The sequence below is a fragment of the Arachis ipaensis genome, chromosome B10 (assembly GCF_059453495.1).
Source record: "Arachis ipaensis isolate K30076 ecotype BB chromosome B10, ASM5945349v1, whole genome shotgun sequence".
In the NCBI taxonomy this organism is placed as follows: domain Eukaryota; kingdom Viridiplantae; phylum Streptophyta; class Magnoliopsida; order Fabales; family Fabaceae; genus Arachis; species Arachis ipaensis.
In genome coordinates this window covers 41,438,796-41,510,884 of record NC_142435.1, presented here as the reverse complement: position 1 = coordinate 41,510,884, position 72,089 = coordinate 41,438,796, and the positions used below count along the sequence as shown (strand labels likewise).

The following is a 72,089-nucleotide window of genomic DNA, read 5'->3' as shown; positions in this document are numbered from 1 at the left end:
GCAGAGCTATCCAATGACGTCTTGGATAGTTCAGACAGACCATCATAGAAGATTCCTATGATGCTCCATTCTGAAAGCATGTCAGAAGGGCACCTTCTGATCAATTGCTTGTATCTCTCTCAAGCCTCATAGAGGGACTCACCATTCTTCTGTCTAAAGGTTTGGACTTCCACTCTAAACTTACTCAATTTTTGAGGTGGAAAGAACTTTGCCAAGAAGGCATTGACTAGCTTTTCCCAAGAGTTCAGGCTTTCCTTAGGTTGTGAATCCAACCATGTTCTAGCTCTGTCTCTTACAGCAAAAGGAAAGAGCATAAGTCTGTAGACTTCAGGGTCAACCCCATTGGTCTTGACAGTGTCACAGATTTGCAAGAATTCAGCTAAGAACTGATGAGGATCTTCCAATGGAAGTCCATGAAACTTGCAATTCTGTTGCATTAGAGAAACTAATTGAGGTTTAAGCTCAAAGTTGTTTGCTCCAATGGCAGGGATTGAGATGCTTCTCCCATAGAAATCAGGAGTAGGTGCAGTAAAGTCACCAAGCACCTTCCTTGCATTGTTGGCATTGTTGTTGTTTTCGGCTGCATGGTTTCTTCTTCTTTGAAGAGTTCTGTTAGGCCCTCTAAAGAGAATTGTTCTTTAGCTTCTCTTAGCTTTCTCTTCAAGGTCCTTTCAGGTTCAGGATCAGCTTGAACAAGTATGCCTTTATCTTTGTTCCTGCTCATATGAAAGAGAAGAGAACAAGAAAGTAGGGAATCCTCTATGTCACAGTATAGAGATTCCTTGAGGTGTCAGAGGAAAAGAAGAATAGAAGGAGGAGGTGGAGAAGAGGGAATTCGAACTTATCAAGAGGGACAGAGTTCAAATTGCACCTTGATGAGGAGTCTTAGTCCTTTAAATAGAAGGATGTGAAAAGAGGGGAAGAATCTTCGAAAATAATTAAAAAAGATTTTGAAATAATTAAAAAGAAATTTGAAAATTTGATTGAGATTTTCGAAAACTAAGATTGGGAAAGAAATAAAGTGATTTTTGAAAAAGATTTTGAAATTAGAAAAAGATATGATTGAAAAAATTAATTTTGAAAAAGATGTGATTGAAAAGATATGTTTGAAAAGATATGATTGAAAATCAATTTAGAAAAAGAAAATTTTTAAAATTAAAGTTGATTACTTGACTATCAAGAAATTAAAAGATATGATTTTAAAATTTAAAGTTTGATCCTTTCTTAATAGGCAAGTAACAACTTGAAAATTTTGAAGTAAATCTTTAATTATAGCAAGGATTTTTGAAAATAATAAATATAAAATGGAAAGAAATTGATTTTGAAATAAATATGATTGAAAAGATATGATTTGAAAAAGATTTGATTTTGAAAAATTATGAAAACTTGAAAAAAAATGTGAATTAAAAACAAAATCTTCCCTCTAGTGTCATCCTGGCGTTAAATGCCCAGAATGGTGCCCATTCTGGCGTTTAACGCCCAAAACTCTACCTTTTTGGGCGTTAAATGCCCAGCCAGGTGCCCTGGCTGGCGTTTAAACGCCAGTTTTCCTTCTTCACTAGGCGTTTTGAACACCCAGCTTTTTCTGTTTGATTCCTCTGCTGAATGTTCTGAATCTTCAATTCTCTGTATTATTGACTTGAAAAGACATAGTTTTAAAAAATATTTTGAATTTTTGATGATGGAAATCAATAAAAAAATGCAACTAAGATCAAATAAACAATGCATGCAAGACACCAAACTTAAAAGTTTGTATACTAAGGACTATAACAATGTAAAAATGCATGTAAGAAACAACAAAACACACAAAACAAGAGAATTTAAAGATCAGAGCACTGAAATCATCAAGAACAACTTGAAGATCAATGAAGAACAATATGTATAAATTTTCAAAAATTAGAAGGATAAAGACATGCAATTGACACCAAACTTAAAATTAGACAATAGACTCAAACAAGAAACATAAAATATTTTTGGTTTTATGATTTTAAAATTTTTTGTAGTTTTTTCGAAAATTATATAGAAAAGAAAATAAAGAGAATCAAAACTTTTAATAAGAATTCCAGGAATCATGCAATGTTAGTCTAAAGCTTCAGTCTAAAAAGATTAGACATGTTTGGCCAAACTTCAGCAGGACATTACATTCAATAGCTAAATTGATGAGAATCAATCAGCTTTTGTGATGGGAACATCACCTTGAAACTTTAGAATTCATTCTTAAAAATTCTGAAGAAAAGATACCTAATCTAAGCAACAAGATGAACCGTCAGTTGTCCAAACTCGAACAATCCCCGGCAACGGCGCCAAAAACTTGGTATGCGAAATTGTGATCATCAATGGCACCATCATCATGGTACGCACAATTGTAATCTCAACTCTTTATCACAACTCCGCACAACTAACCAGCAAGTGCACTGGGTCGTCCAAGTAATAAACCTTACATGAGTAAGGGTCGATCCCACGGAGATTGTCGGCTTGAAGCAAGCTATGGTCACCTTGTAAATCTCAGTCAGGCGGATTCAAATGGTTATAGAGAATTGATAATTAAAAGATAAATAAAACATAAAATAAAGATAGAGATACTTATGTAATTCTTTGGTTGGAATTTCAGATAAGTGTATGAAGATGCTTTGTTCCTCCTGAACCTCTGCTTTCCTATTGCCATCTTCCAATCATTCATACTCCTTTCCATGGCAAGCTTTATGTTGGGCATCACCGTTGTCAATGGCTACATCCCGTCCTCTCAGTGAAAATGGTACTGATGCTCTGTCACAACATCGGCTAATCAGCTGTCGGTTCTCGATCATGTCGGAATAGGATCCATTGATCCTTTTGCATCTGTCACACGCCCCACAATCGCGAGTTTGAAGCTCGTCACAGTCATCCCTTTCCAGATCCTACTTGGAATACCACAGACAAGGTTTAGACTTTCTGGATCTCAGGAATGGCCGCCAATAATTCTAGCCTATACCACAAAGGTTCCAATCTTAGATTAGAAACCCAAGAGATATGCATTCAAGCTTGTTTGCATGTAGAATGGAAGTGGTTGTCAGTCACGCGTTCATAGGTGAGAATGATGATGAGTGTCACGGATCATCACATTCATCAAGTTGAAGAACGAATGAATATCTTGGAGAAGAAGTAGACTTGAGTTGAATAGAAAAACAATAGTACTTGTATTAATTCATGAAGAACAGCAGAGCTCCACACCTTAATCTATGGTGTGTAGAAACTCCACCGTTGAAAATACATAAGAACAAATAGTGTAAGCATGGCCGAATGGCCAGCCTCAAAGGTCTAAGGACTAAACGTCCCAAGATGAAAATACAATAGCAAAAGGTCATATTTATAGAGAACTAGTAGCCTAGGGTTTACAGAAATCAGTAATTAATGCAGAAATCTTCTTCCGGGCCCACTTGGTGTGTGCTTGGGCTGAGCATTGACACTTCCATGTGTAGAGACTTTTCTTGGAGTTAAACGCCAGCTTTTGTGCCAGTTTGGGCGTTTAACTCCAGCTTTTGTGCCAGTTTTGGAGTTAAACGCCAGAATTCTTGAGCTGACTTAGAACGCCTATTTGGGCCATCAAATCTTGGGCAAAGTATGAACTATTATATATTGCTGGAAAGCCCAGGATGTCTACTTTCCAATGAAATTGAGAGCGCGCCAATTGGGCTTCTGTAGCTCCAGAAAATCCACTTTGAGTGCAGGGAGGTTAGAATCCAACAGCATCTGCAGTCCTTTTTCAGCCTCTAAATCAGATTTTTGCTCAGGTCCCTCAATTTCAGCCAGAAAATACCTGAAATTACAGAAAAACACACAAACTCATAGTAAAGTCCAGAAATATGATTTTTAAATAAAAACTAATAAAAATATAATAAAAATTAATTAAAATATACTAAAAACATACTAAAAATAATGCCAAAAAGCGTATAAATTATCCGCTCATCAGAGTCTTAGGGTATCATATATAGATAATGGCATTATACTACCACAGGCTCCTAAGTCACACATGCAATCAGAAAATATTACACCTCTAATGGTATAGTTAACCATGCATGGGCTTGGATCACTACATTTTTCAGGTATACCTCCCATTAAAGCAGATATAAAACTACCTAAAAGGATAGTTTCTAATTCATTAATTTTTTCTTTATGAATGCATAAATCTTTCAGAAATTTGGCATATTTAGGTACTTGCTGAATAACATCAAAAAGGGAAACAGTTACCTCAACCTTTTTGAAAATTTCTACCATTTTGGGATCAAGTTCTATCTGCTTTCTGGACTTCCTTGCAAGGTGTGGAAATGGGATAGGAATGGCGCCACTTGCAGCTTTTGCATCCTTCGGTGGTTCATTCCTTTGCTGAGATACTTCTTCTTCAACCTTGTCTTGTACTTCCTCTTCCTCTTCAGCATCTTCCGCTTCTACCATATATTCAGCTGGGGGCGTGTACTTGTAGGCTTGGATCCTCTTGGTTCCTCTCTTGCAATGTGATTCCAGACCTCAAAGTAATAGCATTGATGCCACCCTTGGGGTTAGGTAAGGGTTGAGAAGGAATTTCACTGGAGTTTAAAGGTTGGTTAGTGGAAGTGGGTAGTGAATCTATCTGGGCGGCGAGAGCTTGTAAAGTGGCATTCAGACCATTTAGAGTAGAGTTCAGTGTAGTCTGCATGTCTTGTTGTCCTTGTGCAAGAGAATGAAGCATCTCATCATTTGATGAGGAAGTGGGATAAGTGATCTGAGGGACCTATTGTTGGTTGTGCTAGGGTCCTTGTGATTGCCTTAGGTGAGGAGCTCTGTAAGGTTGGTTCTGATTCTGCTGTCTGTTGTTGTTATTCTACCTCTGGTTTCCATTGTTGTCTCTGCCTCTTCTGTTATAGTTGTCCCTCCAGCCATGGTTGGAATTATCCCTCCAACCTTGGTTGGAGTTGTCCTGCCATCCTTGATTATAGTTTCCACCTTGGTTGTAGTTGCCGCCTTGTTGATTGTATCCTTGATTCGGGTGGTCATAGAAGTTATGAGTAGCTGTCACAGTATTGTCTTCTTGTTGGAGCTACGGACATTCATCAGTATAATGGCTATAATTAGCACATATGCAGCATACTCTTTGGGGAACTAACTGTTGGCTTTGTTGTGGTGGGGAAGGCTGAGCTTGTTGTTGTTGATTCAACTGTAATTGCTTCAGTAGGTTGGTCATTTCACATATACTCTGTGTAAGGGCAGAAGTCTCAGTGCTAGAAAAAATTTCTGCAACAGCTTTTGAGTGGCTGCTCCTGTGCCTGTGATTCCTGGTGGACTCAACTAAGTCACTGATTAGTTGTCATGCTTCATCTACGGTTTTGTACTTCTTCAAAGAACCATTACTAGCACCATCTAGTGTAGTCTTATTCCGAGGCTTCATGTCTTGAGTAAAATAGCTGATCAACACTAGCCTGTCAATCATGTGATGGCGGCATGCGTCCAGAAGGTTCTTAAAATGCTCCCAGTACTCAAAGAGAGTTTCTGATTCACCTTGAACAATGCAGGAGATCTCTTTCCTCAGTCTGTCTGTAACTTTAGCTGGAAAGTATTTCTCCAAAAATTCTCTCCTGAGCGTGTCCCAGTTGGTAACAGTCGCTTCAGGTTGGGAGTAGTACCACTCCCTTGCCTTTTCCTCAAGAGAAAACGGGAAGGCAATTAACAGAATAGAAGTTTCATTTGCACCATGACGCCTAACAATAGAACAGGCTGTCTGAAAGTCCCTGAGGTGCTTGATGGGCTCCTGAGCAGGTAAGCCATGAAACTTGGGCATCAAATTGATTAGTGCAGTCTTCAGTTCGAAATCTGCAGCCATAGTTGGGTGATGCACTTGATACGGCTGCATTGAAAAATCTGGGGCTCCTGCTTCCTGGAGAGTAATCCTCCTAGGTGCTGCCATTCTATCTGCACGTGAATCAATTGAATCAGTAGTAAAGGAGCTTGTTTCGCTTTCAGAGGGCGGTTCAGATTTGCCCTCAGATGAGAGTGGTGAATCAATAACAATCACTTCACCACCCTCAGAGGCTAACCGACGTCGAGCTCGCCTAATACGTGAAATAGTTCTTTCAATTTCAGGATCAAATGTGGCAAAGCTCAGATCAGGTAGTGAACGCGTCATTCAATGAAAGAAACATATAGCTCATGGTAATAAAACAAAATAAAATATGAAAATAAAAATAAAATATGTACACTAATAAATAATCTAGCACACAATTACAACTCCCCGGCAACGGTGCTAAAAACTGGTGTGTGGCAGAAGTTAGGCCAATTAAGAGATTATAATGTAAGAACAGTATTGCGAGTATAGCTCTTAACCAGCTAAAATCCGCCTCACCAATTTAGAAAGGTGTCACAAAAATTAGAATAAAAATACTGGGAGTATGAGTCCCAAGTCGTCTCCCAACGAGTTGCAAGAAAGGATGCTATTTTATTAATTAGGAATTTCCAAGAGAGTTTGAGTTTGGTTGATAAGCAATTAAATAATTGTAAATTAAAGCAATATAAACTAAGAATGATTATTAATATTCTAGATAAAAAGCCTTGACTGGAGGAATGATTAATTAGAAGTTCTATCCTTGTTGGGATCTCTTAAGTGTAGTATTAAAAAAGTTGTTATTTTCACTTAGTTAACCCTTACTAAATAAAGGAAAGTCAAGTGATTGAACTAACTCTTATTCTCAAATCCTAGTCCTCTCCCTTGGGAAGGTCTAGCGTTAGTAAATACAGAACTAGCCAACAACTTCCAGTTTAATCAGCACTTAAGCCTTCCAACTCAAGTGTCTCCTTTTAATAAACCCTCATGTCAAGTATGGAGTCTACTCCATTGACATGAATATAACGCTCATAAAAATATAAGAAGAAGACATGATGAATTAAATAAAATAGGGGTTCAAAATTAATTAAAAGTAAAAGTAATCCTTTGCATTAACAATCCATGAAAATAATCCAATTACCACTTCAAACAAGAATTAAGAATATGGAATAAATAAAAGAGTAAGTAAGAAAACAAACTAGAATAGTATCTTCAATGGAGGTGATGACTCTTCAATATCCAAAGCAAAGGCATAAAACTAATAAACTATCAATGCAAAGAGAACCTAGAAGGAGAGTAAATTCTCTCTAGATTCAGATCTAAAACCTAAAAACTATCCTAATGAGAATGTGTCAATGTGTATCAATCTGTGTTGAGTCTCTGCATGTTCCCTGGCTTTATTCTGTATTTCTGGGCCAAAAACTGGGTCTAAACGCGGCCCAAAATTGCCCCCAGCGTTTTCTGTTCTTTCTGCAGGTCACGCAGGTCACGCGTACGCATCGGTCACGCGTGTGCGTCATTCAGCGATTTTCCTTGTCACGCGTACGCATCGTCCACACGTGCGCGTCTTTCGTGCAGATTCCAATCCGCGCGTACGTGTCAGGCACGCGCACGCGTCGCTGCAATTTTCTCTATGTCGCGCACACGCGTGAGCCATGCGTGCGCGTCGATGCTCGCTGGTCATATCCTTAGTTTCTTGTGTTCCTTCCATTTTTGGAAGCTTCCTCTCCATTTTTTAAGCCATTCCTGCCCTATAAAGCCTGAAACACTTAACACACGGATCACAGCATCGAATGGTATAAAGGAGAATTAAAATACACAAATTAAAGATCTTTAGGAAGCAAGTTTTCAACCATAGAATAAAACTATGAAGGAATTATAAAATCATGCAATTAGTATGATTAAGTGGGTGAAGACTTGATGAAACCACTCAATTAAACACAAGATAAACCATAAAATAGTGGTTTATCACCTCAGCCCCATTACAACCTTGAAAAGACCTCATGATGTTTGCATTTGGTACATTAAATATTTGTTGATTGGTTAGGTGAAGAACAAAGTTTAGAAAGCATGACTAGAGAAGAGTAGAGTGATTACCCTATACACTTGAGTGACAAGAGTGCATATACACCATCAGTAAGGGTTCAATACTTGATTCTATGTTTCCTGCTTTCATGAGCTGTCTTCTTACAAGTTTACTTGTTCTTACTGTATGATTTGAATTAGTGGAATTTGATTTATATTTGTCTCAAAGAGCTTATTTACTTTTAACCAAGTAGACAGAATCATCTTAGCATATAGTTTCATTCATATATAGATTGCATCTCATGAGTCTTACTTTCCCTTATTTAGTCTTTTAGTCTCCTTGAGCTAAGCATGAGGATATGCTGATGTTTAAGTGTGGGGAGTTTGATAAACCACTTTTTTATGGTTTATCTTGTGCACAATTGAGTGGTTTTTATCAAGTCCTTTCACACTTATTCATATGATTTGAATGATTTTACAATTCCTTCCTAGTTTTGTTCTATGGTTGAAAACTTGCTTCATAGAAGTCTTTAATTTGTGTATTTTAATTCTCCTTTATACCATTCGATGCCATGATCTGTGTGTTAAATGTTTCAGGCTTTATAGGGTAGGAATGGCTTAGAGAATGGAGAGGAAGCTTGCAAAAATGGAAGGAACATAAGAAACTAAGGAGATAACCAGCGAGCATCGACGCGCACGCATGGCTCACGCGTGCGCGCGATATAGAGAAATTTGCAGCGACGCATGCACGTACCTGACGCGTACGCATGGATTGGAGTTTGCACAAAGACACGTGCGCGTGGATGACGCGTACGCGCGACACGCCAAGACGACCAGCAACGCGTACGCGTGACTGACACGTACACGGGACATGCACGATCTTCATAAATTTTTGAAAACGCTAATGACAATTTTGGGCCGAGTTTTGACCCATTTTTTGGCCCAGAAACACAGACTAGAGCCAAGGAACAGGCAGAGACTCAACACACATTCTCATTAGCATAGTTTTAGTTTTATATCTAAATCTAGAGAGAAATTACTCTTCCTCTAGGTTTTCTTTACATTCATAGTTTTATAGTTTTATGCTTTTGCTTTGGATATTGAAAAAGTCATCACCTCCATTGAAGTTACTATTCTAGTTTATTTTCTTATTCATTTACTCTTTTGATTACTTATTAATCCTATTCAGATAGGTATGTTGCATTTTGGATTTATTAATACAGAGAACTACTTTTACCTTTAATTAATTTTCAATCCCTATTTTATTTAAATTATCATGTCTTCTTCTTATATTTCTGTGAGCGTTATATATATTCATGTCAATGGAGTAGATTCCCAACTTGACATGGGGGTTGATTAAGAGGAGACACTTGAGTTGGAATGCTCAAGTGATTAGTTAAATTAGAAGTTGTTAGCTAATTCTCTATTTACTAACGCTAGACCTTCCCAAGGGAAAGGACTAGGATTTGCGAATAAGAGTTAGCTTAATCACTTGACTTTCCTTTATTAGTAAGGGTTAACTAAGTGAAAATAACAACTTCTTTATACTACACTTGAGAAAATTCCAACAAGGATAGAACTTCTAATTAATCATTCCCCCGGTCAAGGCTTTTTATTTTGAGTAATATAAACCACTTTTAATTTTCATTGCGCTAAATTACAATTATTTATTTTCTGTCATTCAACTCTCAAAATTTCTCGAAAAACTCCTGATTAATAAAATAGCACCCTTTTGTCAACTCGTTGGGAGACAACCTGGGACTCATAATCCCAGTATTTTTATTCTAATTTTGTGACAACCTTTCTAAATTGATGAGTGGATTTTTGCTGGTTAAGAACTATACTCGCAACGTATTTCTATATTGATTTCTTAATCGGTCAATTTCCGCCCTACATCAGTGATTGTTGGTATTTAATGATGATGAAGTTTGATGATAAATGTGTGATTTAATTGTAAATGATGAGGGATTGATGATTATTTAAATTGGTGAGGAATTGTAGTGATTGTTGATATTATTGACGATTGATATTGATTATGAATGTTATGATGGTTTTAGGTGTTGGTAATGATTTTGATTATTGGTTATTATGGTTCATGATGGAAGTAAGTGAGTGAAGTGGTTGAAAATTAAATGGATTCGATGATAATAATGAAATAAAGGAATTGGTGCTTGTATTGATTAATGTTGAAAATTTGAATGGTAGTATTAAGAAAAAGGGATGTGATGTTAGGTTGAATTTTAGATTTGGATGAGGTGAGTAATAAATGATTTAGATGATTGAGTGGTTGAAGTAGTGTTTGGTATGAATTTTGGGTTCTTTTTGGTATGGTTGAAATGTGATTGATTGGTATTAGATTGAGGTTTGGTTAAAATTGAGGTTATGTGATTTTTGGATAAAAATGGATTTTTGGTGAAATTTGTCTGATCATAACTTTTGCCTTGGTTTTCAAAATTTGTTGAATTTGGTTTATATTTGAAAATTGTTGAAAACCCTTCGATTTGATATAAAGTTTGTAAAATTTGGGATTTTGTAGAGGAAGTTATGATCATTCAAAGTTGGTGTTGAAATATAAAATTATGCAAAGTTACAGAATTTCAGGATTTCTGATATGTGCACACGCACAACCTTGTACGCATGCACAAACCTGTGAGAATGTTATTCTATGCGGACGCACAGACCTGTGCATACGCACAGGTAGGGGAAAGGGCTCTGGTAGCAGCGCTAGCATAGGTTGTGCGCGCGCACATCAAGGAAGAATTACGACCTGTGCGGATGCACAGCCTTGTGCGCACGCACAAGTCGGGAAGGGACGTCTGTTGGGGCGCTCGCACAGCTTGTGCGAGTTAACAGATTTTATTAATTTTAGTACATGTGTGTACGTACACACACCTCTATGCTTACGCACACTTTCAAAATCTCCCTGGGCGTGCGCACGCACAACCCTGTGCGGACGCACACGCCCTGTTTCATAATTTTAAACTTTGTTTTCAACTATTTCACCTTCCCGACAAGGTTGTAAGCTTGTATAACACCATTTTAAGACTCTTGGAATTATTTTAGAGCATTGAAATATGGGAAAAGTCCTAGGGATTTAAGTTGGGTTTTCCTTTGAAAAATTAGAAAACGGAGGCCTAGGTTTCTGGTGTGCTGAGAACGGGTTGGGTGGAGATTAAAGAAGAATTGGTATATGAGATGAGAACTGAGGAGCTATGAGTTCGGAATGGAAATCATGAATTGAGGATGGTTGAGATGAGTCGAGGACTCGAAAAGAAATGATGATATTGATGAATATTGAGCATTAATAACTGAAAGTGATTTGAGATGAGGAATGGTAATGTCTGGTGATGATTCGATGATGAGGAAATGATTGGATGATATGAGAGTGTGCAGAGCCTATATCTTCGGTGTGGCAGATGTTTCTGTCGCATGATTTGTTGGATGTTAAGAGTGTGCGGGGCCTATATCCCCGGTGTAGCAGATTGTTCTACTGTATGATATGTTGTGGTTGGTTTCTTCTCTGCTGCAGAAAGTGTGAGGGGCCTATATCCCTGGCATAGTAGACTCCCTACTACATGAGTGTGCAGGGCACTATATCCCTGGCGTGGCAGAAAAGGCTACATTCGGGAGGATGTGTCGGGTTGACATTTATGGACCGACAAGTGATATCACGAGCCAATAGGATAGACATTCATCATATGCATCTCTTATGTGCTTGTTTGCTTTGACTACTTGAGTTTGCCTAATTGTATAACATGCCTACTTGCTTCTTGAATTACTTGCTGTATATGAAAACCATATGTGTTTTATTTGTTTGCATTAATTGTGTTTGTCTAGTGCTAAGGAGTCTAGGTAGGTGGTGGCGATGGGACCGTACGGAGGTTCGGTTGGTGAAGGCTGTGGGATACAGCGGTGTGATTAGTATTAGTTAGAATTCCCCTAAGTTTAGATAACCCGGTTTATGGTTTAAGTTCCTGATTTATTTTTTTTGTTCTAAGCTTGAATACCGGTTTGGTGTGAAGTTCTAGGATTGCCTTCGGCATCCGAGGCCTTACATCTTACATATTGGACACTGTTACCATACTGAGAACCTCGAGTTCTCATTCCATACTTTGTTGTTGTTTTTCAGATGCAGGTCGTAGTCCACCTCGGTGAGATTGCAGATATGGTGACAGAGTGAAGTATGGTTCCTCCTTGGTTTATTTCTGTTTTTCTTTGTTATAGTTACTCTCACATCTTTTGTGTATTATCTTTATGGCCTTAGAGGCTTATTTTAGAGAATAGTTGTATAAGCTGTTTTTAACTCCAAAATTTTGTATGTCTGTATATACTAGTCGGCTTAAACTCCGCAAGCCGCGACTAGTCCCCTATGATTATTATACTATTATATCTATATGTATTCCATTCTTTTGCCTCTATATCTTGTATCTTATGCGTTAGCTTCGTGTGAACGTTTTGCGCTTTTGTAATCCTGTTTTTGAGCTTAATCCTTCATCAGGCTTCTTGATTTTATTATTTCCTTCTATATATAAATATGTATAAGCCTTAGGACTGTCGTAACCTCTACTTAACCTTTGCTTTACGGCTAGAGGTAAGGCTTAGGGTAATTGGGGTGTTACAGGAACTACCCGAATTTTGGTTGGAAAAGTCAAGACCAAAGAAACTTCAGTGCTCCATGTTCCATCTATCAAGAACCACCATCTCCATATTCATACCAAAATCCATCATCCCTTTTTATTCATATCAAGAGCCACCATCTCCTTATTCATACGAAGAATCGTCTTCTTTTTACTCATATCAAGAGGCACAATCTCCTTATTCATATCAAGAACCATCAGCTCTTGAGCTTGTCATGAAAGAATGCATACATGATATGAGGACGAGTGTAAAAAATATAGAGAAACATGTGGAGTTGATTATCAAGCACCTGGATGAAAACCAAGTAAATTTCTTCCCAAGAGATACAATGCAAGATCCTATGGAAGAAAGTGAGGAAATCAATCAAAGGAGTTCATACTCCAGTAAATTAGAGAACTCTCCACCCTCGCACATGGAAGAAGAGGAAGATGTAAAAACAAAGGAGGAAGATACACAAATAGAGGAGGAAGCCATGCACACTCCATGCTTGCACATTCCAATAATTCCGGAGGAAGCCATACAAGTCCCTTCAATTCTATGCATGCAAGCTCTTGAGAAAAGAAATCTGAATGCACTGCCCACATTTGAATTGAAGTTTTCTCACCCAACACTTGAATATGTTCTTTGGTCCTAATGAATCAGAGAATTGTATGGGAGTTGCTTTTTGGTGGGTATCATTTTTCTTCTCATGTCCACTAAAGTCATTTCTCTTAACTAACTGGAAGAAGAAGAAGAAAATTTAAGAACTGACCGTCAAGCTAGTGACGTTAAAGAAGCACTTGTTGGGAGGCAACCCAACGTTTGGTATTTTCTTTTCATTCTTTTTTTTGTTTTGCTTAAGATTGTGTATGTGTTCATGGATTAAGTTTGGTGTGCTACACCAAATTTGCATCTCACTGGGTACTTGAACTAGTTTCACATAGATTGTATCACATTAAGTTTGGTGTCCTCACACCAAGTTTGGTGTCGCCATAATCACCATGCAACACATTAGCAATCTAGCTATTTTATACTATTTTAGTTTTTCTTGAGTTTTGTTTTAATTTGATTAATTTCTTTTGAATAAGGCCTCTGCATTGCTTGATTTCCTTTCACTTGCTTGTCCTATTTACTCTTGTTTCTATCATCATTAATTCTCTTTTTTTATTGCTTGAGGACAACCAACCATTCTAAGTTTGGTGTTGGAAGCTATGCTCTACATAGTTTAAAAGGGGATAAAGAAGAAGATGATGAAGAGAAAGGCGGAGAGAACTAAGGTTGTTTCCTTCCTTTTTAATTATATGCATGTGTGTTCTTCCTTTTAGATAAGCATAATATATCTTCCTTTTGATGATCATGATGCTTAATTGCTTTGACTCACATTCAAGATGATAATCATGATTTAAAGGTAATTAAAGAAGAAGCTAACATGAGCATATGAGTATTGGAAGGCTAGCATGACTATTTTTGCTCAAACACATTTGAATTTTGTTTGATTGAAATTTTTATCTAGAACACTTTATAAAATCTTTGAAATTTTGAAAACCTTGAAGAAGCTTGTCAATTAATGATCAAGTAAAGAAAAAAAAGAGAAAGAAAAAAATGAGAAAGCTAAAGGTTCTGAGTACTAATGACAACTCATTAGTCAAGTACTTGTGGTGTTTATGTATCAAGCAAAAAGTTTGAAAACAAAACACTTAGAGTCAAGGCTAGGCTCAAGTGCAAAGCACCCCCTCAAAGCTCAAGGCTTTGAGTATCAATGATTAGAGAGTAAAAAAAAAACCAAAAGCAAAGCTTAAAGAGTTCTCTAGTTATATGCTTGTGGTGCTTATGTATCACGTGGTAATACTTAAAAACAAAGCATTTAGAGTCGAAGTTATAAAAATAGATGGTGCAAAGCATCAAAGAAGCTAAGAAAAGAAACAAATGAAAAGCTTATTTCAAGGAAGGAATATAATAAAAGATTTGATAAAGTGATCAAGATAAAATCATCAATTATTTGAAATTCTTTTGTGAGTGTTGCATGCCTAGTTAACTAGCCAACCATAAACATTAAAATTGCTATTCTTCTCACCTTGGATTGTCAATTTATGTTGTATGATTCTTTGTTTGAGTTAATTGTCAAATTCGTTCATGAAAGATCACCCATTCTTCAAATTAGTCCTCAAAAGATTTTTTTAGTCATATTAGTTCCTAAAAGATAAAATGTAAGTCAAATTGGTCCTTCTGTTAGTTAGATAATAACGGCATGATGACGTGGTAGGTTAATGCCACGTGTCACAAGATGATTGGTTGACGTGTCAGGTCAGTGACACCAAGCATGCCACGTGTCACTTGACGTGTAAAAAAGTTATTTATAATCAAAATAGTCCCTGAAAGTTTAGACGTAAGTCATTTTCATCCTTAAAATTTTAAAAATTAATCAAATTAGTCCTTATATAAATTTTTTTTATTTTTTCTTCATAATATTAAATTTGAAGTATTTTTTATAGTACTAATTTTAATATTATTTTTTAGATCATAATAAATAAAATTTTATTTATATAAAATAATAAAAATAATTAAATTATTATAAAATTATTTTGTCATTTGTATTTTAAATTTTATATTTTCAAATTATAATTTTTATAGTGACATTTTTTTATTTAAATGAGTTTATCAAATTATTGTTGATTATATATTTAAAATTTTAATATTTTAAGTTTATAGCTTTTTTAAAATAACTATTATATTTATTTAGTGAAATATAAAAGATTAAAACATTTAAAAGAACTACTATATTTATTTAGTAAAATTTAAAATATTAAAATTTTAGTTTTTTAATATTTTAAAATAACTACTATATTTATTTAGTGAAATCCAAAATATAATTTTAATATTTTGGATTTCACTAAATAAATATAGTAGTTATTTTAAATGTTTTAATTTTTTATATTTCACTCTATAAATATAGTAGTTATTTTTAAAAAATATATTAAAATATTAAGATTCAACAAGTGATCTCACGAATTAGTTTTTCAATTATTGAGTTTTATTATATATATTAAATAATAATAAAATTATAATTTTAAAAAATTTAAAAAATTTAAATTTAAAATAAATATTATATTATATAGTGAGATTTAAAATATTAAATTTTTAAATATATAATCAACAATAATTTGCTAAATTCATTTAAATAAAAAAATTTTGCTATAAAAAAATTACAATTTCAAAATATAAAATTTAAAATACAAATGACAAAATAACTTTTAATAATTTAATTATTTTTATTATTTTATATAAAGAAAATTTTATTTATTAAGGAATAATATTAAAATTAGTACTATAAAAAATACTTTAAATTTAATATTATGAAAAAAAAATAAAAAAATTATATAAGGACTAATTTGATTATGTTTTAAAATTTTAAGGATGAAAATTACTTATATCTAAACTTTCAAGGACTATTTTGATTATAAATAATTTTATTACACGTCAAGTGACACGTGGCATGCTAGGTGTCACTGACCTGACACATCAACTAATCATATTGTGACACATGGCATTAACCTGCCATGTCATTATGCCATGTGGCACTTAACGTGACACGTCATCAGCTGTTATCATCTAACTAACGGAAGAACCAATTTGACTTACGTTTTATCTTTTAAGGACTAATATGATTAAAAAAAAATTTTTGAGGACTAATTTAAAGAATGGGTAATCTTTTAGGGACGAATTTGACTATTAACTCTTCTTTGTTTGCTTGAGGATAAGCAAAGTTTAAGTTTGGTGTTGTGATGCGTGTGCATCATGTTGTGCTTTTCTATGCTTTTTCATATACGAAATAAACGCATAATACTCAATTATGGAGAGTTTTGGTGTTTAAATTGGATATTGCTTTCATCCTTTTTATTTCACGATTATTGCAAGAAAATTTAGGAAAAGAGAAGCAAAAGCACAAGGAGGAATCAAAAACTGAAGACAAGTGCAAAGAGAATTTATAGATGTTGTCAACCCTGATCGCTTCACACTCCAACGAGCATAATTTGAGATACAGAGGTCCAATTAAACCGATTCCAACGGCATTAGAAAGCTAACTTCTAGAGTTTTCCAACAATATATAATAGTCTATAATTTTCGTCTGGAATCACTGTCTTAGTGGCGCCAAACTTGGAATTTTTCAAGTTTGGCGCCACACGCACCCACCTCCAGGAATTGCATGACGTTCAAGCAAAGCCAAACTTGAGATATTTCAAGTTTAATTTGGCACCAATGCTAAAGAACCATAAAGATGGCATGACGTTGAAGTGAAGTCAAACTTGGAAAATTGCTCCATGATCACCATAATCCCAAGAATGGATGTGGGCACGGTGGCGCCAAGTTTGGCGCCATAACTAATCCTAAAGTGGTCCCAACGTCGTCAGAGGAAGCTACACGAAGATTTTATTTAATTATTAATTAAATTTTATTTTATTAACAAATAGAAAAAGATATTATTTAGTTTTGGACAATATATTATATTAATTAAGATTAGATATAAAAGGGAAAAGATTTAGCCCTTAGGGCTCTTCCCTCTAATGCACCTCATTCCGCAGTTTACAGTCTTTCTGAATCATAATTTTCTCTCTGAGCCATGAGCAACTAAACCTCCACTGTTAAGGTTAGGAGCTCTGTTTATTCTATGGATTAATACTATTACTTTTCTATTTTAAGTCATGTATTGATTTCAATTTCAAAAATTTGTTTTCGTTCTTCATCTTACAGATACCCAATTACCTGTTCGAACATGAACCGAACCAATTAAATTGGTTCTGGAACCAATGGGTAATCGGGTTCAACCTGAACCAAACCGAGTAGTCTTTGTTAGTGATTGGTTTGGGTATCGGTTCTGGAGGTGCGAAACCCGAACCAACCCGCGAACCCGATCATATATTAAATAAATAAATAAATAAATAATATATATGACTTTTCCATTAGACAAAGATTATTCACTATTAATATGATAGGATTTTAATGAGTTTAGTTTTTAATGTATTTGGTGTTTAACTATTTCTATTGATGTTACATGTTTATTGTACTTGTTGAATTTTTAAGATAAAAATTTGATTTTTTTTATGAATTCCAAAGTCATCGAGTACCCAATTACCCAAACCGAGTCAATCCGTTCTTAATCGGTTTGGTTTGGTTTGGGTACATGTATCAAAAAACACAAATATGAACCAAATCGAACCAATTATATTTTGATCGGTTCGGTTCTAATTTTACCATAAACCCGAACCAAACTGACCCATACTCACCCCTAGTAATTAAGAAGAAAGGGATAAGAGAATGAGCATGAGTCGTGGGTATAGCAGTAGGGGAGAGAGAATGAATGGGTAAGAGTATAGCCACTGACACGTCAACACCCATCTAGTTTGCAAGGTCGCGACGAGTATTTTTTATAGAGGATGAGTTTCACTTTGTTAATTTTAATTCGTGGGGGTGTGCTTAGTCCTTCATTCAAATGATTATGGACTGAAATGGATATTTACTCTTTTTTTAAAGATCTTATAGAAAAATAAAAATAATTTTAAATTTGGATATCTCATATAAAAAATTATTTATCAATTATATTTAGATATAATAATATAAAAATATTTATGTTTATTTATTATATGAGAAAATTAAAGAAAAAAAGATTTTTTTTAAAAAAATATGTAAATTTTACTTTTTTAAAAAGATATTTTTAGTATTTTTATTACTAAAAATTTATCAAATACACTATACTAAAAAATAATAAGATCTTTTTCTATTAATTTAATGACACGTAAACAAATATTTCATTTATTTATTCATTTAAATAAATGTTAAAAATTTGAAACCATTTTTTATTAGTTTTTAATTTATTGGGTTTTAAGATATGACAAGAAAAAAAAAGGTTTTTAAAATTTTTCAAACAAAAAAAAGATTCTTAAAATTTTGAGTAAAAAGGTAAATTAATTAAAAATATAGAAGTATTTTGTATTTGGTTTAAATTTAATTGAATTTTTGTGAAAAAATTAATTTAATTTTTTATCTATGTTGATTGTAATAGACTTGTTCGTCACCAGATGATCTTGGGTGCTCGACGGGTCAGATGATGGTGAAGGGATGAGAGGGCGAGACCCTGAAGTGGCTTGGAGCGGGTTCCTGGTCTAGAGCTGGGGGCTGGCGAAGCCGGTGGTAGAAGGGACGAGAGGGGGTGGCCACCTGCAAGGACACTCCGACGCTCAAGTCAGTGTCAATACGAAACGATAGCCAAATTAGGTAAGGTGATGTGTACCTCGGGGGGTGCTGACCTCTCCCCTTATATACTGTGCTGGGCGGGCCCAAAGATGACCTAACCCACTGGCCAAGATGCTTGTGAGTTGTCCTTGTCCACGTGGGAGGAGCAGATCATTTCGGATTTCGGGTCGGGGCTTCGGGTGTTGCCCCAAGGAAGCCGACCCGACCGGTTTGCTAGGCGTCGTGCGCTGGGTCGTGCAGGTGGTAAAGTCGGATGTCGACCGGGTCGGATATTGGGAACCGACCCGGCGGCTAGTTGGACTGGACTTGTAATGGTCCGTAACAGTGCCCCCAACGCGCTAGCCTTGAGGTTTGGAGCTCGTGGCTAGGCGCGTTTGTCCTACTCGTCGAGACGGGATGTGTTCCTCTTCTCGGGAGTCCATTGATGGCGTTTCGTATTTCTCAGGCGTGTTTATCTTGTCTCTGACGCTGCCTCCTTGGCTTCTGCGCGGGGCATTAAATGCCCCATCGTTTCATGATTTGAAATTTGCGTGGAATGACAGATATGCCCCTGTCTTTTGGCGCTCCTCCCCGACGGTTGCATTCTTCGCCCCCTTTTTTACTTTCACAACCTCCTCATTTCTCCACTCTTCTTTTCTCCTCCTTCTATTTCCTCGAATCGCTGCTGCTTCTCCTCTCTTTTCTGCTACTTGTTCGTTCTTCTTCATCTTGCTTTTGTTGCTGCTTTAACTTTTCGGCCTACTTCTTCATCTTTTCTGGTATGTTGACTTTTATAGTTTTTGTTTTGCTCTTTCCTTTTGGTATTTTTGTGCTTTCCTTTATGCATGCCTGGGTTTCTGTTTGTTTTTGCCGCTTCTTCTTTTAGAGGGGGTGCCACTGGGTTTTCCTTAGATTTTGCTTGAGTTTTGGGTTAGTGTAGGGGTATCTAGAGGGTGATTTAGGGAGTTGTAGTTTTGTTTTTACTGTTTTAAGGGTTTCCGACCTCCCGTTCTAACTAAGTGGTACCCCCGCTGTAGGTATGGCCAAGCGCCTCGTTCTTCCGAATCAGGCTCAGCGACCGCTAGCCGACTTCGTTGATCATTATGCTTGGGTTTCTTCCGACGTGAAGGATACCCCTTCCAAGGTCACGAAGGAGGGCCTCCAGGACTTGCGCCAGGCTGGGCTCTTGTGTGGGGGTGGTCCTGAGGAAGCATTTTATCAAGTTTATGTTCCTACTGATCGGGAGCGTGTTTGCCAGAAGAACTTGGCAGCTCCACGAGTTGTTGACTGGTTGTGGGCTTATGAACCCATGTTCACGACCTTGGGGGTTCGCTTACCCTTTTCCCCCTTTGTCATAGGTTTTTTGAACCGTTGTGATGTTGCTCCGTTGCAACTGCACCCGAACAGCTGGGCTGCCATCCGGTGCTTCGAGATGGTTTGTGAATATCTGGAGCTTCCGACCTCTGTGAATTTTTTCCTATACCTTTTCCTTCTTACGAACCCTTCTCGCCATGGGAAGGCGAAGAAGGGGTATATGTCTTCAGGGCCTAACAAGGTCGTAGGATTTTTGGCCTTTTTGAGGATTCCTTCCATGGTTTTCAAGTCTACTTTCTTCAAGGTTAGGCCAATTGAGGGTCATTAACCCTTCTGGCTTACTTCCGAGGGGGAAAGGCGGATCTCGACTTACTGGAGCTTCGGGGCGGGATCCGATTATTTGATAAAAACATCCTATGATTGGTTGAGCTCGGAAGATCGTAACATCGCCGACATCTTGTTGGCCATTTTCAGCGAGAAAAATCTTAATCCCCGTATGGTTATGGGGGACCGGGAGGCCGTTGGCAACCCTAAGAAGAGAAAGTGGGATTCCGGGAAGGCCCTTTTGGTTATGGAGAAGAACTTTGATGCAGGGGGTTTCATCGAATCACAGTTGCTTCCTGGTACCGAAGAGTTTTTCTGGGATGCCGACCTTTCTGGGCAAGCGAGGTGGATCTACCACAGCCTTCTTCGAGCTGCTGCTATTGCCAAGAAGGTGGAGCATGTCTTGGAAAATTATCATGTTTTGGAAGGAAAGCTTCAGAACTCCCAGAAAGACCTGACAGATTCAAGATCTTGGGAAGAGTCTCTGAAGACAAAGTTGGCTGAGCAGGAGAAGAAGGCTGAGGAGGATGCCAAAGAGATCAACAGGCTGGTGGATCGGGACCTCGCATTGATGAAAGATTTGAATGCTTCTCGCGGTGAGACTGCTGCTGCCGAGAAGAAGGCCAAAGAATTAGAGGAAAAGCTGAAGTTGTTGGAAAGCTCGGGAGCGACTGCTTGCCAGGAGATGGCTGCTTTAAAGAAGAAAAATAAAGAGCTTGCAAAGGGGCCCGGGAGGTCGTGAAGCTGACCGAGGAGGGGATTAAGCTCCAGGTAGCCGTACTGGCTCCTGAGCTCGATGTCTCTCAGGTTGGAGCTCTCAAGACAGTTGAGGACGGGAAGATTGTTTATATCCTCAAGCCTTGAGATGGATACTTCCTTCAGCTTTTGCACTTCTTGCCTTACCTTTTGTAGTTTGTTTTTTATCTTTGGGCCTGTTTAAGGCGCCTTTTAGTTGTAATGAACATTTTGGCGCTTTATTTTGATTAAGCCGTTTATGATTGAGTTTGCTTGCTCGGACCGTCGTGGCTTTTGGTTACTTTGTCGTTACCGTCGTGGCCTTTTGATGTTTGGTTTACCGTTTTTGTGGTATTTACCGTTTTTGTCGCTTGTCGCTTTTTGAGTTGTTTTTTTGTTTTGCTTTGGGTCCCTTTGGTTTCCGGGGTGATCAGTCCCAGTTCCCGTTAGGTAGACCATTTTTTTGTCGTTTTGTCGCTTTTAACGTGAATCTTGCAAAAGACAAGGTTATTGTATATGCATATGTAGAACTTAAAATAGAGAAATGATGTAATACATAATTAAGTGAAAGATATGGGAGTAAAAAATGAATGCAAAGGTAATTAAAGTGGAGGGAGCAAGGTCGTCAGATCGTGTGGTTGTTTCTTCTTATGAGTAGAACCTCCTCAGGTTTGCCATGTTCCATGTTCTCGGCACTTCGCTTCCATCCAACCTCTCCAACTTGTAGGCGCCTTTTCCGAGGACTTCTCTTACCTTGTAGGGACCCTCCCAGTTCACGGCCAATTTTCCTTCTCCCGAGGTTGGCGGACTTATGTCGTTGCGTCGTAAGACCAAGTCGCCTTCTTCGAGACTTCTTTTCAGTGTTTTGCCATTGTGCCTTAGGGCTATCCTTTGCTTGATTGCCGTTTCTGTTAGATGTGCCATTTGTCTTGTTTCGTTAATCAGATCCTTTTCGACTGCCTCGCTTCCCCCTCTGAGGAGTAACCTTGGGCTTGGCTCTCCGACTTCGACTGGGATGACTGTGTCGACCCCGTATGTGAGTCGGAAGGGGGTTTCGCCGGTAGATGATTGAGGGGAGGTTCTATAGGACCATAAGACTGAGGCTAGTTCGTCTGCCCATGAGCCCTTCTTCCCTTCAAGTCGCTTCTTTAGCCCCTTTAAGATTACTTTGTTGGTTGCCTCTACCTGGTCGTTGGTTTGGGGGTGTTCGACTGAGGAGAACTTTTGCTTGATTTCCAGTCCTGCTAGGAATTCTTTGAACTTTTTGTCGGTGAACTGTGTCCCGTTATCCAATATGACGTTTTCCGGAATTCCAAACCTGGTGACCACTTGCCTCCACATGAATTTTTGGCAATTTGCTGAAGATATGCTAGCTAGTGGTTCCACTTCTACCCATTTGGTGTAGTAGTCTATGGCTACTATCAAGTATTTTACTTGTCCAGGCCCAGGCGGGAACGGCCCTAAGAGGTCGACTTCCCATTGGGCGAAAGGTCGGGGGGCTATCATCAGGCTGAGTTCTTCTGGTGGGGCTTTGTGGAGATTGGCATTTTCTTGGCATTTTTTGCATTTTTTGACGAACTCTTGGGCGTCCGACATCATTGTAGGCCAGTAATATCCTGCTTTGATGATCTTTCTTGCCAATGATCTTCCTCCGATGTGATGACCACAACATCCCTTGTGGACTTTGCTTAGGACGTAGTCCGTTTGGTCGGGGCGTAGGCATTTTTATCTATGTTGATTGTAATAGACTTGTTCGTCACCAGATGATCTCGGGTGCTCGACGGGTCGAATGATGGTGAAGGGATGAGAGGGTGAGACCCTGAAGTGGCTTGGAGCGAGTTCCTGGTCTAGAGTTGGGGGCTGGCAAAGCCGGTGGTAGAACGGACGAGAGGGGGTGGCCACCTGCAAGGACACTCCGACGCTCAAGTCAGTGTCCGTATGAAACGATAGCCAAATTAGGTAAGGTGATGTGTACCTTGGGGGAGTGCTGACCTCTCCCCTTATATACTGTGTTGGGCGGGCCCAAAGATGACCTAGCCCACTGGTCATGATGCTTGTGAGCTGTCCCTGTCCACGTGGGAGGAGCAGGTCGTTTCGGGCTTCGGGTCGGGGCTTCGGGTGTTGCCCCGAGGAAGCCGACCCGACCGATTTGCTAGACGTGGTGCGTTGGGTCGTGCAGGTGGTAAAGTCAGACGTCGACCGAGTCGGGTGTTGGGAATCGACCCGTTGAATTTCCCTTGTGAGGAATAGTTTGGGCCTGGGTCAGGGATGGTGCCCCGACCCGGCGACTAATTGGACTGGACTTGTAATAATTCGTAACAAGACTGTTTAGCATGACTATAAATTTTTAATGCGTCTATATTTTTAAGAATGAAATTGGTAAAACGAGAATATACAAACCCCTATTCAAAAAATCATCATTCTCATATATATATATATATATATATATATATATATATATATATATATATATATATATATATTTCTGTTAAACAAAGATATTGATCCATTAGTTAGATACTTCGACCTCAAATCAAAACAATCTTATAAATTAGCAACGACAAGATTTTATTACAAACATGAACACGTCAAATATAGGTCATTTAAAATAAACGTTGAGAGAAAAGACCAAAAAAATAGATCAATTATAATAGTATTATATTACAAGTAAATTCTAAATAAAAAAATACGTCATTCATTCTAAATAAACAGTATTTATCTTAAATTTATTTTTATTAAAACATTAAAATATCTTTATAGATATTCATTATCATCAATTCTTTTGGAATCGAAGTATACCTCATTCTTCCCAAACCAAGACGCACTTATATCTAAAAAAAAAAAAACGAATTACATATCCCGTTCTAAACTTACAATACCATAACAAATATTATTATCAATTTAACTAAAATTTAGATCTTCTCCTTAATATTTTTTAAATAGACCGTTTTAATGATTTTTATATAACTTATTCCTTTTGTTGATGGTAATCTTTGTTAATGATCTTTGGTGTAATTTTTCCAAAGTTAAATTCATGTAAAAAAAGTTTTAGTTTTGTTCTAAAAAAATTTTATTTGTATTAAATATATTTTTGACAGTTAAATTTTTTAAAAATTTAAGATCAATCTAATAATAATGTATGACAATTATATTTAATTTATTTGTGTTGAAAGTTATTCTTATATAATTATTGTTGAATTAGTTCTAAATTTTTTAAAAAATTAGTCATCAGGAATATATTTAATACAAATTGAAAATTTATAGAAAAAAATTAAAACAAAATAAAACTTAAGAGTATTTATTGTCTATGAATTAATGACAAATTCTTACAAATTTTAGAAATATTTTTTGGTATATATATCGATTAATTAAGGACAAATTCTTATATATATCGATTAATTAAGGACAAATTTTTTGGTGCCTATAAATTTGGTATCAAATTTGTTGAATTTACCCTTTATAATAAATTTTAAATATTTAAAATTTATTTATTTATATATTTTTTTAAATTAAATATTAATTTTTATTTCTTTTTAATAAATTAAATAATTATATATAGGCAACATAGCAAGCTGTCACGGTTTTGGACACACATCAATGCTATCGTACCAGCACTCAAACTTACTCAACTTCTTGAGTTAAGATCAACTCAGCCTAACCTCAAATACTTAGTAAAAAAGCTAAGAACACAAGAGAAATGAAGCTTTAGTGGAAAGATACTTTATTACTCAAGTGTTTGTTACAAATGATTCACACATCCAAACTCTAACTCTCACCTCTATTTATACCCATCCACATTCTCAATGGATGGTTAGAATTAAATTTGATCAATGATCCAAATTAATCATTTAGAATATTTACTACAAATATCTATCCTATCACATTTTTCTAAATATTTCTAGATTATTCCATACTATTATTCATACTTATATATATCCACACTTTTTTAGATTATTCTATGATCTTCTAGAGTATTCTAGAACTTTTTAAGGTATTTCGAGATCTTTTAGAATATTGTAGAACGTTCTGGAACTATTTAAAATATTCTCAAACACTCCAAAAAATTATGTAAATACAGTTAAATCTAACTTTCTAAAATTTATCGTGATAAAACACCTTGGGTATGTCTAAAATGAGCACAACAATGATGTGTTTATTGGATGTGCCACATTTATATAGACCATTAGATTTAATTAGATGAAAATCAAAGGCTAATATGAAAGAAGAGCATTGATGGATTCTAATAAATACAGAATATCCTAGTACATAAATAAATACTTTAAATGACAATACTTTAATACGTAATACTTTAAATGGTAATAGAATCTTTTATTCTTAAATAATTAAATATAAAATATATAAATACCAAAATATGAGTATTTTTTATTCAATAAGATTAATTATTATACAATAAATTTTTATAATATTAAAAAATTATATTAAAATAAAATTTTAAACTGTAACATAAAAATATAAATAATTAAAATTTTATTTTATATTATTTAACAAATAATTAAATTATTATATTCAAAAATTTATTAATTAACTAATTTTGTTAAAGATATTATTATATAAAATAATTTTTCATCAAAATATTTTGAAAATATAGTTTATTTAAAATATTATATATAATACATGAAAATATTAATTTTTTTCATTTTCTTCAATTTTTTTCTAGAAAAATAGAATAAAAATAATATAATTCTAAATACATGCTTATCACATTATATATTTACTTGTATTAGTAAGACCTAAACTAAACAAATTTACGTAATTAAAAATATAAAACATATAAATACAATAAAATAAATATTTTTTATTTATTAAAATTAACATTTAAAGTTTCATATATATAATATTTAAAATTATATATTTATAATAAGATCATTTTTTATTTTTATTATTTTCAAGTATTTTTTTTATTGTTTTAGTTAAATTTTTTATTCTTCAACTCGACCATATATATATATGAAAAATTAGTGTAAATGTCATAATATTTTTAAAATATTTTTATTTTTTTGTATTTATATGTTTTATATTTTTAATTATGTAAGCTTGATTAGTTTAGGTTTTACTAATATAAGTAAATATGTAATATGATAGACATATTTTTAGAATTATATTATTTATTCTGTTTTAAAAAAAATTGAAAAAAATAGAAAGATTAATATTTTCATGTATTATATATAATATTTTAAATAAATTATATTTTTAAAATATTTTGATAAAAAATTATATTATATACTAATATCTTTAATAAAACTAGTTAGTTAATAAATTTTGAATATAATAATCTAATTATTTGTCAACTAATATAAAATAAAATTTTAATTATTTTATATTTTTATGTTATAGTTTATAATTTTATTTTAATATAATTTTTTAATATCATAAAAATTTTTTGCATAATAATTAATCTTATTGAATAAATAATAGTCATATTTTTGTATTTATATGTTTTATATTTAATTATTTAAGAATAAAAAATTCTGTTATTCTTTAAATATTGTGTATTAAAATATTGTCATTTAAAGTATTTATTTATGTACTAGGATATTCTGTCTATCAATACTTTTCTTTTATATTAGTCTTTAATTTTTATCTAATCAAATCTAATAATCTATATAAATATAACATATTTAATAAATTCTGTTATCCTTTAAATATTGTGTATTAAAATATTGTCATTTAAAGTATTTATTTATGTACTAGGATATTCTGTCTATCAATACTTTTCTTTTATATTAGTCTTTAATTTTTATCTAATCAAATCTAATAATCTATATAAATATAACATATTTAATAAACAAATAATTATTGTGCTCATTTTAGAGATATCCAAACAGGTTAATTAATTATACAGTTAAGCAAGTAAATCCCCGAAAAAGAAAGAAAAAAAAAAAAAACCTCCACTTACGAATTGCGATGACAATTGGGTCAACCGAGACAGGAACAAGAAAGCACAAAGCAGTGGTATTGGATTCGAATATCCTCTTTGAAGATGCCCCACGCGAGGAATGTCACTGTCAGCTCAGGTCATACTTTTTTTTATTTTTTATTATATTAATCGTAAAAAAAATCATTATTTATCTATTATAAAATTAATTATTTTAGTCATGTATTATTGAATGAAAATATAAATTAATATATATTTAAATATATAATAACCGATTTAATAATTAATTTTTAATAAATAAAATTTTATGCACTTAATGATTCTTTTATTTTGCTTTTTATGAACCTAATAAAACAGATTTGAGAGCTGTAAGCAAGGAAGCAACATTTTATTTAGAAACTTAAACCAAAACTTTAAAGTTCTTCATTTATTTATGTTATTGTTAGGATTAAGTACGATTTTGATTCTTAAGGTAGGGGGTTAAATTTTTTTTTTTTTTCTACAAAATGATTCCGAAAGTTTAACTTAATTTTAAAATTGTCATTCGAACGAAAATATCATTCTCCCTTCTTCTCCAAAATCAATCAGAAACTGAGGTACGGAAGCACATAAACACAAGCAAAAGCAAAAATAGAAGCAAATAGAAGCAGAAAGCAGAAGTAGAATCAACAACAATGAAACAACAATAACCAGAAAAAGAACAACAACAATAACAATAGATCATGAAATCAGAACAACAACAAAAATAGAACCAGAAATAGAAGCAGGTAGAAACAGAAAGCAGAAGCAGAAGTAGAAGTAACAACAATGAACCAACAACAACAACCAGAATCAGAAGAACAACAACAACAATGGATTATGAAATCAGAACAACAACAACAACAGGCAAGGAGGACGAGGAGCAGCAGCGACCGACGAGGAGCATCGACGACCGTCCAACCTCGCGGATCTGCTGGCGTCGACGTGACCTCACTCCAACGGCGGCGACGGGACATGGCTCGATGGCGACGACGGCGGTTCGCGATGAGGATGACGGCAGGGCGTGGCGAGATGGACGCGGTCTCCCTTAACGCCTTCGTTCCTCTCTTCTCTTCCTCTCCGCTTCTCTTTCTCTCTCCCTCTACTCTCTCCTCTCTTGCCGTTAGTCTGAGTGTGTGCTGAGGAAGAAAGGAAACGACGAGATTTGGCGGTGAGGAGCAGCGGCGGCAACGAGGAGCAGTGGCGGCGAATTCCCTTCTCCACTTTTCCTTCTCCCTCTTCTTCCCTTGAAACTCCTCCCAAAGCTTGATTCCCTTCCCTAGTTCCTTCTTTTCCTGTTTTTTATTTTTTATTTTTTTTTATATTTTTTAGTTAGGGATAATTTGGTAATAAAAATAAAAAATTTGACAAAAAATAACAATTTAAAATTAAATTAAACCTTTGAAATTATTTTGTAAGAAAAAAATTAGAGACAAAAAAATTTTCAACCCCTACTTTAAAGATCAAAATCGTATTTAACTCTTATCTTTTCGCTAGGAATAAGTAAATATTGTCCACGCACCTCACCGTTACTTGCTAAAAGACTAAAGAAAAATCTACATTTGAATATCTATGGGCCACTCTCATGCTGCCACGTGGACTTCTGAATAAATCTTAATTCGCCGAAGTCCCATACTCGTCAACACTTGCCTTGGTCCTTAGAGGTGGGACGTTTTTTCCTTTGTTTTTTTTTCTTTTTCTTTCCATTCATTTTTTATTTATTCACTCACGTACTTGTAATTAAACAGTTAATGATGATGAATGATAGATCCTAACCTAGAAAAAACATAGAAAAAAGTCATTTTTTAATTATTTTCCAAGATAAATTTTATTGCCTTAGCAAATGTACCAAGTACCATGTAGAATTATTATTCATCAAGCTTGGACCCATGGACGTTAATGGCACGTTGATTATTATTGGAGATTTTATCTACTAACTGAAAAATATTCGTGCGTTGTTGTTTGTAAAGTACCTAAAGTCCTAAATCATCGCTTTCAGCATTGAATCTACACTCAATCATAGTCTATATTCACTTGCTTGTTTTCTTTCCTCTCTTAAATTTTGATCCATCCCCCACTTATTTGAACTTAGAACTTCCATCTTCTCTCTCTCCAATTCCAACATAGATTCTTGAGCTTCCTACTCCAATGGCTCCAATTGCGCTTCTCAACCCAGCAACAAGTGTCACAACTATAACTGGCATGTACTATTATTAGTTTATTACTACTACTTTGTTGTCAAAAACACCCTTTAATTTCTTTCAATCTATCTTCACATGTATATTTTCCAAGGAACAAGGCATGTTTGATTATGTGTCAAACCAATAATAATAATAATAAATTGCTGATTTTGTGGGATTGGATTGGATTTTAATTTTAATTTCAGGAAAGGTGAAGAAGCATGTGATGAGGGGAAAGTACTCTTTTGGTGGTGGAAGAAGCTATAGAGTGGGATTGCCACCATTGTTGATCCTTCCAAGTTGGAGGGTCCAAAAAGTTCAATGTTTTGGTAATTGGAGTAGAAATGATTCAAAAGTAATTGGGGATAACAGAGGTTCCATGGTAGTGAAGGCTGCTTCTGAAGGAGGAGCCATCTCTCTACCTAAGCATTGGCCACTTTCAAAGGTAATTTGCAAATTATTAATTACCCCATAATATTATATGAATTTGACTCAAAAATAGTTTAAAGCAATTTTATATATACATTTAATTATGTAATGTCATATTAATAAAATAATTATTTTAATATTAATTACATAAATAATTATTTAAAAAATAAATATAATTAGATTATTATATAAAATATTTTGTATTATCAATGTATTAAAATTAAAAATTATATTATTGTTATTAAATATTTAAATGTTTTTAATAAATATATTAAAATTTTAAATTTTGTATTTGTTATAAATATTTATCGATGAATAATTTTAAAGGACTTTCGTCAGCAATTTTTTTTTTTTTGGGTTTGTTTTCTTATTTAACATGTGTTTTGCTTTTGCATTGAAAACTTTTGTATGACATTTTTTTTCCTCTTTTGTTATATATACTGTTGGGCCTAATTTAACGGCTGAAACTAACTTTTGGTCTAATAATTTTTTTAATGTCTTTTGTATTTGGACTAATGATAGTATTTCATTAGTTTTGGGCTGATATTGCCGTAAAGGTGTTTTGGGAGTAATGTTATAACAAAAAAGATTAATATGCTCACCACCCCACGACAAAATAAAATCTTGTTTTATGACCCACAAAAAGGAAATGCTCACCAAACAAAAACGAATGTCCATGACAAAAAAAATAATAATAATAATAACAGAACGTCCAAAGGATTTCTTTTTCTTACTTAAGTATCTTATTTATTACCAAGTCCAAAAAAAATATCTTATTTATTAAAGGTAATTAATTCTATTCTAGTATTTTACCGGTTAATAGTCAAATAATCTTAGATCATATGTGTGTCAACTTAGATTTTGAAAGATTAAAGCTTCTCAAATAGATTTCTAAAAAATCTAATAGTGAATTAAATTGGTTTATCTATCAAAGGTATTTTGTTTGTTGATTAAGCGCCGAAAAAGATTTAGGAATTAATATAGTGTTTGGAATTAAATTTTAGAAACTAATATAATAAATTTTAAATTTAAAAAACTAAAATAATAAAAATTATAAATCTGAAAAATTACTTTAAATATTTAATAAAATAAATTAAATATATCACATATATTTGTATATGAATACATAGTAACTAAAATATAGAATACAAGTAAAAATTTTGTATAGATTTATCACTTAAACAAAATTTAGTAAAGTTTAAAGAGAGATGAATGCATTATAATTTTTGAAAAAGGAAAAAAAAATCCATCGTACAATTTTCACATCATCTTTTTTTATTTATTTTTTTTAGTACTAGCATTGGTGTCATTTCTCATAATAACATAAACTTGAGTTGAATGAAACCTTGTCCAGCTCTTAAACCTTTGTAGTATGGCATATAATCGGCCCCCGCCTCACAAACCCCGTATCATAATTATTACAGTCAAATATATAATATATATATATATATATATATATATATATATATATAAGTGCTACTTATAAAAGTCATTTTAGTTTACAAGTCATATAAGTTAGGTTAAATTCAACAAAAAGGACGTTTACTCATACGAGCGTGTTAACACGCGCTACTCAACGGTTTTATAGCGCGTTTCGCGTTACTCCTCCTCCTCCTCCTCTTCCATCTTCTTCTTTTTTGCATTTCTCCTCTTTTTTCTTACGTGTTTGATTTTCATCGTCGTTTTTTTTATTATTGTTGTTGTTGTTGCATTTTTTTTCTTCCTTCTCTTTCTATTGATTTTACAACATTATGTATTTTTTTATTCTTTATTTGATTTTTTTCTCCCAAAAAGAATTATGAGAATATGAAATAAGAAGATGAAGAAGAAGAAGCAGCAGAAGATGAAGAGGAGAAAGAGGAAGAGTTTTGAATTAGACAGAAATTATCAGCATATATACACCGAAAATTCTTAAACAACACACCCAAATATTTTTATTTTACACCCAAATTTACTGCAAATAAAGAAAAATATTTTCTCGTTGTATTTTTTCTTCTTCTTTTTTTCCTTATTTTTTTCTTTCTTTTAGTTGAACGAATATAAGTTCATCATCTTTCAAGTAATTTTGTACCATTATGTGTTTCTTCTTCTTCTTTATTTGATTTTTTTTTGTTTTTATTCTTGTTAAAAGATTTAAACAAGAAGAAACTTGAGAAGATAAAATAAGAAAAAAAAAAGATGAATAAGAAAAAAAGAAGAAGATGATGACGATGATGATGAAAAAGAAGAAGAAGAAGCAACAGAAGATTTATGCAGAAGAAGAGTTTTGAATTATGCAGAACTTATCAGTACACATACATCGAAAATTCTTAAAGAATACACCGAAATGTCTTCGTGTTACACCCAAATACAGAAAAATATTTTTTTTTAATGCAGAACTTTTACATTACATTCAATTCAAACCATCAACAATGAACAATAATTTTTACAAACAAAAACAATATTATTTACCTACAGAATCATAAACTACTAACGAAAACATTAACTAAAATCGAACCACACCTCAACCACTTGATTGGATTCAAAATAATCAATTTCGTTTTGGTTCAATTGACAATCTGAACTTGAATTATTCATTATTTTCAACAACAAGATAACTGATGATGGAGGAGAAGGAGAAAAATGAAGGAGGAGAAGAAATTCCAACGAAAAAAGGAGGAAGAAGAGGAGGAGGAGGAGGTGATGTTGGTGAGAGAGTAAAACAAGAAGAAACTTGAGAAGGTAAAACAAAAAGAAAAAGATGAATAAGAAAAGAAGAAGAAGAAGATGGTGATGATGATGAAAAAAGGAAGAAGAAGCAGCAGAAGATGAGGAGGAGGAAGATGAAAAGTTTTGAGTTATGCATAACTTATCAGCACATATACACTGAAAATTTTTAAACAATACATCCAAATATCTTCGTGTTACACCCAAATTTGCTATAAACACAGAAAAATATTTTCTTTAACGCTGCATTTTTTTCTTCTTCTTTTTTTCTTTATTTCTTTCTTTCTTTTAGTTGAAAGAATGTAAGTTCATCATTTTCCAAGTAATTTTGTACTATTATATGTTTCTTCTTCTTCTCTTGTTTGATTTTTTTTTGTTTTTATTCTTGTTAAAAGAGTAAAACAAGAAGAAATTTGAGAAGATAAAACAAGAAAAAAAGATGAATAAAAAAAAAAAGATAATGATGATGATGATGATGAAAAAGAAGAAGAAAAAGAAGCAACAGAAGATGAGGAAGAGGGAGAAGAAGAGTTTTGAATTATGCAGAATTTATCAGCACACATACACCGAAAATTCTTAAAGAATACACTTAAATATCTTTGTGTTACACCTAAATATCTTCATGTTATACCCAAATTTGCTGCAAATACAGAAAAATATTTTTTTATTTCAGAACTTTTACATTACATTCAATTCAAACCATCAAGAATGAAATATTATTCACCTACAGAATCATAAACTACTAACGAAAAAATTAACTTGTATCGAACCACACGTTAGCTACTTGATTGGATTCAAAACAATAATCAATTTCGTTTTGGTTCAATTGACAATCTAAACTTAAATTATTCATTATCTTTAAGAACGAGATAAGGAGGAGTAGGAGAAAAAGGAAGGCGAAAAAGAAATTTCAATGAAAAAGGGAGGAAGAGGAGGAGGAAGAGGAAGTGGTGTTGGTAACGACGATAAACAAAAGAGAAGAAGAAGAGAAACAAGAAGAAGAACGTGCGCGCGTTAATTGAAATCTGTTAAATTAGGAGGCGCATGAAATGTGCGTGCGTAAGACGTGCACGTGAGGGTGATTTAGAAAAAAATGACTTGTATAGACTTGTATGGTAAAATAGCTTGTATCCGGAGAATAATTGATATATATATTAAAATTTATTAAAAATTTTAAAAATATTTTTAAATTTTATTTTATTTTAATTTTATCTCAAAAAATTTTAATTTATATTAAATATGTCTTTATTACGAATTTAGCAATAATTTCACAAGAATAACTTTTAACACAAACAAATCAAACATAATTATCATATATTATTACTAAATTGATCTTAATTTTTTTTTTGAAAATTTAACCGATAAAAATGTATTTAATACAAAAAAAAATTTCATAAACAAAAATTAAAAAAAATAAATTTTAAGAAAATTTTAAAAATTTCTAACAAACTTAAAAGACAAAAAATATATTTATCTCTTTATTAACTCCATAATCTATCTATCAGAAGAATCAATGAGTGAGTTAAATCTCAATTTGACTCCTAAAATTTGGCTTGATACTCAATTTAACTCTTATAATTTCGTTAGCTCCAATTAGAACTCCCAAACGTCACCAGAAACTGATTTGGCACATTTACTTAACACATAGAACACATCTAAGACGACGTCGTGTTCGTGCTCTAATTCTATGAAAGCGACATTGTTTAAGTGTGGATGGGTGTTAAAACTCTCCTTTCAAACCGTATTACACATCAAAGATTCTTAACCATCTCACTGTGACAACCACCATTGTTTTTCTCTCTATGTACAAGCTTCACTATAATTCCCTTTACTATCAACAACAACAATAAAAATATTCGATTTTTTTTTTGAAAAATAAGAACAGGAGTAGAGAGATAGACAGAGAGAGAAGCAAATGAGGAGGCAAAATTGTTGTACCATAACGCACCGATAATTTGAGCGATGTTAATGTTGTTGCAATTGCGACGAGTCTTTGTGTTGAAGGAGAGAGGGACTGAAATGATGCCATTTCGAGGTGATATTATGAGTGAAAGTTTTCGAACATCGGTGGAGAAACCAAAAAATAAGGATTTCGAATGGCAGTTCTACGAGGTCCACGATCCCGACTAAGTTAGGAAAAAGAGAGGTGCAAGGCACTACGAGATTTGAAGGCCACTTCTATCTCTCTCTTTTGTTGATATTGGTATCACGAGCCACTACAAATTGTATGTGATTAGGGTGTGGTGGGTTTGGAGTTATTGATAGTACATAATTTAAAGAAGAGGGGAGAGTAAAATTTTGACTGCTATTCTTAATTATTTCTAGAAAGACAGCAATAGATGATTAGTTTGAAAATTTTGAGACTTTATTTAGGAGTTCATTTTAATTGTAGAGTCAGATTGAGTCATCTAATATCTTTTTTATCCCATATAATCATTACTAAACACACTCAATACTGAACAGATTATATAATGAATACTGTATCAAGTAAATGTGTCAAATTAGTATTTTGGTAATAGAGATAATTACAAAGACAACCAAAAATTACTATTATAAATTTAAAAATTTTAACGGGAACTAACAAAATTATAAAGATTAAATTGAGTATCGAGCCAAATTAATATTTAACTCATAGTACTAATGTTGCATCGCTTCAACTCTAACATGGGTCTCACAAATTTCAACCATGGTCTTTTTCTCTACCAATGCAAGATTTTTTTTTTGCTTTGGATCACGTTCCAATCAAATTTAAGCATGGTCTTTTTGCATGGACTATGTCAAAATATAATGTAGTAGTCCTAAATTAATAAAGTAACGTGTATTCTTATTTTTGAATTTGTCAAATTTGAATAAACTCTCACTTTTCCATTCTCCTAATCATAATATTTTTATGAAGTAATTTTATTCTATATTCTATGTGAAAATCAAATGTATTTTTATATTTTTAATTTAGTTTCAATACATTTACATATTTATTTAATCAGAATCAAGAATTTAAATGATTATACATTCAAACAATTAATTATTCTTTATAAAATTTAATTTTTATACATGGTCACATAATGAATTGTATGATTGTATCTACTATATTAGTAAAAGTATCTAATTTAAATTTACTATTTAAAAAATAATTTAAATATATAAATTTAATTGAATGCTAGTATATTATAGTTTAAACAGTTTTTAATATGTATTAATACTCTATGCATGAGATTTTGTTTTTCAAAAAGAAAAATTCAAACGTGGAAAAGCAGACAAGGCGGCGTTTGGACCAGCCTTTCCTCGCACCTCCTCTTGGCCTAATCGATGTGAAAACCGTGTCGTGTTAATCAACAACAATAGTAATAACTAATAAATAATAAAATTTAATTTTGATAAAATATAAAATAATTTTATACGTACTTCTAATTATTAGATGGCATATTTACATATCACAACAAAATAAATACATATTATGAAAAATAAATATAATTATATAATTGTATAAAATATTTAACATATTAAAATTAAATTCTAAATAATAAAATAATATAATATCCTCTCTCCTCCAATTTACAATACTACTAAATAGTAAATACTAGTCCAAATTTGCATCTAAATTGGACTAATTTGACTAATTCTAAGATACTAATATTCTTCTATTCCATCTTAACTCCACTCGTCACCTACGATCTCTGATCTTCCAGTTGTCCACATTCAGATTCGTGGCTCGTGGGTGGATGGATCATGAATCCAATGCTCTTTTTTATTTTATTCAAGTTCCCAAATGCCATCCCCTCTTTCATTAGTTTAAAACCAAATTATTAACATGGATATATCTTATTTATTTAATTTGATTCTTCCACTTTTCCATTTCTTAACTCTTTCCTCAACCAGTTGACCATGTGCCCTTTAATTAAACTAATTAAAGATACAATATATATTTGATTATTCCCCCACCTCCCCCCAATCATGCAGATAGATTACACATAAATATGGCAAATATATATTAATATTAATTAATTACTTAATATCAACTAGAGTAGGAGGATATTGCACCATATTACCATGCTTATTATCCCAAGTTTAATTCGTATACCATGTTCGTGAATCATTGGAAAGATTTTTTTAAAAAAAAATCGCAAAGTAATTATATTTGGGATAAGAATCTAAAATAAATTAGAATAAAATTGATAAATTTAAAACTATTATAAGCAAAAGCAGCATTTTGAAACTTATGATTATGAACAAAAATTTGTTTTTTTCCCCGATAATAACTATACTATTTAACGACCGGTATCAAATATTAAATAATAATATATACAATAATTTCATACTTACTTTTAAAATTGTACTACTTAAAATAATATTTTAATATTTTTAAATATAATAAATTATCTTAAAACAAATTTTCAATTACAGCAATTCAAACATAAATCAATAGTAATATAATCGATTATTTTTTTGAAAAAAATATATAAATAAAAATGATTATAATAAATTAAAATTTGAAATACTTTAAAATATACTCTTACTCTTTTTTAAACAAAAATTTAAGTATAATTATCTATGTCTAAAACTGTAAGTGAATTTTCACTTCTTCTTTTTTTTTTTTAATGACTTCCCTTATAAAACACATAAAAACCGTATCGTAAAGTTGCAAAATCACAAAATCACTGTTCTAAACTTCGAATGCATCTTCTTCCTATACGCGTTAAGAATTAGAATAAGTATAAACGCGCACAACCCCTTCATCACTTCAGCTTTTAATTCTCTCTCTCTCTCTCTCTCTCTCCCAGTTAGCAATTCCATTGCTGCAGAGTAAGAGAACTCAATCACAATTCACACACAAAACACAGAGACCCAAAATTTTCTTAATCCGACACAGACCCATAACACCATCCGTAAATTCTCATTGCAAATGACACTGTTGGGTGCATAGATCCATGAAATGCACCCATAAAGCTACCACCTTTTCTGCAATGCCCAGATCCAGCACCCAGCAATAAATAACAACAAGGTTCACAACTTTCTATTGAAATCGCAGGACCCAGAAGAAAAACTCCAAGACCCAGTTCCCAGAATGAAGGGTTCGAGCCGTTTCTTCACGGTAGGTCTTGTAGCTTCATGGTACTCCTCCAACATTGGCGTTCTCCTTCTCAACAAGTACCTTCTCAGCAACTATGGCTTCAAGTACCCGATCTTCCTCACCATGTGCCACATGACAGCATGTTCTTTGTTCAGTTATGTTGCCATAGCGTGGATGAAGGTGGTGCCTTTGCAAACCATACGATCCAGGGTTCAGTTCTTCAAGATCTCTGCTTTGAGCCTTATTTTCTGTGTCTCCGTTGTGTTTGGTAACGTGTCGTTGAGGTACCTTCCTGTGTCGTTTAACCAAGCAATTGGTGCCACAACGCCTTTCTTCACTGCCGTTTTTGCTTACCTAATGACGTTTAAGAGGGAGGCTTGGCTCACATATCTCACACTTGTTCCGGTTGTCACTGGTGTCATCATTGCCAGCGGGGTAAGTAAGTAACTTCAACAAAGTTGTGAGTTTCAAGTTACTGGGGTTTTAGTGCATTTTGATTGATCTCTTGATTTGTTAATTGGAATAGCATTATAGCAAGGTATAGGAAATACTTAGACTTTAGCTTCTTTATGCTTTGTTATTTTTTGTTTTCAGCTTCCCTATGATTTTGTGATTTGTTTAGGGTGTAGGGGTTTATTCAATTTGGTGATCTTGTGATTTGTTGAATTGGAATTGCAAATTATATAGGAATTACTTTTTGGATCTTTAGCTTTCTGATTTGTCATTGTTTAGGTCCCATGCAAGTGGTAGATTCTATTCATGAATGAAGTAGTTTCGAAGTAGAAGAAAAGAGATCAAAGAAATTTGTTTAGTTCATCTTCTGTTTTCCATTTATATTGCTCTCTCAAGGCTCAACTATTATTTTAGTATCCAATTTTAAGTAGTGGTTGATCTTTCTTTGATTGGTAAAAATGTAAAACCGCATTGGTTTCTTATGTGTTTTCATCTTCCTGTTTGGTCAATAGGGTGAACCAAGTTTCCATTTATTTGGATTCATTATATGTGTTGCCGCTACAGCTGCAAGAGCCCTGAAATCAGTGCTACAAGGAATTTTGCTTTCTTCCGAAGGGTAAGGGGTCGCTAATTAATTCATTATAATCATTAATGTGTAGTCTCTACTTGGTTTTCAAGTTTTCTATTCAAATAGCTGCTAACCTCCTTTTTCCCTCTGCATCAGAGAGAAGCTCAATTCTATGAATCTTCTCCTTTACATGGCTCCTATGGCGGTGGTTTTCCTTCTTCCCGCTACACTTATAATGGAAGAAAATGTGGTTGGAATCACTTTGGCGCTTGCCAGAGATGATTCCAAGATCATTTGGTACCTGCTATTCAATTCGGCGCTCGCATATTTTGTCAACCTGACCAATTTCTTGGTCACAAAACATACAAGTGCTCTGACCCTTCAGGTATGTCCCCATAATTCAGATTGCACTCAGACCTCCCTTTTTACTTTTATCTATTCCATTCCATTCTAAAGTTAATTTTTTTTCACTCCTAAAAGTTTGGTAGTTGGGAAATCAGACCTCGGTGGTTGTCATGTATTTATCCAATCATTAGATAGTCTTAGTCACCTTTAATTTTTTATTAGTTTATTGGCAATGTGCATTGGTTGGTGCTGGGTTGTCTCTGCTTGTTGAATATCTGTTCCCTGATTACCCGTTTCTCTTGACCACAATTTTCCTGAGGTTATTAGAATTTTCACATTGCCTAGTCATATAGATGATAATATAGTTTCTCAAATGCCAAAGTTCTATTTTAGTCCTAGAAAGTTATAGTATTAGTTTTTCAAATGTATTGTCACCATATAAGCAAGATCCAAAACGTTTCTAAAATTTGACTTGTTCAGTAATTAATTTAGTGATTTACAGGGATGAATATGGTGACATGTTGAATCTCTGAGGGACTCTAGCTGTCACAACAATCTTCCGTTTAGGGACTAGTTGTGACAATGGTTTTTGGAGTTTGCTGAATTATTTGGGTGACTTCTATAGTTCTATTTATTTAGAGGACTAAAATTAGAGTTTACTAATCAAAGTTAATCAATTATGCAGTTTCTTGGGAAATGTCAGACTATGTGATTATGAAAGATGCCACTAACAATTCAAACTGGTTGCATAATTAGCTCATCAACTTTTTGGACCATCTCTAATGCTGATGCTAGGTTATTGGTAGTATATAAGGATCTAAAATTAATATAGATACTGTTCACGTTAGTTGACATTTTGCCATCAATATCCCCGATTACTTGTTAACCATGATTAGAACTAGAATTAATTATTTGCCCCCATGGTTTCTTAACTATAATTAATATGTTGACCCGATTTCCCAAACACATTTTGAATATTTAGTGTATATGACCTTAGGATGAGTAGGAGATGGTCAAATGTATACACAATTTGCACAAATGATTGGGAATGGATAATCTCAATTGTTAAAAAAAATTGAAGGAGTAAAGTGTGATCTCTAACCCTTCATTGTTCTCTCTCATGTTTTTTTTTGGTTCCACTTATAAAATTAATGGTGAGAGATTATACTTTACTCTCTCAATTGTTAAAAAAAATTGAGAGGATCCATTCCCCAAATTATTGTATATTAGTTATAAAATATCAAAGACCCAAGTACTCACCAATTTCTTGTTGCTGTTAGCTTTTCTTAGTTCTTATAGATATATGCTTTTGGATTAATGAAAGAAGTGTAACTGCGGACCTGTGGCTAGATTTGCATTTTATGTAGTCAAATATTGTATCTATGCTTAAGTTGATTCCTTGTAAACTCATATTTTATACTTTGGCTTATGCAGGTACTAGGGAATGCTAAAGGGGCTGTAGCAGTAGTAGTATCAATTCTAATATTTAGAAACCCAGTTTCGGTTACTGGAATGATGGGGTACACCCTCACAGTCTTTGGAGTTATCCTTTACAGTGACGCGAAAAAGCGAACCAAATGATATATACACCATTCTTGTGAAGTTGACATTCAACTCCTTATATTTTGTCTTGGTGACCGCACTGCACAGACAACCTCAATCAAAGATTATACAGAGGCAAATTTGTTTAGCATGCTAGTGACATAAGATTCAGTTTTTCTGACTCTTGGTATACAATTTTTTCTTTTTTTGGTTTTACTTCTCACACGTAAAACCTCGATTGAATGGGTTAACAGTTGTATAAACATTTATTTAGAAATAGTCCTCACAGTTGAAAAGTTGCAATAATTGACTTGTTATTATCCTGCTTCACACCGATGTTGAGGTAAATCCAGAGGATTAGAGGAATGTCTTCTCTGTCATTTTATTCTTTTGGGATAAGAGTGGTAGAATTGAACCACTACTCATGTTGTTAACACTACCCACATTCGTTTATTAATGATAAGATTCGTATCTTTAGCTCTCAGCCTTGATGCCCAAAATTTTCTCTTCTACTGATTCTCATATAGACTCTCTGTTTTGAATCACATAATTTAGAAATGATCCCAAAATTTTAACTAGATCAAACTTTACAAAAACATTCATGGTCAGGTACCTCAATTAGTGGAGACCATGTCAAGCACTTCCATAACCAGATACATGAATGCTATCTAATCATGTTTGAAGGGGGTGTAGATCCCTGCTGATGGCAATGCTGTGGAGGCGGAGTAATGCTGTCTCTTCCACTTAATGGAAGATCAAGCTTGGCCAAGTTTGGATCAGATCGATGCTTCTCCCAAGCTGCTGCGAAATGCTGGCCTTTGGTTCTAGGTAAGCAAAAAAAAAAACTTGAGACCAATTGAGGGAATTAATAAAGTATATAGTTAAATTATTCCATAAAAAAAAAGTAAAGTCTTACCCTTGAAGTAGGATTAGTATCTGATATATATTTGATCTAACCTCCTCTCTAGCCGTTCTCAAAGCTGCCTCCTTATAAACGAGCGCAAGTTCATCTACCAATCTGAAGTCAAATCATGTTCCAACAGGAATAAGGTATAAAGAAATATCAAGGAATAGTTTAATATCCACATTGCAAAGATCCAGCCGGATAAGTGGGGAACCACACAATTAAATTGCAATCTAGGAAGTCAATGGAAGCCTACAACCAGAATTTAAGGATCGTGCACAAGGAACTAATCAAGGAAAATTAACTACTAAAGCATCACTTAAAATTCAAGCCCTTTTCTTATTTATTCTTTTCCTCATTTTCAACCTCTATTGTTTTGTTAACATCTTAAAATGAAGGGCCACTGACTTCAGACAGTTACTTCAGAGTAGCATTATGATCTTGCCAAAGAGAAAATAAAAAAATAACATAACAGCAGAGTTAATAAGAAATCACTACATCTGTGGCATTGACACTATGAAAGTAGATACTAAACTGCTACCCAACAATTAATTAATTGATACCCTGTTTATCGAGCATTTCAATGCAGCATTTATCTGAAATAAAAATGTCATGTAGTTGAAATTTAAATTCACCTTTCAACATATGGTGAGTTCCTAACCCAAGTCAATCTCAGAACTACATAAGTACATTTCAGAACCTGCAGAATAACATAACAGCAGAGTTAATAAGAAATCACTACAACAAAAACAACAATGAAGCCTTATCCCATAGGGTGGGTCGGCTACAAAGATGATAGATCGAATAATGATATTATGCCCTGCCATATCATATATGAATTAAGGCCATCACGCTTAGATCTCTCTTGGGCACCTTAGTAAAAAATTACTACAATTTCCACTAAAAACTAGAACAAAATTGTTTATATTGAATTATTGATCAATGTCCAATCCATACAAATAGAATACTAGAGTAGAAAGCCAATACAAACTATTGCAATTGTCCAGAATGTATTTCAACATTGCAAATTGCACCCAACAATTTTGGTTCAGAGCTGGAAAATGTTATAGTCAAAATCATGACATAAACTTGGAATGTGTTTTCCAAATGTTGAAGGCATAACCTGGTGAATTCCTAAAACTTCCCCATAGACATCGAAAGATACTTACCAAAATAAGAGTCTCATCGTCATCGACATGCATCCACTGAAAAAATAAAGGGAAAATGCGCCTGAAGTGAGCTAATAACACAAGACCAACTGCATTAAATATTGAATCGGAAAATTTAAGCCATGCAATGCGGCGTTCTTTGTTTTTGGGCTGGCGCTCCAAGTGACTTAACATCTCATTTAGCATCTTTTCAAACCTGTTCAAGGCAATGTTACATTGAAGTCGACATAGAAGAAAGCGGAAATTAGAAACATCGACATAGAAGAAAAGCGGAAATTAGAAACATTTAAGTCTCATTATTGACCAATTAAAAGGCAGACATGTGATATGAGCAACTTTAGATTATAATTCCAAAATCAGAGATTTGGTGGAACACTTTCTGACATACATAACAGGTAAGTTATGCAGCTTTTTCTGGGTAACAGCAAGTTAGCCAACATGATCAATCAAGTGAAAAAGAATAAAGTACCAAGCATTTCAAAATTAGTATTCAGACAGGAGAAATGACAAGAACTGCATTTTCTGACTACATAATTTTTCTCACAGGCATAGGAATTCAGTTTGCTAATAATTCCAATGCCACAATTCTAGGTGGTATATGCAGACATAAAATATTCGCTATAGAGTTATGTCATGTATTAGATAAAGGACATTGTGTAGAAATGAAAATATACCAGGGGCTACGCGGATTACTTCTCTGAGTCAGAGTTGAAATAACTACTGATGTCTCAACCACCTGCTGCCATATCTCATCAGTAGAAGCAATATTCTGGCAACAAGCATCAAGAATCACATCCGCATATGAACCAATCTCAGCAGCAGCAACATTTTTTCCAAGATGCGCAAAACAAACCATCCCCTGCCCCTGAAATCGTACAAGGAAAAAAGATTTACCAAAAATTGACCAACTTCTATTTAAGATTCAAACCTTCTAAACGATTTTCCTAGAAAATTAGTACAACCTCAAAGAAGAAACTACTAGTCTAAAACCCAGTTTCATGATTCAGTTGCAGTTATAGCATAGCATACCTTCACCTCTGGCGACCAATGATCAATGGCAGTCAGCGAACAAGGAATCACCAATCCATAAAACTTGCCCAAAAGAGGATAATCAACCTGTGACACAAAACCAGTTCAAACCCCTGAACAGCTCAGTTCTCAATGCATCACAAAGGGACAAAACAGAGCCAAAGTTCATTCTTTTATCTTCCCCTTGTGTTTGAACAATAATCAAATCTCTGTAACACTAGTAGCTCCAGAGAAACAAACCGTACTCCAAATGAATCACACTAAAACCTACGTAGCACCTTTTTGTACAAAATGCGCTTTACCATTAAAAACCAAACAAAATTTTGCCAACTATGTTGAAATCAACTGACACTCAATGTGAACCTTTCGAACTACAGTGTGAGTTGTCATAACTGAAATCAAAACAAGCCATAATACCTGAGTGACAAACCATCGTAACTGAAAAGCAGCCAGAACGGCAAACCCAACCGGCACCCTAGCTGAAGCAGCGGAGAACTCATCATTATCATCACTCTTATCAATGGAGCTCTCCTTTATCCTCTCCTTGAGAAGCGGCAACACCTCAGGCACCAGCTCCACCACCAACCTTCAAACAAAAAATTACCCAAAGAGAGTGAATGATTGATTCCAATGATATAATTAACAGAAAACTAACTTTCCAAATTGGTCTCCAACTTACTAATAACAGAAAATTAACTTCTCAACTAATACATTAGTCTCTATCTAACTGACTAATAAAATAAGAATTTTTAAAACCACCTCTTCTCTTTCGGGAGCGAGTCACAACTCAGCCCGAACTCGGCAACGTTATCGAAGATCCCACCCTCATCCGCTGCGGCGGCAGCGTATTGTTGGGAGAATTCAAGGAAGGAGGCCGCGGCGAGTGAGGAGAGGTGCGTGGGGATCCAGGATAGGAGCGTGGATTGGTCGGAGGTGAAGGGCTTGAAGGTTGAAGCGGAGGATAAGAGCGTGCAGGCGAGGGCGAAGTCCTTGATGGAATCGCTTAGGGCGGTGGTGGTGTTGGAAGCATCGGACGGCGGCGGAAGAAGGAGTGGTTGGAGGAATGCTTTGACGGAGACGGAGGAGCTCTCAGGAGCAGTGTAAGGAGTTCCGGCGAGGCACTCCGCGATTTCGTTCGATAACCTAATAAAAATTAAAGAAAAGAAAATTGCAGTATGAGAAAACGGCAATAAAGGAGAGAGAGAGAGAGAGAGAGAGAGAGAGAGTATCCGACCGCTTAAGAAGCTCCCGGAGAGTTGAATGTGAATTCGACATTTGGTGGATGCTCTCTCTCTCTCCCTCTGGTTCGTTTACGACGGCGGGCCTTTAACTCTGCTGCTCCCTAACGAGTTTTTTTTTTTTTTTTTTTTCTTATGAGAAGCAGCAGTCGGCTCAATTTTTTGGATATTGGGTTAGTTTAGGTGTGATGCTTTATTATTGGATATTATGCTATTTTGCAAAGTTTTTGGAGACTAATAATTGGTAGGAGAAGGATTGCTTTAGCCGGATTTTTTTTAACTGCTTTATTAGACGGACAACGGAAAATTTGAACAACATAATAATAAGCTGGAAATTTGACTTAAAGAAGTTAAAAAAAATCTACCATTCATTATACTCTAATTTATTAAAACACTAATTTTTTTCCAAATTTTCTGTCGTCGCCGCCGTCGCTTGGTCTCCCACCAGCTCCATCGTCGCCTCTAGAATCGTTCTCATTGTCGCTGGTTCGTCAACAAGGACCCTCATTGGCGTTGCTCTAGATCAGAAATGAATATCACCGCCAGACTCCTCCTCGCCGTCGTTGCTTGGCTTGCCACGCACCATCACCGGTATCACTCACTCATAGTGAAAATAACCATTCACTTAAAGATAAAAATAATCATCCGCATACCTACTAAAATGACCATCCTAAACTAGCCGTGATTGAATACCAGAACTTGAACTCATGGAGGCGGCGAACGAAGGGATGGAACTCATCGGAGCCCTTGGTGGGGAGAGTGGTACCGTTGTAGAGTTCTTAAATTTCGGGATCAACCTAAGGGTAAAGGAAGCGATGAGGAGATTGAGCATGTAGATTCCGAGGCTGTAGGAGACGATGTAGAAGTCTTAGATCAAGTATACACGCAGAACGTAGATACAAGCGATGGTCAAGGAACCAATCCAACGGTTGAGCATGTGCGGCGTGGTCTTGTTGAGAAAATGTTGGTATTGCCGCAACACCGTGAATTTCCATCGCGATATGGCGCCATCCAGTGAAAAATAGTTGGCGGAGGTGAAAGAGATCGACGCCAGTGAGAGGTGCAAAACGGCGTCACTACCCGGGTTGGAAGAGAACATGCTGCAGCAGTGAGGGGGCCGGAGGTGTCAAGACCTTTGCGGCAACGACGATGACAGTTGTAGGAGAGACCGACACCGTTGAGGGGGGTGGGGTGCAAAACGTATAATATGTGGATGTGTAACCGTACGTAGTGGTTAGGTGCTAATTCTAATTTTAAAATTATGATAATAATTATTTAATTAATTAAGAATCTGATTTTTAATTTTAAATTTATCTTTTTTTTTTAAAATTGCTGTTCATGTTGTTTATTATATACATTGTTCTTCTATATTTTTCCTTTTTTTAAAGAGAAAATGACAAATAGGTCCTTGACCTTTTGGCCACAAACATTTAAGTCCACGAGAATTTGAAAATACATTTAAGTTCCTGACATTCTCAAAACTTAGACAAATCGATCCCTCTGTTCACTTGGGTCTGCCAGACCCAATAGAAAAATCAAACATGGCTTCTGTTGTACTGACCTGGCCGATATACGGATACACACGTGGAAGAATTTTTAAAATGAGACAAATTATACCCAGGGATCGATATGTCCAGGTTTTAAGAAGGTCAAGAACTTAAATGTATTTTCAAATCCTCAGGGATTTAAATGTCCATGGATCAAAAGGTCAAGGACCTATTTGTCCTTTTCTCTTTTTTAAATATACAAAAACACAATACAAGGGGCGTATTGCATTGTTTTTAATTAAAAAAGACAATACAAGGGGGCGTATTGTCAGGACGCAGGGAGCGGATTGACATTACAAGGAGGCGAATTATAGTTTTCAGATTAAAAAATATACCTCGAGTATTATAAAAGGAGAAACAAATTTGTTAAGTTGAGTGTGAGCATGAGAGTATTTATTTCGTTGAAAGAGTAAGAGAATAAAAATGGAAGGATGTGTTAGTTTGAGAATATATTACAACGGCCAAATCTTTCTCCAAACATCTAAAGGTATGAGTTTTGTATGTGAAAATTCATATGATGTTGTTATTCCTTTTGAAATAAATGTTAGGAATTTAAGAATATACTTTGTCAATGTATTGATAATCAAACATTAAAGAGAGTTACAAATATTCTTTATAGACAGTCTGTGTTAGTATTTGGTAGTTTTGTTCAATTTCAAATAATGTATGTGGTTGAGGATGTTTTTTATCTTCTAGTAAACACGAGCACAAGTGTCAGTTACCAAGTTATATGTTGAGTTCAAAGAATTAGTTGAGGTTGATTTATCCGAGGTTAACATCCACTGGACGGTTTATAACACTGAAAGCGAATAGGAATTTGATGGCACTTATTATATTGTTGGTCCAACTGAAGATATAGATGAAGATGATATCATAGTTGAGCCTGACGTTGCAGATGTGGCAAACTCACTAGGGAACCAACATCCATCTAGAAAGTATTCTTTTATGCACATTTTGGATCTAGATGCTATGAATGCATCAAAATTTTAGAAATTCACAATGGCTAAAAACTGGGCAGGAATTTTCGAAAATCTTACTACTTTGGTTAGATGAAACTAATATGATCAGTGAGAACTTTGCGTGGCCGCAAACCGTTCGTGAATCGGAGCACCTAGCTCAAGATATGATAAAATGAAGTTAGATCTAAATAGTGTTTTTGTAACCCTTGCTCTCTTCCTCACTTCAGTTGCACACCTGTGTTTGAGTGTGAGTTATGTGCTGAATGGGTCTCATTAATGAACTTATATATGTTGGGCTTGGACCCGGTCTAACCTGTTACTATTTTTTCCTCATTTGGCCTTTAGAATTAGCGCTCGGTTTTTAACTTTAATTATTTTCCTAAGTTTTTCTACAATTTTTATGATTCTCACACAGTACCGGACATACTTAAGCTGGTATTGCCGGCTAATTTACCGGTATGCATTTTTACATAATTTTCCGCAAAAAATTACATTTTTCAACTCAGAAAAATCTACTGAGTCCAAATGTCATATTTAAATTTTCTAATTAATATTCTAAATTTTTGAACCTATTTCGTGCAATTAAATTAATTAATTAGGTGGCTAATTAATTGAAGTTCTTACATTCTCCCCACCAAATAAGAAATTTTGTCCTCAAAATTTAGTGATTACCAGAATAACTTGTGGTAATCCTTCCGCATCTTGGACTTCAATTCCCAAGTATGCTCTTCCACTCCAGCTCTTCTCCAAGCCACTTTAACCAACCGAAGTTCCTTTCCATGCAACTTCACACTAGTGTCGTCAATCCGCACCGGTGTTACTTGAAAATTCAGGTTCTCCTTCAACTCAACCGACTCAGGCTCTAACACATGAGCCGCATCTGACGTGTACTTACGGAGTTGTGACACGTGGAATATGTCATGTAAGTTAGACAAATGCGGTAGCAAGGCTACTTGATATGCCACCGGCCCGACTCATCTCAAGACCTCAAAAGGTCCAATAAACCTCGGATTCAACTTCTTAGTTTTGATTGCTCTTCCAGATCACTACCCATAACTGGCGTTGAACGCCCAAAACTGGCGTTCAATGCCACCAAGGGACCAAGGGAGCAGCAGATTCATCCCCTAGCTGGCATTCAACGCCCAAACTCTAAGTTGAATGCCAGGCTTAGGATGAGCAGAAGACCAAAACGGGTCCAAAGTGGATTTTCGCACTCTTTAGCTTAGTTTAGTTTATCTTTGTACTTTTTAATTTTAAATTAACATCTTTTAGGGTTAACATCTCATATATAAATAGGAGATCACTTAGGTCTAGGCATCATTAATCAAAACTTGTATCATACTTTTCATATCTAAGTTTTCTCTGTAAATTATGAGCAACTAAACCTCCTAGGTTAAGGTTAGGAGCTTTGCTGATTCCTGTGGATTAATAATATTACTGTTTCTATTTCAATATATGTTTGACTCTCTTCTATGATGTATTGTCGTTCTTCATCCCAATGAGACTGGGTATGTCCCTTTCTCTATGAGTTCTTTACGAGTCCTGACCCGGATAGTACTGAGCTAAAGCTTGAGAATACATCACTTGAACCAATAATTCACTTGGGCTAATCGAGGATACGTGACATATAATCTGGTTAGTTATGGGTGATGAGGTTCTTGTGGCGCTAAGGCTAAAATCATAGAGCATCATTCTCCAACCCGAAAGTTCTGACCTTGTCTGTGGCGTTTTGAGTAGGATCACAAAGGAGAACGAATTGCGGGCTTCATCCTTGGCCATAGTGAACGACCATGAGTTAACTTGATGAGAGGACATGAGTTAATTCCTGACAGTTTTGCTATGGTTTAGGGGAAATTGACTTGATGAGAGGACACGAGTTAATCACTTACAACTTTGCCATAGAACGAATCATTCATTGTTGAAGTAGCCAGTAAGACGTATTGATCCAGAAAGATAAAGTATCTCCAAAGTCTTAACTGATTTCTTATTATTGTTTTCACGTTAATTCTTTACTGCTTTTCTTTTATGTGCATACAACAACAAACATTATCTTTCTATTCACCTGACTAAGATCTGCAGGATAACCACAGCTTGCTCAATTCAACAATTCTCGTGGATCAACCCTCACTCACTTGAGGTATTACTTGGATGACCTGGTGCACTTGTCGGTGAAGTTGTGCGAGTTCAATTTCACGCACCAAGTTTTTGGTGCCATTGCCAGGAATTGTTCGAGATTGACAAACTACCGGTTGTCTTGCTCCTTAGATCAGGTACTTTTTACTAGTTTTCTCCTTAAATTGACAAACTACTGGTTGTCATGCTCGTCGCCGCCGTCCATGGAGCACCATCGCCATCGTTGTCAACCCGAGGGGAGAGAGAGAGAGTCTGCGAAGGAAAGAGAGGGAGTTCACGAGGCAGAGAGGGAGCTTGCATTGCCTGCTCGCACCGCCATGCTCCTTATCGTCACGTCCCTCCAGCTTTGCCGTTCATGTTCGCTGTTGTCACCGTCGTTCTTGCCGCCGAAAATCGCCGTTGGAGCCCCTGTCTTCTTGGTAAGCGTTTTCTTTTCCAAAACCCTTGAAATCAGTATTTTGTTCTAAGTTGTTAAAGGTTCTGAGATTTTGGTAACGTAGGATTGAGTTCCGGTTCTTGCATGCTGAGTTCAATGGCCGTTGCATGTGACATCAAGTTACTGCGTTGTAACCAGAGCTGTCGCTGCTCCGTTCTCTCGCTTATTCGTAAGTACGGTAAGTTGTTCCTTATTCGAAGTCGCTGTTCTATTATATTTTGATGAGATTTTTGTGACGTTAATGCCTTAGGATCGAGTTTCAGTTATTGCATGTTGGTGAATTAAAGTTGCTGTTGTGGCTATGGATATAGTGGAGTTGCGGTTACAGCTACCGCTACTGCTGGCCAAGAGAAATAAGGTTTTTAGACGCATTTAGTTTTGTGGGTTTTGACTATTCGACGTAGAGGTTTTTCTTAAAACTTATTTTATATCACATAATTGTTATAAATAAATATTGATGTGAAAAATATATTTTAGTGATTATGTGAGTCTTATGGATGTGCTTGTTTACTTGATTGAATTATTGATTACCTGGGTTGGCATGCGGTTGTTGATGAAAATTGATTTGAAAAGTTAATTCGATTGTTTATACTAAAAAGTGGTTTTATATTGGAAATCGGATTTATATATATTTATATTGAGAAAGGGGTTTTGGGTTGGAAATCTGACTTATATATTTATATTGAGTAATGATTTGGTTTTGAAAATATTGAAAAGAGTTTGATAAATATGGTCTGGATGGAACCCTTGAAGGATGGTAAAGTCCAGGGTTTAGGGGAGGTGCTGCCAAAATTTTCATGAAAATTAGAGACTTTGTTGGAAGTGTTGTTTGAAAAACTTGGGTTGAAGAATTATTTTATTTGATTTTAATTAACTATGAAATGGATTGTATTTTTGGGGTGATTGGTTAATCCCACTTGTTCGTGGTTCTCTCTTTTTGTAAGGTGGTAGGGCACTAATCCCTAGATCCGTATGGCACGGCCTCACAAGGGAATGTGGTAGGGTACTCTCTTCGGATTTATGTCCCCTGATATTTGCCTCTAGGAGAAGGTGGTAGGGCACTAAATCCTGGATTATATGCCTCCTGGAGATGCGCAATCAGAGGACAATGTCCAGGTTAGCTACCGGATGTGTCGGGTTCTGGCAATGTAACTGACACATGAGCTCATGGCCATTAGGACAGGCATACATCGTATGCATCTACGTGACTTTGTTTAGGTATGCATATTGTACTTGGTTTACCTATGTGAATAATTCTATTTAACTGCTAATTGCTAAACTTGATGTAATTGTTCTTGATTGTGTTTGAACTTCATTACTTGTGTTTGTGACTGATTGGTTGAATTGTGGTGAATTGGATATTGATTGAGTAGCTTGGACCGAAGACCGTGATTGGTTTGTGTTTAAGGTTTAGCAAAGTATGAAAAATCAAGCTGGTTCAGCATAGACTTAATGAACCTATGCTTGGAACAGGTTGATCATTCATACAGTCTAAGTAACTTTTAAGTTTTTCTTTTATAAGAAAAATATGAATTTTAGATTTTGGATGATTAACCATTGGTTTTCAAAAAGGATTCATAAGACGAGTGATGATCACCGTGATTGAAAGTAACTTGCTTTTATATATCTTGTTATGACAATTCTGAAACTCCTCTGATGAGACCGTGTGGTTAGGTTTTCACCCCCTTACAGACTTCTCTTTTTAGGATATGGACAAAGAAATTTGCGAAGGGATTCTTGTGATTTTGGTTATATGATATCGTTGTATTAGCTTGGTGATTATTTTTCCTCGCCATTATTATTATATCTTTATAAGAGGGATAAGAGTTGTGAATTGTAATGTTTATAAGTTGTTGTATAAAGAATCTGGTTCTTATATATATATATATATATATATATATATATATATATATATATATATATATGAAGTGTTGTGCATGATTTTGTATGTATGTACGTACATTTTCAAAAAAAGTATTTCCGATTTTTCAAAAGAAAAGTTTATACGGTTTTGAATTAAAGGCTCTTATCTTATTATTATATATATGAAAGTCATCGTAATATCTACGCTATTAGAGTGGCGTAGCCGAAAGCGTGACATTCTGGTAGTAAGGGTGTCACATTATGGTATCAGAGTAGTCTTTCTTATAGAGCCTGAGGAATAGACTGACTATGCTTCAATTGCATACTCTGAGTGTTTGTCATGTTGTAAGTCTTGTCCAGATGACAAGAGTTAGAGTTTTATGTATATGACAGTCTGTTGATTACTACTGTTAGTCTACCATTGCATGCATCACGGTATTAAATTTGGCCATCTTAACACTAATAGTTTAGGTATATGGGAATACTAATAGATTATCATGGATGATATAAGAGTTATAGGTAACGCATATCGTGGGTTTTGAGAACGTTAGAAGTTGTTTCTCGAAGTTACTCATTTATGTGTCTTGAATTCTACTAGTGTCATATGACTTATTCTTTCATGGTTTGTCTTGAAGTTTTTATTTGGGATTTCTTTCTTGGAATGTAATTTGATTACCTTCCATCCCTATTCTTTTGTTCATATGTATTTTTGTTTGATCTTAATTATGTATGTTTGCTTAAATTCTTTGGAATGTCTGCCTTTATTTGTCTAAACTCTTCTTCTTGACTCATGTACTCTTTGACGCAACTTTGAACTTATTTGATACATCAAAGTGATCGTTAAAATCTTTGAAAATTTGCTATTGATTGAGTTGTCTTTTCTTATGAGCTTTGTACTCCTTCCGATCAGTTGAAAACTTGTTTGATTTGATGTGCTTTGTGAATCCTATCCGAATTCCTTTGATTTAAGCTTTTTCCTTGAAATGTGAATTTATTTCCTTCTAAAGTTCTTGTATCGGATTCTCTTTGAAGAAATTTCAACTTAATTCTTATCTTGCCTAATTATGTCCACAACTATTTAAAGTTATGATAAGATGTCTTTAGCTTTTGTATGCACTTCTTTATATGAACTTTGAAAACTTATGTACTTTAAAAATCTTACCACAGATTTTCCTTTCTGAACAAAATTTGATTTCCTTCCAACTTTGCCGCAATTTCACTATATACCTTTATTTGATTAAGTACCTAAGTATCTTTTGAGATTTTCGAGAAAACATTTTGGTCCTTAGCTCAATTAATTTTCATCTTTCAAATCTCACATATTCTATCTTTAACTTGGAAATTGTTTTGGCGTAATGCAACTTAATCTTCTTCCAACCATATTGCAGTTTTAATATATGTTTTTATTTGATTATATACCTAAACATATTTCAAGATATTTGAGAAAATATTTTTGCTTTTAGCCAAATTAATTTTCATTTTTCAAACTTTGTATAATCTATTTCAACTTGAATTTGTATTAAAGTAATGTCATATTTATGCTTTTGTCATTCTTTTACGAAAGGTTTGTTGCGTACCTTTCTTTCAAAATGTGAAATAATTTTTCCTTAAGTCTTTCATTCTTTATATACAATGTATTAGAAGGTGTTTCTAATCATACTTTTAAACTTTATAAGTGTCACCATTGACTTCAGTTATTCTTCTTCTATAAGTCTCATACTTCTCTAACTCAACTTGAATTCGTTTCAAACTATTGCATTATTTTTCATCTTACTGGTCCAATCGAATTTCTTTGATGCAAGAGTTATTCTTAAGATTGCCAATTTATTTTCTTTTTGGCATTTTTCACTGTTTGTACATCCTTGTTTACTTGTGATTTTGACAATTCCTTCCAATCCTTGTGGATACTATCCTTGTTGTTTGTCCTTCTTTTCTAAGGTCTTGTATCCTTCTAAATAAATTTGAGATTTTTCTGGTATCACGTGCAACCTTTAGACATAGCAAGCTTTACGTTAGTTCTTAGGATGTGGTTCGTGGACATAGAAGGTGAAGCTCGTAAGTGCGCAAGGTCACAAAAAGTTATGGAGCTTTGATTAACGCGACAGAGTTTTGTTGATGTTAAGCTTGTGACCAGTTATGGGTTTGCAAGATAATTGATGAGGTTGAGAATTCTCGGATGAGTTGTTCAATAAAGTATGATTGGAAATGGTAAAAGTATATCAGATTAACGCTCTGAAGTTGGTACGAGATCAGTGTAAACGTTACCCATCGTTTTAATACCAACCTATTTTGTAACCTTTCGCCACATTATAGTACCATTGCATGTCTAAACCATGTAACCTTTTTACATCGAACCTACCTTGTAGCTGTGCTTCGCACCATATCTTTTTCCTTATATTTATGTCATATGACTTATCCGGTATTTGAATATATATATATACCAAAACTTTTTGCTTTTTCCTAAGTATTCACAAGTAAAGTGTTAGAACCATGCAATCTTTTATATATTATATTAATTTTTGAGAACGAACATTTTTATAAGTGGGGTAAAATGTAAGACTCCGAATTTTTGGAAATTAAATAATAAGTTATTTATGATATTTACAAAAAATTATATTTTCAGAGATTTTTTTATATTAATTGGGCAATTTTCGTATTCAAAATATAAAAGTTTCAGTAATAGAAAAATAATAACAATTTTATATATTTTAATTTGAATATATTGACTTTGAACCTTATTTTATAAATACAGGAGAATTAATTTAATTATCTCTAATTTTTAAATGGTATTTCAAAGACAATTATTTTATATTTAATTTGATTTTAAATTATTACTCTATTATTTTATTTTTATTAAAATTACTACACTACCTTAACCCCAAAATCTCCAATTTCATACACAAACCTTAATCCTAGCTTCATTACACACACTAACTTAACTCATTCACTCACAGCTGCCACCCTCACCCCCTCACCTGCGATACACTCACACTCACACACAAACACAACACATCCATGCCGAGGAAGACAAGAGAGAGACTGGAAAAAAAAAAAGAAATGGCGAGAGGGAGCTGTCGCACCGCCGCTGCCTAACCACTGTCCAGCCTGTTTTACCACCGCCAAAGGCCTGCCATCGTCACACGCATCGTCATCAAGGAGAGAGAGAGAAAGCGTGAAGAAGAGGAAGCTGCTACTGTGAGCTCGCCGTTCTGTCATGGAGCCCGCGCCGCTGTTACCGAGGAGAGGAAGAGAGGAGCTGTGTCCCGTCACTGCTGTCGCGCTTGTCACCACCGTTCGTAGAGCACCGTCGCCGTTGCTGTCAACCCGAGGGGGAGAGAGAGTCCGCGGAGGAGAGAGAGAGAGAGAGAGAGAGAGAGAGAGAGAGAGAGAGAGAGAGAGAATTTGCGAGGAAAGAGAGGGAGCTCGCGCTGCCTACTCTGTCACCGTGCTCGTTGCTGTCATGTCCCGCTAGTGCCACCGTTCATGTCCACCATCGTTGCCACCAGAAATCGGTACTGGAGCCCTTGTCTTCTTGGTAAGCATTTTCTTTTTCGAAACCATTGAAATCAGTATTCTGTTTTAAGTTGTTAAAGGTTCTAAGGTTTTGGTAACGGAGGATTGAGTTTTGGTTTTGGCATGCTGAGTTCAATGGTTGTTGCATGCGACATCAAGCTGCTGCGTTGTCACTAGAGCTGCTGCTGCTCTTGTTCTGTTCTCTCGCTTATTCATAGGTACGGTAAGTTGTTCCTTGTTCTGAACTGTTTTAGTCACTGTTCTGTTAGATGTTGCTGAGGATTTTACGACGATAATGCCTTCGAATCGAGTTTTGGTTATCGAATGTTACTGCATTAAAGTTGCTGCTGTGGCTACAAATATAGTGGAGCTATAGTTGCGGCTGCTGTTGCTGCTGGCCAAGAGAAACAAGGTCTTTTGACGCATTTGGTTTTGTGAGTTTCGAATATTTGGGGTAGGAAATTTTCCTAAAACTTATTTTATATCATAGAACTGTTATAATAGATATTGATGTAAAAAATATATTTTTGTGATTATGTGAGTCTTATTGATGTGATTGTTTACTTGATTGAATTATTGATTGCTAGGGTTGACGTGCAGTTGTTGATGAATATTGATTTGAAAAGTTGATGAAAATTGTTTATACTAAAATGTGGTTTTATATTGGAAATTGGATTTATATATCTTTATATTGAGAAAGGGATTTTGTGTTGGAAATCTGACTTATATATTTATATTGAGTAATGATTTGGTTTTGAAATTGTTGAAAAGAGTTTTAGAAATGTGGTTTGGATGGAACCCTTGAAGGGTGGTAAAGTCTTGGTTTTAGGGGAGGTGCTGCCGAAATTTTCATAAAAATTAGAGACATTGTTGGAAGTGTTCTTTGAAAATCTTGGGTTGAAGAATTATTTTATTTGATTTTGATTAACCATGGAAATTATTGTATTTTTGGGGTGTTTTTAATGAATTTTAAAGTAAGTGTTCCAAAATAAGCGATTATGTTTCAATTGAGATTTCGATTGAGAAGTAAGAATGGTTTTGAATCTTTTTAGGAAGAAGTTTTTAAACTTAAAGTGAAGTTAAAGTTAGTTTTGGAAAAATTGGTTAAATAAAATGAGTTTCATTTGATTACTTTTAATTAAAAGGTTATGTTTTGAAAAGCATTTAGTGAATTTAAAATATTTTGTTTTAATTTGGTGCAACGAAATAATTTTTGAGTCTCTTGAGAATGTTTTAAAGTTAGAAATAAAATTGAGATTGGTTCTCGAAACTTATTTTAAATAAAGGTGATTTTTATGGTTATATTAAGTTGGAATTTGGAAAAGGGTGAAATAAAGATTTAACTGTTTTCAAAAGAATGAATTTGGAAGGAAAGTTATTTTTTAAAGTGTCAAGTTTTCGTACAAATTTCATAAAGTTAGAGGCTTTGTTTTGAAATCCTTATTTGGTTAATTTTGATTAAAGAAGCTATGATTTAAGGATTTTAATGAATTTAAAGTAACAAGATTGACTGTCGCCCCCTTTGAAGTCTAGAGATTCTGTCGTGGAGTTTAATTAATAAATAATTTTGAGTCTTTTGAAAGAGGTTTAAACTTGAAATGGTTTTGAGGTAGTTTGGAAAATTTTGGTTAAGTGATTATTGAGTGTTTGAAAGAAGAATTAGTTTTAAGTGAAGTTGCTTTGGAGGTTTTGGAAAAGGTTACAAAAGTGGTATCGATTTTAAAGAAAAACGATTGGAGAAAAGGGGGATTCTTGGCATGATGTGAAATAAATGTATTTTGTTATTGAAAGTGGATGGGTCAAGAATAATTTTGAATTGGGATAAAGATGAGTATAAAGGCTTATATTGAGTTTATTATGAATTTGAGTTTGATTGAGATTGAAAAGTGTGTCAGGCACTATATCCCAGTTGTATATATTAGAAGTGTGACCCCAGCGAGATGGTGGAAGGAGAGAATCCCCTTATTTGTTCCTCCTGGGAATGTAAGATCACCTTCAGAAAGACGGTGGAAGGTTAGGATCCCTTTCTTGATTCTTCCTGGCTATATATGCCAACTCGAATAAGGGTTATTTAGTTAATCCCGCTTGTTCGTGATTTTCTTTGTTTTGCAAGGTGGTAAGGCACTAATTTCTGAATCCGTATGGCACGACCTCAGAAGGAAATGTGGTAGGGTACTCTCCCTGGATTTATGCCCCCTTATATTTGCTTCTAGAAGAAGGTGATATGACACTAAACCCTTGATTATATGCCTCCTGAAGATGCACAATCAGAGAGACAATGTCTGGGTTAGCTACCGGATGTGTTGGGTTCTGGAAGTGTAACTGACATGTAAGTTCATGGCCATTAGGATAGATATGTATCATGTGCATCTATATGAAATCGTTTGGGTTTTTATATTGTACTTGATTTGCCTATGTGAATAATTCTATTTAATTTCTAATTGTTATACTTGATGTAATTGTTCTTGATTGTGTTTGAACTTTATTACTTGTGTTTGTGACTCATTGGTTAGATTGTGGTGAATTGGGTGTTAATTAAGTTGCTTGGGCTGGAGGCTGTGATTGATTATGTGATGGGCCGGAGGTCGTGATTAGTTTATGTTTGAGGTTTAGCAAAGTATGAAAAATCAAGCTGGTTGAGTATAGACTTAATGAACGTATGCTTGGAACAGGTTGGTCATTCATAGAGTCTAAGTAACTTTTAATTTTTTTTATAAGAAAAATATGAGTTTCGGATTTTGGATGATTAACCGTTGGTTTTCAAAAAGGATTTATAAGATGAGTGATGATCACTTCGTTTGAAAATAACTTTCTTTTATATATCTTTTTATGATAATTCTAAAACTCCTCTGGTGAGACCGTTTGGTTAGGTTTTCACCTCCTACAGACTTCTCTTTTCAGGATATAGACGAAGATGTTCGTAAAGGGATTATTGTGCTTTTGGTTATGCGATATCATTGTATTAGCTTAGTGATTATTTTCCCTCGCCATTATTATTATATCTTTATAAGAGGGATATGAGTTGTGAATTGTAATGTTTATAAGATGTTGTATAAAGAATTCTGGTTCTTATATATATATATATATATATATGAAGTGTTGTGAATGGTTTTGTACGTGTGTACATACGTTTTCAAGAAAAAGTATTTCCGATTTTTCAGAAGAAAAATTTATACAGTTTCAAGTTAAATGTTCTTATCTTATTATATATATATATGAAAGTCATCGTAATATCCACGCTATCAGAGTGGTGCAACCAAAAGTGTGGCATTCTGGTAGTAAGGATGCTATAGCTACAATAGCAACCGTCTCAACCACATCGGGCATTGGTCGATGTTTCATCTTGTCGAAGGCATGTTGCTTCCGACTACACATCAACTCTCATGTCAACTAATAGTCGAAGGAGTGGTAGAATCGGTCCGCATCTTGATATTAATCGAGCTCGTCTCAATGTACCAACAGATGTTCTGAGCAGTCTTGACTTGAACTTGTTGACGCATGAGGTTGAAGATGAGTACTTCCCTAGTTTGTCTAACCAGACAGAGGCTGGTGGGTCAGATAGGCCCGCGAGAGAGGCAATTAATCAGGGTCTTTCGTATAACCTATAAACAGAGGTCCGTGCACCAAATAGGTTTACTCTGTCAAGTCTCAACAAGATAGCGAACACGGGGATCAAGTGGATGACCAAAAAAAAGTAGGCAAATGTTTTGTTTTTTTTTTAAATCTTTGTATAAATTTATTGTACAGTACAGTTGTATTAATATTAGAAGAACTTAGTTGTACCATCATTACTAATTTCTATTTAGTCAAAATGAGTTGAATTTAGGTGTAATCTTAACTGCAGTCTTTTAGATACATTAATTTATGAATTTATTCGATAAATTCAAATACAATAATTCATAACATCAACTTAAAAATTCAAAATTCAAAATTTAAATATATTAACTTAAAAATACAACTACATTAGAAGGAATAACATTAACTTTGGAATTCAAATACATTAAATCATAACATTAACTTAAGAATACAACGATAAAAAAAGACCAACGAACCACTACTGCCACCAACCCCACCCAGTCTAGCATGCTGAGGACATCTATTCTTACTATGACCTTTTGACATTCATCTCAAGGCAAGATTAGCGACTATTATCGGTCCCCGTAAGCAGGCCATGTCTCTGTATTGCTCAACGGGACAAACTTCATTCTATAGACCTTACAAATCTCTTACATCTTGTATATATCATTGACATACACATGCCAATCGAGCTGCTGGTTAGCATAATAAGCAATAACATGGTGACATGGTAGCAGTGACGGATCCAGAAAATTTTAAAAGTTGGGAAAAAATTTATATAACATGATAATAATTTTTATAATAAAAATAATATATGTACATAAAAAGTTAAATATTAAATTTTTTATTAATTACTATGTATTCGTGTATAAATATATGTATTGTTTAACTTATTTTCAATGCGTATTTTACATTTTAATATGTATTTTATACGAATAGTTATTTTTTATTTACATGTAGCATGATTATTATTATTATTATTATTATTATTATTATTATTATTATTATTATTATTATTATTATTGTAAAATACGATTAGCCTTCAAAATATCTAATATACCAGTTAAAATACTAAACTAGTAATTTAAATAATAATATATAATTTAGAATCTATTGTTTTAGGTTTTATATTTTTAAAAAAATTAAGTAATTTTTTCTTTAACACTACCATCAAAATTTCTCTCGTTCTTTGTAGATTATTAAACAATTATTTAGAAGAGTTATGCTATGTGTACACTAAAATCAACCACCAAAGTCAACCACTCGTATAAAATACATGTTGGAATACAAATCACATTGAAAATAAATTAAACCACACATGTATTTATGTACAAATACATTGGTGGCTGATTTTAGTGGCTGATTTTAATGTGCAAATAGCATTTTTGATTTAAAAATTTACTTTCTAACACAATTAGAAGCAGACTCTTATTGATATTTATAGTTAAAAAAGTTCTTTCAATTAATGTATTTGCTACGTAAAAATTGAAACTAATTTCAAAAGAAGATAAATAATACTCTTTTGAATGGATTTCTAAGAAAGAACACTAATTTCGTTTAAATATGAGAATTGATCATTCTAACGAATATCTAATGTAAAATTCTTAAATTGACAATTAAGTACTAAAAGTTGAGTAAAAAATTATTGTGGGGTCAAATTTAATAATCTAATAGAGACAAATATATATAATTATCATATACTATTAAAAAAAATTCTAAATTGTAGTGGGGGCACTTGCCCCCACAATGTTACACTTGGAACCGTCCCTGCATGGTAGTCACTCCACCTAAAAATGCTCACAATCATACATCCGTCGCGCAAGATCAACTATGAAAACTTTTTCATTAGGCATTTTGCTCACCTCAAACACCTCATTTCTTCTATCAAACCAGTGCAAAACTATGTTTTCTGCACACTGTATATTTGTTTATATCCGCTAAGTGGCAAATTCAGAGTAAGTAAATCTAGCATGCTTGCGCTGGTGAGCCTCAATACTCTTATGTGTAAATAGCTTGTTCAACCGATAATATGTGACTCGGACGAGTGCTAACACGGGAAGATTTCGGTCACTCTTCAACAATGAATTGATGCATTCAACAAAGTTTGTCGTCATGTGACCCCATCGATGTATCTTGTCAAATGCCAATACCCACTGGGAAATTCGATGTTGCCACAACACCGAGCATATGCCTTGCCTCGCTCTTGCAACCTCTTGTAATTAATGTTGTACTCCTCTAATGTCCTTGAATACCCTATGTTGACAACAAGATTTTTCAAGTACGGGACCTTGAATGTCCTTAAAAAGTTGCTACCAATGTGCCTAATACAAAATATCCACCATGCTCTTGGAGGTTGCTAATCACCTCCGCTATGATTTACTGCTGTCCAGATTAACTCATGACGATAAGAAATTATACCAATGCCATCTTTTTTAACAATATGCCTTCGTAAATAACTGAGAAAAAAGTACCACGCATCAGCGGTCTCCCTCTCCATGGGGACAAAAGCAATTGGCACAAAATTTTGGTTTCCATCTTTCGTAATTGCAACCAAAAGGCAACCTTTATATTTTTCATAAAGGTGTGTGCCGTCAACATGAACCAGCGACTTGCAATGCCAAAAAGCTCTAACACATGGATTGAAACTTCAGACTACCTGGTGAAGTATCCCGACACTGTACACCTCTTCACTCCCGTTATACAATTTGAACCAGGCATCTTCTGAACCATTGCTGAGAACCACAATGGCAAAGTTTAGTAAGATTCTTTTCATCTACCAAAAATTTTGGCTATCTACTTCTGCTTTGCCATCCAAGCCTTTTGGTAACTAATGATGTAGTTGAACCTTGACCGGACTTTCACAATTATAGATTTTACATTTATATATGGGTCAGATTCAACCAATGACCTCGTAGCCTCAACAACCATGTCCGAGTCTAACTTAGAGTGATCTTATAAAATCATTTCCATACAGAATGTGTGCCTCTTATTGTATCTCTGTATCTCTTAACAACCTTTATTCTGTATCAAGATGGCTTGAATAAGCCAATCGCACTCACGACCATACGTCTTTCATTTTGCATAGAATGTCTGTGGCTCAGACTCATAAACAACGTAATCGGCTCCTCTGGAGATAGTATAACTCCAAATTGTCGTGATGAACGATTTACTAGAATTGTATTCCATTCCAATCTTGAACTCCCTGTCCTCAGGATCAGTATCACCGATAGAGAAAACAAATTGTCACTCATCGATTTGTCCAAAAAATTTAAGAAAAATATATTACTCACTCCTTACGTACCAATTTTCACATATTCAGGGAATTCCGATGCATACATGGCATCAAGAACCAAGCTACGCATAAAAGGTAGAACGTCTACGGGCTGACTGACTGTGAGTGAAACAAATTACATTTTTCGTGACTGCCTCACTTCCCCCATCGCCATCCTCGTCCTTGTCACCAGCTTCGTAGGTAGCGTTGAAGTCCTCTTCGCTATCACTGTTCATTCTTTCGTACACTTTAACTCTGTCATCTTGCACGGCTGGTCATGTTGAATCCCATTCGTAGCTATATGTTCAAACTCAACATACAACTCAATCTTTGGGTGTTGCACCTGAGTTTGTTGGTGGATATGAAACATACATTGAATACTTGTTTTGTCAATGATCAACATAATCTAAACTGTATTAGGCTGTCAAATACGATAACTGGACTCCTCTAGAGAATATTACCCACCTTCTTTAAAATATCACTTTCTATGCTTTGACATAGACTGTACTGTAGTTCCCTGAATGTCATAGTGCATGAAATCACAAATGAAAATGGATTCTCACACGCAAAGCTCACCCCTCATATGTATTTCATATAATCTCACCGTTTTGGTAAACCACTATCTTTGCAGTGTCCTTCACACACTAACAATGCAATAAAATACCTCTCTCGCGATGAAGTAAAATGGTAATGAGTTTCAGTTTTTATATGCAGAGAACCCACTTTGCAGGTTACGTGTTGGAATCGCATTGAATCAACAGCTGACACATGTCAAACACGCACCGTGCGTGTTGATTTGATGCTCGCCACATGTCCAATGCGCAAGGTGCGTGTTGTCCCTAACCTTGACATGTGTCCACTACATTTCCTGCATGTTGGGTTTCCCTACTTGCAACATCTACCATCTATATATACACAAAAAAGTTAATTTCCAACAAAAATACACACTTTTTCATATAAAAAAATGAGTCGTGAAAAGGGGTGGGTGATATAGTGTTGGCCTTGATATGATGGCTGCGTGATGATAGCATAGGTGGGATACAGTGGAGTGGCAACATATTTGATAAGTGGTAGAATGATGAATGGTAGAGAAAAGTAGAGATGGAAGGTGTAACAGTGCAATGGTGGGTGATGTAGTAGGATGGGGTGGTGATCAGGGGCAGATTTAAAGGAGGCTAGTGAGAAGCCATGGCCCTCCTAAAAAATTTTGAAACTTCTACATATTTAATTTTTAATGTTGTACTCCTCTAATGATGATGCATTTAATTTTTAAATTAAATTCTTAGTCTTGTGGCTAATTAGAATATTTTTGTCCCATGACCTGGGTTCAAATTTCAATTATGCGTTTTGAACATTAATAGTGTATTATATTTTTTAGGTCAACCATTTTGACTAACAAATTTTTTTAATTGTTCTTTTTATTCTTTATTTTTTCATTAAATATTTATTTTGATGAATATTTTTATTATTCCTTCCATCTTTTTAATATTTTTCTTAACTTTTAAATCTATTATCATATAAAAAATATTTTAATTTTTATAATAAATTCTAATTGAATAATAAAAAAGTATATATATAAAAATTAAATTATTTTAACATATATTTATTTTCTCATGATATTAAAATAATAATATATTAAATAAATTATATTTTAATATGAATATTTTACATATTTTATTCATTAATCTATTTTAAATGCATATATAAAAAATATCAGAATAACTGATCTGTATTATTTATGTTACATTCTTTATAAAAATAAAGGATAAAAATTAAAATTTTAATTATTATGAACAATATCAAATATAAAATTATTACTGTTTAGTAGAACATTCTATTTTAATATAGCATTTATAAATAATTTTTTATTAAAAATAATAATAAAAAGCAATATCATCAATTATATAATACAATATTTAATTATATAAATATTTAATTTTTGGCTCCCATATCAAAAGATTTTTAGATCCGTCTCTAATGGTAATAGTAACGGTGATAATGGTGGTAATGTGACACTGATGACGATGAAAGAAGAATGGTTGTGGTTTCAAAAGTTGAAGAAGATGAAAGAAATAATGGATAGTTTGTGAATTTTAGACAATTTTTTTGGGAGTATTAATGGGTACAATATTAGTTCCATTCTTTTATGAATAATTTTGCTCTACTGTTTTGAATATTCATGGAAAAGATGATTTTTTCTCAAAAACAAAAAACAAAAAACAAAAAATTAAAAGTCATAATATACCACTTTTTACTTCTAATAATAAATTATTTTTTAAGGAATGACACACTCTAAATTTTAACTTAGAGCGAATTAACATTGGCCTTCGAAAAGAGATTGATCTCTTTCTTTGATAATAAAGAGGAAGAAAAATAAATATGGGTATTTGTATCATTAAGTTATTAAAAAAAATGAAGAAAAACTATCAAAAATATCCATCAAGTTTACGAACACTGACAAAAATACCCATAAACTAAGGAAATTAACACTGTAATTATGAAAGATGGATTCCGTATGACAAAAGTATCAAAATCTTAATTTTTTAATAAAATTCCCTAACTACCTCACCTTCAACTTCAACTCACTTTTTCAACCTTCCATAACTCAACCTGCATCTTTAGAACCCTTGCCATGGAGTCCAAAACTACTCCTACAACAGACTAGGCCAAAATCGATGGTGATGATAGTGGTGGAGGATCGGACCTTAATTGATTCAGTCATAAATTTACAACCTATATCCAAACCAAATCAATCAAACACTAAAATTTACCCAAAATATAAAAATTTTTACATCCATTCATCAAATTTCAATTCACTTTAGCAAAACCAGAAGCAGAAACAACCATCAACCATAAAAAACCAACAAATTCATTCATCCAATTTGAAATTTACTTCAGCAAAAATTAGAAGCAGAAGTAGCTATCAATCAGATCTTCTGTAAATAAATCTCAACCTTCATAAAAAATAGAAGCAGATTTAAAAAATTAGAACAATATCTTTTTGTAGTAACTAAATCAATTTTTGAAAAAAAGAAAAATAAAATAAAAAAATTTTTAAAAAGAAAAGAAATACCTTTTTCTTTGCCGACTGTAACACTGTCGACAGTAGACCTCCATCAGCAGTGCTACCTCCTTTTCTTCTCCAATTTTTCTTTATCGAACCCTCTTTTTGCATGCAGCAGCACCAGCACCACGACCCCTCTCTCTTCCCAAGTGCGTCACAACGGCGTTCTCCTCGGCTGGGTCAGGCGCGCTACGACGACGTTCTCTTCATGTTGGGTCACAGACGCATGATGAAAGTGTTGTAGTCACCTTGAGAGTGAAAGGGGGAAGCAGTGAGAGGGGAGGAGAATGGTGGTGACAGGGTAGGTAGATGGCGGATGATGCGTGAGCATCTTTCCTATCTTTTCCTAATAAATTTGCATTTATATTGTTGAGTTTAATCAAGAAATAATTATCTTTTAGCCACTATGGATGCTACTTTGAGTCTTGTGCAATTCTGTTTATTTTAGGTAGCATTCGGATAGATTTGATGGAGTTTCTGCAAGAGAAAGAGAAGAAACCAAGGAGCTGACCAGCAAGAAGCGACGCGTGCGCGTGCCTGACGCGTACGCGTGATTCGGAGCTGTCCATGACAACGCGTGCGCGTACCTGACGCGTATGCGTGAAAAGCAAAAGTTGCACAGAGACGCGTGCGCATACCTGACGCGTACGCGTGACATGCGCCACGTGCAGAATTCGCAGAAAACGCTGGGGTGATTTCAGGCTGAGTTTCGACCCAGTTTTTGACCCAGAAATACAAACTAGAGCCAGGGGATAGCAGAGACTCAAGGGAGATTCACACAAGAATGGTTATGCCCACTCCAAGTTAGGCGTGGACCCTACGAAGCAAGTGGTCCCCATCCATCAATTGAAGACGTGCTGATTGCTTTGATAAACCAATATTTTATGGTTTATCTTGTGCTTAATTGAGTGGTTTTTATCAACTCTTTACCCACTTATTCATACTATTTGCATGGTTTTACATTTGCCCTCCTAATTATGTGCTTTAATTGAAAACATGCTTCTTTGGCCTTAAGTTCCCTATGCTTAATCCTCTCTTATTACCATTAGATGCCTTGATATGTGTGTTAAGTGATTTCAGAGATTACAGGGCAGGAATGGCTTAGAGGATGGAAAGGAAGCATGCAAAAGTGGAAGGAATACAAGAAGTTGGAGAAATTGCTAAGTTGTCCAGCCTGACCTCTTCGCACTCAAACGGCTATAACTTTAGCTACAGAGATCCAAACGATGCGGTTTCAGTTGCGTTGAAAAGCTAACGTCCGGGGCTTCGATTTGATATATAATATGCCATAGTTGCCCTGACGCTAGACGATGCGGTCGCGTGATCCACGCGGACGCGTCGCAGTGGCGAAAAACCAGCGTGGCGGATTTCTTCTCCAGTGATTTCTGGGCTGTTTTCGACCCAGTTTGCGACCCAGAAAACACATATTAGAGGCTATAAAGTGGGGAATGCATCCATACAAAAAAAAAAACTTTCACATTCACAATTTTAGGAGTAGATGTAGTTTTTTAGAGAGAGATGTTCTCTCCTCTCTCTTAGGATTAGGATTTAGGATTTCTCTTAGTTTTAGGAGTGACTCTCAATCCCAGGTTCAATGTTCTTTTTATTTATTTTCCTAATTTAATTTATGAACTCTTTCATGTGACATTTGATATCTTTATTAGTACTAATTGAGGTATTTCAGAATTACGATTGCTCTCTTTAATTTATGTATTCAAATTATTTTCATTCAAGTAGATTCTCTTCCCTCTTGGCTTTGGTTGAGTCATTGGAGACACTTGAGTTATCAAACTCATTGTTGATTGAAAATTGGAATTCTTTAAGAATTAATTCAAATTCCAATAACTCTAGCCTTTCCCAAGGAAAGACTAGGACCTGAGGAATCAAAATTAATTCATCCACTTAACTTACCTTCATCGTTAGAGGTTAACAAAGTGGGAGAAAAATCCAATTCTCATTACAATTGATAAGGATAACCAGGATAGGACTTCCAGTTTTAATACCTTGCCAAGAGTTTATTTTATTATTACTATTATTCTTATTGTTCAACATACTGCTTCCTTACTTTCAAAACCCCCAATTTACAAGACTCATAACCAATAATAAGAACATACCTCCCTGTAATTCCTTGAGAAGACGACCCGAGGTTTGAATACTTCGGTTATCAATTTATTTAGGGGTTTGTTACTTGTGACAACCAAAATGTTTGTACGAAGGAATTTCTGCTGGTTTAGAGACTATATCTACAACGCGACTGTTTTTATGAAATTCTTTACTGGAAAAAATCCCAACGTCAAAATGGCGCCGTTGCCAGGAAATTGCAAACGTGTGCCTTATTATTGGTTATTGTAAATATTTGCTTTTTGCTTGTTTATTTGTTTTTATTTTTTTACTTTTTCATAAATTAAGAGGTTATTGGTTTTTATTTAGTTATCAAAAATTTTTCAAAAAAATTTGTTCTTGGTGTTCATCTTGATCTTCAAGTTGTTCTTCGTGTTCATCTTGACCTTCAAGTTGTTCTTAGTTATTTTTATTCGTTTTGATCTAAAAATTTTAAGCTTGGTGTCATTTTATTGTTTTTCTCTTTCCTCATTAAATTCAAAAATTCAAAATTTAAAACTCAAATTTCAAATTTAAAATTTCAATTTTCAATTTTCAAAATTCAAATTTAAAAATTTAAAATTAAAATCTCAAATTTCAAAATTTAAAATTTCAAAATTTAAATCTTTTTCAAAAAAAATCATATCTTTTTCAAAATCTTATCTTATCTTATTTCAAAAATCAAATTTCAAAATTTCAAATTTCAAATTTCAAAATTTAATTTTCAAATTCAAAATTTAAATAACCTTTTAATTTAAATTTGTTTTTATTTTTTTTAATTTTTATTTGCTACTATGAACTCTCACCCGTTTGGCTATGAGTCTGGTTACAATTTTGTTGCAGGAAGAAGAAATTACAATGAGAACAAGCATCAAGGTTGGAACAATCAAAGATGGGAGGAGCCACAAGCCCACCATACCAACATATGATCCTAAACCCTCTCCTCAACAACCACCTCCAATGAACTATCAACAACCACCACCATATGCCTATAAACCCTCTCCTCAACATGACTTTGGACCACCATACTCACAAGCCCCTTTTCACCATTCACCTTCATATGATCCTAACCCTCATCCACCATACCAACCACCTTATGAACCATATGAACCATATATAGAACCACCCTAATTCCAACCCAATTACTCCCAAGAACTACCACCTCCCTATGCATCATGTCCATATCCATCACCCCAAGCATCAACGGAGCAACTCAAGGAAATATGTGAAAAATTTAATGCTACACTTCATCAATTGAATCAAGCAATAAATCAATTAGCTTCCCGATGTTCGGACACTCAAGGAACCCCCATGGCTTCATGTGGACAATCTAATGAAGAACATAGCATGAAGGAGATACTAGAAACTCCAGTGGACAGTACGGAGCATGACTTTATACTAAAACAAGTGGAGGAAGCTGTAATTATTAAAAAGGAAGAAGTGGTTGCGAACTTAGGAGATGCTGAACCTCCATGGGAAAGTTAGGTTATAGAACCTCCTTCCAAGGTGATTGAAATTGATGTTGAGGAGGGTGTACAACCTCTAAAGCATATCATAGTTGAAGACCTGGAAGAGGTTGATCAAGAGATGGAAATTAAAGAAGAAAAAGCACTACCTCCCATGCCCTTGGTAAGTAATGAAGAAGAGATTGAATTGGAAGAAAGCTACCAAGAGGAAGAGGTTGAAATTAAAGAAGTTTGCAAAGAGGTGGAAGTTGTCAAAGAACACAAGGGAGTGGAGCTTGAAATCACCTTGCCAAAGTTATTGGAGACCCCTCCCCCTAAGTTGCCATCATCCTTCACAACATTCAAGTGGGTAAAATTCATATCCCTTAGCTTTCTAATTCCACTTGAATATGGGCTACTGGAGACGGATGGTCAACTTAGAGCTCTTTGTGGTATTAAGAGTAAGAGGAAGATGACCAGTGGTAAGAATTGTCTTGCAAGGTTCATTATGGTTGGAAGCTTTAAGTTTAAACGCAAAGGTTGGTGTAAAGCTCAATTGAATGGGTCTAGGAAGCTGTTTGGTAGTTGCAGTGAGAATTCAAATTACTTATCACCCGGCTGGAAAAATACAGATCCCGACAAAAATGGGTGTAAAAGCAAGATTTGGGATCCTGGAATCTGCTCTGACATTTGTCACCTCGGGAGCCTAAGAATATGTTTGAAGCTTCTTAAGGGCTTTACATGCCTAGTTTGGGACCCCGGAGGTCACTGGACCTACAAACACTGGTGGGGATTCCTGGATGAATACAAACATAAGCCACCATAACAGGGAGCTCACCAAATGTCCAACTTAAGGACTCTAACTAAAAGTGCTAGGTGGGAGACAACCCACCATGGTATGATCATTCCTTTTTTACTTTTTATTTAGTTTTATTTGTTTGCGAGTTTTATTTTATTTTATTATATTGAACTTGGAGTTTTGCATCACATTCATATTAACACTACATTCTGCATTTTTTTTTCAGATTTAAAAAAAAAAAGCACGCACGCGACGCAGCAGCATCACTGACGCGTCCGCGTCACCAGTGCGTTGGGAAGAAAAGAAAACAAATAGAAAGCCACGCGAGAGCGTGGCTGGAGGCGCGCCTTTAGCCTAAATTGACCCCACGCGACCGCGTCACTCACGCGGCCGCGTGACCTGAAAATCGACGTCAAAAGGGTGCATGGCCGAAAGATGAGCTGGAGTGATGCTGGACTGGCGCTAGACGCACAGACCTTACCACGCAAACGCGTACCCCACGCGACCGTGTCATATCCTAATATTGGCCACTCACGCGATGTCATGACCCACGCGATCGCGTCACCCCAAATTTTGGTAATCAGCAAACTGAACAGAGAGTTGCGCGAACACGAGGCTGCACTCGCGCCAATCGCACAAACCAGGCCACGCGATCGCGTGACCCACGCGTCCGCGTCACTTGACCTTATCGCGCACGACGCGACCGCGTCACTCACGCGTCCGCTTCACATGCGGAGCACAGATTATCCCCATTAGCCAAAATATCTTATCTTTTCTTCCCCAAATCCTTATTTTTGTTTTCCCTTATTATTATTTCTTTCTTTTCTCTTCTTTCCCTTCTCATTCTTCCTATCTTTTATTTTATTTTACTTAATTTATTTGCATATTTCATTCACTGCATCTTACTTTTATGCATATTTTTATTTTCTTTTCTAAATTAATTAATTTTTCTTTCTTTGGTGTTAAGATTTTTTTATTTAACTGTTGCATCTTCTCTTGAATTATTTTGGGTGCTTAGTGACTTATTTTATTCTGGATAGGTAATATTATTTATATCAATGCCAATCTTTTATACCTGTATTACTTTTACATTGACATGAATTTTTATTATCTCTCCTTACCTACACTCTCTTCCCTATTTTTGCAAATTTTTGCACTCATGATTTGCCATGTACTTCTACTGTTTTCTCATTTGCATGTTGTAGCTACCATGTAATTGAGACCTTTATTATTTGGAATTAACACCCATATTTTATTTATGTTCTTATCTTTATTTCTAGGTTACTATTCTTCTTTTTCTCTTCTTTCAGGCTGGCCACTGAAGACGGAAAAAGGGAGAAACTTCTAAAAGGGGAGACAAACAAGTCCATCTGCACAATCCTTGAAGAAAAGCATCAGTTGGAACAACCCGTCCACCTGCACATCTCAGCATGCACCGAGGACAGTGCAATCTTTAAGTGTGGGAATGTCGATACCGACTTCCAGGGGTTAGTGACCTTCTTTTCAACACCAATACTCTTATTTTTTTTTTATTTGTTCATTGTTGCATCTGCATATTTGATTGCATGTTTATTTGATTTTGTGCACTTAGTTACTACTTGGTTAAAGTAATAAATTTCTTTTTAGGACTCTATTTTTGAAAAAAAAAATTTTTACTAATTTAAATTAAAAAAAATTTATGTTGAAACTTGTTTGAAGTTGTATTTGGAACATGATTTTTGAGCTAAAAGAACACACAACCTGTGAGATTTGAGCTTATTTATATGGTTACATTATTTAACCATAAATATTTTATTCTTGTGTGTTTACTTCTCTATAATTGTGATCTTTACTTTGTTTCAGTCTATATGTCCAATATTTAGTATATTTACATGCTTGCATATGATTGAGGCCATTGTTTGATTTTAGCTCACTTATCCCAAATAAGCCTACCCTTTAAATCACCTTTGTCAGCCACTTTGAGCCTTTTAATCCCCATTTGTTCTGTATTTTACCACATCACTAGCCTTAAGCAGAAAAATAATTAGATATCCCAATTGAATCTTTAGTTAGCTTAAGATAGGGATTGTGCAACAATTAAGTGTGGGGAAACTGTGGGAACTTGGGTTAATAAGGGAATATATCATGTTTCTAATTTTGAATATTGAAAATTTTGGGTACCTACTCATGTAAAACAGAAAATTAAAAATTCCATATGCATTGATATGTTATTCTAGTTTTTATGCATCTCTAAAAAAAAGAGAAAAAGAAAAAAGAGAAAAAAATATATAATATAAATAAATAAATAAGGGGACAAATGGAGTGAACCCAGAGGTGTACAAACTCATGCTCTTCCCGTTTGCTCTGAGGGATGGAGCAAAGCTATGGCTAGATTCCCAAACCAAGGAGAGTTTGGATAATTGGGACAAGGTTGTTACTGAGTTTCTTACTAAATTTTTCCCACCAAAAAAGCTGACTAAGCTTAGGGTGGAGGTTCAGACCTTCAGACAGAAGGATGGTGAAACTCTTTATGAAGCTTGGGAGAGATACAAGCTACTGACTAGGCAATGCCCTCCGGACATGTTCTCCAAATGGACCCAACTAGATATCTTTTATGAAGGCTTAGTTGAAATGTCCAAGATGTTCTTAGATAATTCTGTAGGTGGTTCATTGCACAAGAAGAAGACACCTGAGGAGACTATTGAGCTGATTCAATTGGTTGCTAGCAACCAATATTTATACTCATCTAACAGGAATCCTGTGAACTCTGAGACTCCTCAAAAGAA

The 72,089-nt window shown here is 34.6% G+C and overlaps 2 protein-coding genes and 2 non-coding genes across 6 annotated transcripts; 2 read left to right on the top strand and 2 right to left on the bottom strand.

The window, feature by feature from the left end:
* Positions 1 to 78: 78 nt before the first annotated feature.
* On the top strand, positions 79 to 182 carry LOC148579815 (small nucleolar RNA R71). The gene has a single exon (XR_015896538.1). It is a non-coding gene; the product is annotated as a small nucleolar RNA R71 (small nucleolar RNA).
* A 28,765-nt stretch (positions 183 to 28,947) lies between these two features.
* On the top strand, positions 28,948 to 40,762 carry LOC107622629 (putative sugar phosphate/phosphate translocator At3g11320). 2 transcript variants are annotated; one of them, XM_088507783.1, is made up of 6 exons: positions 28,948 to 29,187; positions 29,374 to 29,612; positions 37,329 to 37,805; positions 38,336 to 38,439; positions 38,548 to 38,776; positions 40,171 to 40,762. In XM_088507783.1, the coding sequence occupies exons 1-6, from the start codon at positions 29,136 to 29,138 to the stop codon at positions 40,315 to 40,317; spliced, it is 1,248 nt and encodes a 415-aa protein (XP_088363909.1). In that variant the 5' UTR covers positions 28,948 to 29,135; the 3' UTR covers positions 40,318 to 40,762. The 2 variants fall into 2 exon arrangements, with proteins under 2 accessions (XP_088363909.1, XP_016180090.2); XM_016324604.3 differs by having other exon boundaries at positions 29,059 to 29,191.
* Positions 40,763 to 40,765: 3 nt separating this feature from the next.
* Positions 40,766 to 44,907, bottom strand: LOC107622628 (ARM repeat superfamily protein). 2 transcript variants are annotated; one of them, XR_015907112.1, is made up of 10 exons: positions 44,615 to 44,836; positions 44,140 to 44,523; positions 43,798 to 43,966; positions 43,381 to 43,467; positions 43,026 to 43,216; positions 42,352 to 42,547; positions 41,818 to 41,882; positions 41,195 to 41,296; positions 40,892 to 41,102; positions 40,766 to 40,810 (listed from the first exon to the last, which is right to left on the bottom strand). XR_015907112.1 is itself a non-coding variant. In XM_088507775.1 (9 exons), exons 1-9 carry the CDS (start codon positions 44,653 to 44,655, stop codon positions 40,943 to 40,945), a joined length of 1,395 nt encoding a protein of 464 aa, XP_088363901.1. In that variant the 5' UTR covers positions 44,656 to 44,907; the 3' UTR covers positions 40,766 to 40,942. The 2 variants fall into 2 exon arrangements, 1 of the variants encoding a protein (XP_088363901.1); XM_088507775.1 differs by having other exon boundaries at positions 40,766 to 41,102; positions 44,615 to 44,907.
* Positions 44,908 to 71,781: 26,874 nt separating this feature from the next.
* Positions 71,782 to 71,888, bottom strand: LOC148579814 (small nucleolar RNA R71). Its single transcript, XR_015896938.1, has one exon. It is a non-coding gene; the product is annotated as a small nucleolar RNA R71 (small nucleolar RNA).
* Positions 71,889 to 72,089: the final 201 nt, after the last annotated feature.

What these genes read in the sequence shown, in the direction of transcription:
- LOC107622629 (XM_088507783.1), top strand. Translation starts at nt 29,136, where the DNA reads ATGGCTCCAATTGCGCTTCTCAACCCAGCAACAAGTGTCACAACTATA. An exon ending in AGCATTGGCCACTTTCAAAG is followed by an intron (nt 29,613 to 37,328) that starts GTAATTTGCAAA and finishes TTGAAATCGCAG; the next exon opens with GACCCAGAAGAAAAACTCCA. An exon ending in ATTTTGCTTTCTTCCGAAGG is followed by an intron (nt 38,440 to 38,547) that starts GTAAGGGGTCGC and finishes CCTCTGCATCAG; the next exon opens with AGAGAAGCTCAATTCTATGA.
- LOC107622628 (XM_088507775.1), bottom strand. Translation starts at nt 44,655, where the DNA reads ATGTCGAATTCACATTCAACTCTCCGGGAGCTTCTTAAGCG. An exon ending in TCGCTCCCGAAAGAGAAGAG is followed by an intron (nt 43,967 to 44,139) that starts GTGGTTTTAAAA and finishes TTTTGTTTGAAG; the next exon opens with GTTGGTGGTGGAGCTGGTGC. An exon ending in ACGATGAGACTCTTATTTTG is followed by an intron (nt 41,883 to 42,351) that starts GTAAGTATCTTT and finishes GTTATTCTGCAG; the next exon opens with GTTCTGAAATGTACTTATGT.